The sequence below is a fragment of the Mustela nigripes genome, chromosome 1 (genome assembly GCF_022355385.1).
Source record: "Mustela nigripes isolate SB6536 chromosome 1, MUSNIG.SB6536, whole genome shotgun sequence".
Taxonomy (NCBI): domain Eukaryota; kingdom Metazoa; phylum Chordata; class Mammalia; order Carnivora; family Mustelidae; genus Mustela; species Mustela nigripes.
In genome coordinates this window covers 7168468-7235372 of record NC_081557.1, presented here as the reverse complement: position 1 = coordinate 7235372, position 66905 = coordinate 7168468, and the positions used below count along the sequence as shown (strand labels likewise).

Genomic DNA, 66905 nt, shown 5'->3' with positions numbered 1-66905 from the left:
CGTAGCTGTCTAGAATTAAACATTTCTGGCTAATCAACAAAACAAGGTTTAACAGTACCAAATTGGTCATTTAAAAGCCTCACAAAACGCTTCCCAAATTGTTGATGTGAAAAGGCAAAAGCTAATATTCTAAAGGTTAGATTGGCCCAACTTCTTCACTTCAAATCGTATATATCAACTAAACTCTAATCCTGTTTCTCCAGGAAGCAAAGGTTTGTTAAAAATTCAACCTTTTGAGAATTGCCTGGTAACCTGTTAGACATTATTATTAAAGGGAAATGGGCCAAAAAAGCACTATACAGTTGTGGTCTACAACCTACAATGCAAATCTTTGGGGGGAGAAAAAAATATGTATTTATAAAACACAACACATCCCTCCAACCGAAATCTACAGGTAAAAAATTTACTAAATTTCATTAAGTAAAATTATAGAGCCCATATGGAGAGATTAAGTTAACTTGTTCCCTGCAAAGGGCAGCAGAAAGATGCATAAGTGTGTGGCTTCTAAAACCATTACATCATCTTCCTGATTTAACAAGCCATTAACTGGGTAATAAAAGCTAAAAACACTACTTTTTAAAGTGAAAATATTTTCAATTATGCTGCATGCATTAAGAACAATTTCAGAGAGAGGGAGGCATACTGCCCTCATTAAATGGACCAGATTTTAGCTGTTCAAAGTTCAACCAGCTAATTCCTGGTTAAAAAGTTCATTTTCCTCAGACTTTTTCCTTTTCAAAGGTGAGAGAACTTATAAACTGAAAGGATGTGACCATAGCTGTTTGAAGACCACACTCTTTAAAAAAAAAAAAAAAAAAGTGATTTGGGTTGGTTGCTAGCCTTCCCAAAACAGGCCAGAATATTCTGGCCCCTCCCAATACCCCCAGGCAATGGCCGAGGCAGGAAAATTCACTGGCAGTGAAGGAAGCTGGTTAGAAATCTCATCTATTTTAAAACCATCTCAAAACCAGGAGCAGGAGACTGCAGCAAAGAGCTAACCAGACCGAGCTTCTGGTCTGCTCAAACTCAGTGATGCTCAAAAAGTATTCTTAATCCCTGCACCCATGTACCTGTGAGAAAAGCTCTACCCCCTCGGCTTTCAACCCAAGCAGTTACTGAAAAGGCTGGTTACCGGGCCACCTCACTGGCCCGTGGGCCACCTCACTGTCCCTATGGGCGGGTAAGTCAGGTGGAAATCTGCATATGCTTACCAACTGGAAACCAGGTGTGCATTTTCCCGTAACTTTTTATTCTGCTAGTAATTAAAAGTTCCACTCCAATTCTCTAACTGACCACTGACCATACAGATTGCTAATCAAACCCTAGGCCCCAGAATGGTCAGAGTATTACCAGTCGACTCACTAGGATTTCATTGAACTGACACAATATGTTGCCACCAGTAAAACGTATTGAGAAAAAGGTAAAAGCGTTACTGTCAGCTGGTTAAAACTGTTTCCCAACCTGTCCTCAGGGTTAGGGGGGATGCCCAGGTCTCCTGTGCGCAGTTTACGAGTCAGGTCTTCTATCTGCAGTTGCACTGGAAGAAACCAGGTTAGGAAAGAAAAAAAAAGGATGGAAAAAAGACAATGTTACCAAAAAACATCTCAAATCTCAATAACAAGCATGAAGAACTCGGAGACTTTGAAAGGGACGATTGATCAGTGAACACATTGAGGCAACCCCCAGCCACCTACCGGCAGGAGTCCACTTACATCTACAGGGATTTTTCACTTCAAAATGGTTATCACTTAAGGAAGCAAACAGTTTGCTGGAAGAGGGGTTAGCGGTATAGACTGTCCCCTAAGGCTAACATCAAAGCAGGTACCAGGAGTCTCACCTCTCCCGCCCCGCCAAGGCCTGCTAGACAATTGGCACCCAGAACAGACCATGTTTGTCATTGCCAACACCCTGTTCCCAACCAAATTACTTTGAGGGCAAGACTCTTGAGAGTTTATTTTTCTTCATTAAATATTAAGCATAGCCCAAAATGAAACCCAATTAACATGGGACAAGGAAAAATACCAGCTGAGCAAAGATCATTTTCATTGATACCAGGTTCAAAATTCCTTAAACATTTAAGACATTTAATAACCAGTTTGACACCTCTTCAAAAGCCCGTTATACATACTCTTTCTGTACAACCAGATCCATATTATTGAGGATCTCCCGATACCTGTTGCTTTTATTCCAGTCTGAGGTGACAATCCATATACCTTAATTAAACCAGTAACCGTGAGACGTTAAGAAGTCTGTTCTCAGACTTGCTCCTCACGAGGGAGTAAAAGTAAGGGATGTAGAGAATAGAAAGTGTGGGTCAAGGACAGTGTGTGTGGCCCTCGGACCTTGACAAAAGGAGGCTGTATATGAAAGAGAGAGAGGGTTTCACCAAAGTTCAGTGACTCCAGGGAAATGCTACCCCGGTGACTTAAGATAATGGCAACTGTAGAGCCAGATCACAGCCTTCAGCGTGCTGAAGAACCACCTGTTTTCTTACCTTTGCGGCATCTGAGAGTTGTGAGCAGGCACCTCTAGTGAGGGCAAGTCTTACTGGGTTGGGTTAAAGCTGAGCTGGCTCCAAAATAGGATTACTGCAAGTCTAACCCCAGACAGCCTTCTAATTTTAAATATATCTCACAGGGCTATACCACACACCATTCCACTCCACAAGAGAAGATACTGGGGATATTGTACAAAGCAGTGTGTACCACGAGAGACAAAGAATTAAACTACATGGCTCGCTAACCTCTTCTATGCCAGAAAATTTCTGACTTGACAGTAAGTACTAAGGTCAAGAACTCAAGGTGGAAGTCAGCTTCATGGTGGCAGGCATGAACTGTAGGGGTGTGGGGTCTGACCCGAGGAAATAGCTGGTACTTCAATCAAATGGATCGTTCGTTCTTGAATCTGAGATCTACACTGGCCTTTGGCTCTTTCCACTTTGGCTTATAGCTAGAGATACCCTCAGGGCTCAGTACATTAACTCCCTGCACAGGAAGAGGACTGGAGACCTAGAGAGTAAGTCTGTTTTGCCCCCTAAGTCTGCGTGTGTTCTTGGAAAGTCATTCCACTAAGGACATTTCCACAAGGTTGTAAAGACCCAGGCCGATCTAATGAGACAAGGGGGTGGATGGAAGTAAATTGGAACAGCGAGGAAAGAAGAAATATTAGTACTATGAAAACAACATAAACCATTCCAACACCTCAAAACCTCTCAGCAATATGATCCTCAAGAATAACACATGCCAGCCTTGAAGCTTTTTATCTGTGAAGGATACAGCCTCAGAGGCCTAGGCGGCCTTTGCCCTAATTTACTCCAAAGGGATTGTTTATTTAGTTAGGAGGAAATGTTTAGCAAGTTAACTTTTTGGAGACAGCTGCAGATACATGAATAAAGGTGAAACTTGCATTAAAAACCTTGTATTTAAAAAAAAAGGTAATTTTGAGGTTAACTTCATTTACACTGTGGACAATTATCGTTAATTCTTGAAATATCGCAACAGTTAAGATCCTTTATCCTACCACTCATTCCATATCCAAATAGTACCCCTTTCCCAGCGGAGTTCTTTGACAATAAATAGTAAAAGAGCCCTCGTTTTAAGACAGCTCTCCAAAGACCAAACCAGAAAAGATGCTGAAGGAAAGGTTAAATTCAACAAAATGGTAAGAAGGGGTGCACTGTTCAACACTTTCAGGACCACTCTTTGATTAAACTGAGTTTTTCTTTTCAGAAAGTACCTATAAAAAGTAAAAGACCACATTTTGAAGGGGAGGGAGGAATGTAAAATGGTGAAAGGCCATGCTGTGAAAAAGGTACTTAGTTTATAATACCTGCGGTGTTCTCCACTGGGGCCGTGTCCAGAGAGGCAGAAGACACTCACCTCACCAACTGGCAATGAGCAGCAGCTGAAAAGGGCGGGTGGGGTGGGGTGCTAGACTGGGGACTGCCCTCACTAAGCGGGTCCCCCTACCTTCCTGGCACTCATGGAGAACACTCTATTTCGGAACAGACCAGAACAAGGAGCTTGAAATGCAGGACTTAAGAGAGTAAAAACTCATGGGTTATGTTACAGTTGTGAAATTACACCTGACCATACCTCACCTTAAAAGAACAAGACTTTATGGTCTCAAACTTAAGACACATTAAACGTTGCTCAGAATAAACCGTTAACCATCCGAAAACGTATTTGGATGCAGAACGTGTATTTACCTATATAAGCTCTTTCTTGTTCCCGAGTAAGTCCAGGGGGGATGACTGTCGGCATTCCTGGAATCACTGTCTTCTGTTCCATGGTATCTTGGTTCCAGCGGCTCCTCTTTCGCTTCTTACTTGGGAAGTCTAAAGGCAGATAAAGTCCATCAAATGCAAATATAAACCAGCAAATTAACTACCAACAGGCAGTTGAGGATACTTATGGGACTAGACACAACCTCCGCAGACTGGGAAAATGAGAACTTGACCTAAAATGTAAATGGCAAAAAATGAACACAAACCGGAGAAGTCAGAGACAAACGGCCACCACAAGGCTACCTGGTTCTGGAACCAAATAGGTAACATTTCACATTTATAACACATATCCAAGAAAACCGCAAAGTATGTGAACGAGCAAAAACACCTTCATGCCTGAAGCGTCAGATAAGTGACATCAACCATGATTGTGTGAAAAGCCCCAGCGGAGGCAAGGTATACTGAATACTCAGACCTTGGTAAAGCAAGACCCGGGAAATTGCTGTTTCTTCTCACCTCCGCACCCCACCAGTCACCTTTCCAAATGGGCCAGAACACAACCAAACCTATGATTTACTAAGTGAACAAGCCCAGTTCTTCAACAAGATCACTTTTTTTCTTCAGAAATTTAGCCGAGATAAGGATTCAATTTTCCTGGCCAACTAGGCAATTAACATCTGAACTCCTAGGGAATGTATCAAAGTCCGACAAACAGAAATGCATACAATAGCAGCCAAAGTCTCCTCCGAATCAGAGGCATAAACTCCCTACACATTCTGGTACCCATGTCAGTTATAACTGCCACCCCCACCCGGAAAGCCCCAACAAGAGAAGGCTTATCAGACTTCTCTAAGATAAATGGAGATAAGGAAAAAAAATTCCTTTCTCCAGAAGTGCATCGGACCCAACACGACCTGAGAATTTTCGACCTCTTTATTTCATCGTAGTGAAAACCTAGCCTTACTATAGAGGGAAAAAAGCTACAGTTGCTACTTTTCTGCTTTTTGGACTTATCTAGAAACAGGAAGGAAGTGCTCCACGTCATCAGTAGACCCTTTCACGCCCTCCAGACATGCACACCCACCACCCCGTCCACCGAGTCAACCCACTGGACACCCCTCTCCTATACCAAGGTCCAGCGAGCCACACAGACCCCCGCCAAATTAGAGTCGGGCCACAAAGCGCGGCCGCCACAGTGCGCCTGCGCCTCCGCTCTCTGCCCACCCCACCCCCCATGCCAGCGCGCGTGCGCACTCGGGGCCCAAGAACCGGGCCGCGCGCCCCGTGGCGCCTCCGCCCGGGGCCTCCCCGTGCGCGCGCGCGCCCCTGCCGCGTGCAGCCGCCGTCGCCGCCGCCGCGCATCCCTCAGGCGGCCGGGCCCGTCCGCGCGACGCCTCTCGCGCTCTCTCGGCCCGACTCACCTCCTCCGCCGCCGGCCGGGCCCGGCTGCTGGTCCTGACGGGGCGGCTGGGGTGGCGGCGGCTGCGGCGGCGACACGCGCTGGTAGAGCGGCGGCGGAGGGGGAGGCTGCGACGGCGGGTACGAGGAGCCCGGGGAGGGCGGCGGCGGCGGCGGCTGCTGGGGAGGCGGGGGCGGCGGCGGTGGCGGCGGCGGCAGCGCCGCGAAGGGGAAGGCCGCGGTCAAGGCCCCCACCGAGCCCACGGGCGGGGGTGGCGGCGGCCCGGGCACCAGCAGCCCCGCCCCAGGCCCGGGAGCAGGCGGTGGCCCCGGCTCGAAGCCCCCTTTGGGCCCGGAAAGGGGGGGGAGGCCGGGGGGGCCCAGCTTACCCAGCGGCGTGGCGTTCGCTCCGGTCGCCATGGCGCCCCCGGGGACCGGCACTGGCGGCTCCTTTTAGTCGGCGGCGGCGGCTTCTTCTTCTTCGCGAACCTTCCGGGGGGAGGGGACCCGACTGCGCTGCCGCGGAGCGCGCCGAGCCCGTCCTCTCACGCGGCGGGCGGCGGCGGCGCGAGACGCACAAAGAGGGAGGAGAGAGGGCGCCGCGGGGGCGGGCCGGGGGCGACGGGTCCGAGGCCTGGATTGGGCCGAGCCAAGGCAAGAGGGTCTGAATCGGCGGCCTGCGATTGGTGGAGCCTTAGCCCTCCTCGATGCACGCTGGGATTGGCCGGACCGTTAGGCCAGGCGAAGAAATGGCGGCCGAACCTGGCGAGCTGGGAGGTGGCGCTGCGCGCACTTCATTTGTTACTGCGCGAACTGAGCTCGGAGTCCAGAAAGGAGGGGGATAGGGTGGGGCAAACTGTGACGTGAGAGCAACGGGCTTTCTCATTGGCTGATGCTGTTTGAGTCCATCATTCTCGGTTGCGTTGTAGTGTCATGGGATTGGCTGTCGCTTGTTCGATTTTTTTTTTTCTCTACTCCCCTCCCACGGGGAGCAGCTTCACTGGGATTTAGCGAGAGGTCGCGGCGGTACCCAGGCCGAACGAGATTTGCCGCCGGGGAGGAGTGGAGCAGGGCGCGCATGCGTAGACGGGTCAAAGCTTCCTCTCCGCCCTTCGCTTCTTGGTCGACCGCAGGGTATGGCGCGGAAGCCCTAAGTGACGTCAATTCTCGATTCCCATGGTAACTCGGAACCGAGGTACGGGGGAGGGGCCGGCGCGCGTCCGTAAAGCGGATTCGTTGACGCGCCGCAGGTAAAAAGGGACTTCCTGTTTTCTTTAAAAAAAAAAAAAAAAAGGAAGAAAAATTAAAAGGTGTAAAATAGTCTTTGTGAAGGATCAAAGCTATATCTGAGCCTGGAGAAGAACACGTAATCTTAGGCAGAAAACAATATAAAGTCAATTCCAACATTAATTTACAAATATATTACATTTCCATTAAAATCAACTGGATTGGGGGTTGATTACATCATCTTAAAATCATATAATTTCGGAATATAGTGGGGGCGCCTGGGTGACTCAGTGGGTTAAAGCCTCTGCCTTCGGCTCAGGTCATGATCTCAGGGTCCTGGGATCGAGCCCCGCATCGGGCTCTCTGCTCGGCAGGGAGCCTGCTTCCTCCTCTCTCTGCCTGCCTCTCTGCCTACTTGTGATATGTCTGTCAAATGAATAAATAAAATCTTAAAAAAAAAAAAAAAAGCAACATCCTGGGTAGCTCAGTTGGTTGGCTGTCTGCTTAAAAAAAAAAAATTTTTTTTTTTAAATAGTGGGGAAACTTGTGAAGGAGGTTGAAGAGGAACTTGCTTTTCAAACAATAGGAACATACAAGACATGATAATGACACAAAGTGATTTTGTTGTGGGAATAGAGACTGGAAATAGATTCCCCATATGTAAGTAGATTCAGTAAAGAAGAAATTGAGCTAACAAATGGTATAGGGTCCTGAATTAAACAATAAAACAGACCTAGAATGCTATGTAGGCTACTGTCAGGATCATCTAGAGGTAGAGACTTAGGAAAACAAGAAACTGAAAGTAATAAAAGATATACTTGATCATCAAAGAAATTAAAACTGTATGATAAGGGGGCCTGGGTGGCTCAGTTGGTTAAGCGACCGCTTTCAGTCAGTCCTGATCCTGGAGTCCCAGGATCTGAATCGAGGCCCTAATTGGGCTCCCTGCGCCGCAGGGAGTCACTTCTCCCTCTGACCTTCCCCCTTCTCATGCTCGGTCGCTCGATCTCAAATAAATAAATATATATTTTTTAAACTGTATGATAGGGGCCACTGGGTGGCTCAGTGGGTTGAGCCTCTGCCTTCATTTGGGGTCATTTCGGTTCGGGTTATGGTCTCGGGGTCCTGGGATCGAGCCCCACATCCAGCTCTTTGCTCAGCGGGGAGCCTGCTTTTCAGGCTCTCTCTCTGTCTGCCTCTCTACTTGTGATCTCTCTGTCAAATAAATAAAATCTTTAAAAAATAAAAAGAAAAAAAATAAAAAACTGTATGATAAAAGTCAACAGACAGTAACACATTAGGAAACTATACTTGCCACACATGATAAAGAGCTAATATGCAGGGCGCCTGGGTGGCTCAGTGGGCTAAAGCCTGTCTTTGGCTCAGGTCCTGATCCCAGCGTCCTGGAATCATCCTGGAATCAAGCCCTGCATCCAGCTCTCTGCTCAGTGGGGAGCCTGCTTCCACCTCTCTCTCTGCCTGCCTCTCTGCCTGTCAAACAAATAAAAATCTTAAAAAAAACACACACACACAAAAACTAATATGCAAATAAGTCTTAAAAACTAGTTAGAAAAAAAGACAAAAACAATGGAAAATGAGCCAAGACTGAATAGGCTAGTCTAAGAAGAGCAAATCCAAATAGCAAAAAAACATGAAACCGCACCAGCCCCCGCCCTCTGCAGGGAAATGCAAATTAAGGTGATAATGAGGAATCTCTTTATATAACCACCAAAACAGCAAACAACAAATGTGCTAACACTACTGAGAATTTCTTTTTTGGAAAGCATTCTGTCATCTATTAAAACTATCCCTTTCAAGAAAAATTAAAAATAAGTGCTTTCAATATATTAGTCCCACTTCTGGGAATCTGCCCCAACACAAGGCATGCGATTATGTAATGTACTGCCTTCATGGTCCTCTACTGCCTTTACTGTAGCGCTCTCTGTAGTAGTGAAAATCTTGAAACAAAGTGAGTTTCCTTTAATAAGTGAAGGGTTAGGGGCACCTGGGTGGCTCAGTCGTTAAGCGTCTGCCTTCCGCTCAGGTCATGATCCCAGGGTCCTGCGATCCAGCCCCACATTGGGCTCCCTGCTCAGGGGGAAGCCTGCTTCTCCCTCTCCCACTCCCCCTGCTTGCGTTCCCTCTCTCACTGTGTCTCTATCAAACAAACAAATAAATAAATAAATCTTTAAAAAAAAAAATAAGTGAAGGGTTCAGCAAACTGGAATCCCTAATCAGGATTATTAGGCAGACTTGAAAATCAGTTAATTCATACCAAGAGGGACTTCTTTGCTGTCATTAGATAAGAAAAGCAGAGAAATGTATATTCCATGATTTTGTTTCTGTAAAACCCCATGTATCTGCGAATGTGCATGTCTGCATTTGAGGACAGACAAAGCTATAGGAGGGTATACAGCCCATGTTATTAGTGAGGACCTTGGAGAGGAATCAGGTTACCTGGACATTGTTCAGTACGTTTTAAGAACTCAATGTATTTTTATTTTTATTATTTTTTTATTTGACAGATCAAGGGAGGCAGAGAGAAAGAGAGGGGGGAAGGGACGCCTGGGTGGCTCAGTTGGTTGAGCGGCTGCCTTTGACTCAGGTCATGATCCCCATCAGCATCCTGGGATCGAGTCCCACATCAGGCTCCTTGTTCCGCAGGGAGCCTGCTTTTCCCTCTGTCATTCTATCTGCCTGTGCTCTCTCTCCCTCTTTCTCTCTCTGACAAATAATTAAATAAAATACTTTAAAAAAGAGAGAGAGAGAGAGAGGGAAGCAGGCTCCCCGCTGAGCAGAGAGCCCAGTGCTGGACTCCATCCCAGGAGTAAAATCAATATCCTAAATAAAATAAATATCCTAACTAATATTACACTGTATGTTAACTAACTAGAATTTAAATTAAAAATTAGGGGGTGGGTGCCTGGGTGGCTCAGTGGGTTAAAGCCTCTGCCTTCGGCCCAGGTCATGATCTCAGGGTCCTGGGATCGAGCCCCACGTCGGGCTCTCTGCTCAGCGGGGAGCCTGCTTCCTCCTCTCTCTCTGCCTGCCTCTCTGCCTACTTGTGATCTCTGCCTGTCAAATAAATAAAATCTTTTTTTTTTTTTAAAGATTTATTTGAGAAAGAGAGATGAGTAGGGGGAGGAGCAGAGGGAGAAAGAGAATCCTGAAGCAGATTCTCTGCAGAGTATGGAGCCGGACACAGGGCTCCATCCCAGGGTCCTGGGATCGTGACCTGGGCTGAAATCAAAGAGTCAGATGCTTAACCAACTGCACCACCCAGGTGCCCTGGAAAATCACCAAATTTCTAATGGCAGTGGGATCTCAGGTAGTTTTTTGCTTTTTTTCTCCTATTTCTATACGTTCTGTATTCTACTTGAAATTTTTTATGCTGAGCAAGTATTTGTATAATAAAAATGAAGCTAATATTATGGACAAGAAAGGAAAAATACAAGCTGTTCAAATCATCTGTTTGAAAATGAAGGAAAAGTTAATTTAATTTATTCAGTAAATACAATTTCTCTGGAGGAGGAGAGAAAGGAGTCATTCAATGTGTGAGCAACTGTTGGGTGCAAGACAGGTTGGTGGGTACCAGAGTAAATGACACACAGTTCCTGCCTTCCAGAAAATCAGTCTAGTAAAGGAGAAAGACAAGCACACAAATGAAAATGTACTGTTTTTTTTTTTTAGATTTTATTATTTTTTAAAAATATTTATTTATTTATTTATTTGATGGAGAGAGAGACACAGTGAGAGAGAAGGAACACAAGCAGGGGGAGTGGGAAAGGGAGAAGCAGGGAGCCCAGCAGGGACCCCAACATAGGGCTTGATCCCAGAACCCCGGGATCATGACCTGAGCCAAAGGCAGAGACCTAATGACTGAGCCACTCAGGTGCCCCAAGACTTTCTTTTTGTAAGTAATCTCTAAAACTGTCACAGGGCTTGAACCTTCAACCCCAAGGTCAAGAGTCACATGCTCTACTGGCTAGACCAGCATAATGATGCTACCATACAAAACTTGGTAAAAGTTACAGCTCCTGACCTCTGATGGGGCAGTCTTTCTCACTGCTCTCTAGTCATTTCAATTGCATTTCCTCTTATTTTTTTTAAGATCTTATTTATTTGAGAGAGAGAAAGAGAGAGAGTACACGCACAAGCAGGGAATGGGGGAAGAGGGAGAGGGAGAAGCAGACACTCGTGCTGAGCAGAGAACCTCACATGGGGCTCAATCCCAGGACCTGACCTGAGCCAAAGGCAGATTCTTAACCACCTGAGCCACCCAGACACCCCCGTGATCGATTTTTATATGTGTTCCATGGACCAATGAAAAGCTAAGAGTCTGGATGTTGGCTACTCCAGGCTCTGTTCTGGGTTTCTTACGTAGAATAGTAGTTCATTTCATCGTCACAACCACCTTCAGAGATGGTTATTATCTCTAATTTATAGATGAGAACACGGAGGCACAGAGAGGTTAAGGCCACCAGCCCAAGGTCACACAGTCTACCAGTATCATCTACCAGTCCGAGACCCCTGTTTGGTCCGAAGAGGATTGGAAGTCAGTCTATGCCACTTTCTGGCTGAGGGCCCTCAGGCTAACTCTTCCCAGTTCTGAGGCAAGTTGGAGCCTTACAGACCCAGACCAGCCGTCCACCAGCTAGCAACTTAGGAAGTAAGTGAATCTCTCCATGGTTCAGTTTCTTTTTCTGCAGAGCACGGACATGGACGCTGCCTCTACAGGATACGGTGCTGATTCAGTGAGATCAGAGCACTGTGGCTTTGTCTAGGATACTTCTTGAGCTACAGGGTCAAGAACTCCACGCAGATTTCCGACACAGATGCCTCCTGATTTTCTACAAGGCTGCCGTACAATAAAAAATATATATATAACTTGTCTTTGTCCCAAGATCCGGGCACAGAGCTTCAAAAACCCTTAGGATTTCCTGAGTGATAAGACCATCCTTCCTTATTCATAACAAGCCCCTTTGGGTCATGACTGAGTTTAAGCTAACAGGTGACTCATTGCCATCTCTGAGAGCCCTGGGAGAGCTTCAGGATCGCAGGGTCCAGGGAGCCCCTGCATCAGGCTCCCTGCTCAGCAGGAGAGTTGCTTCTCTCCTTCCCTCTGCCTCTTACCCCTGCTCATGCTCTCTGTTTTCTTTCATCTAAATAAATCTTTTTTTTTTTTAATAAAATGAAACTCTGAACAATGATGTTTGGAGAGCTTTTGGACTGGTGAACAGACTGATATGGCAGGATGTGGTACATACCCTAATTCCGCAGGGACATCATAAGCTTCTGGATTCAGGACCCTTCCAGACCTCACTGCATTTCTTCCTCTCGCTAGTCATTTGTGTTCTCTATAATAAAACGGCGATCATAAACGCAGTGCTTCCCCGAGTTGTGTGTGTCATCCTGGCAACTTTCTGAGCCTGAAGGGCCGTCGTGGGAACCCTGAATTTGCAGCCAGGTTGGACAGAAGTGTGGGGGTAACCTGGAGACCCAGGACTTAAGGCTGAATTCCTTCACCTGTGGGGTCTTCACCAACTCAGGGCAGTTCATGTCAGAATTGAATCAAATTGTAGGACATCCGATTGGTGTCAGAGAATTGGTGTTGGAATGTAAAAGGTTCAAAGTCCCAGCCCTTCCTACTGATCTTTGGCATTTTCCATCTTTTAACTCCCTCTGATAGTTCAGAACCCCCAGCCGTAGGCAAGACTGATTAGTAGTATCATGTGCTAGTTGACGCTACAGAAGGAGCTAGTCCGTGGCTGTTTGCCTCCGTGTCCACACTTGGGAGAGCCCCACTCGTGCTTCCATTACGTGAATTAGGAGTAGCATCTACCATGGAGCAAAGGATCCAGTGTGCACTAAGAACTTTTCATAATTTTCTTTTTCCTGGAAAAGTATGTTTATTTAACACTTCCTGTTAAAGGTAATTTGAACCATGGAGAGGGAAGTAGTGGAATTTGTGACTTAGGTACATAGATTAGAAATAACAGGATAATAGGTACGTGCAAATCACATATCTGATGAAGGACTTTCCAGACTCTCGAAACTCAGCAAGATGACAACCCCACTTTTTTTTTTCAAGATTTTTATTTATTTATTGGACAGACAGAGATCACAAGTAGGCAGAGAGCCAGGCAGAGAGAGAGGAGGAAGCAGGCTCCCCACTGAGCAGAGAGCCCGATGCAGGGTTTGATCCCAGGGCCCTGAGATCCTGACCTGAGCCAAAGGCAGAGGCTTTAAACCCCGTGAGCCGCCCAGGCGCCCCCAACCTCACGTTTTTATACAGATTTTTAAATTTATATGCCAGAGAGAGCACACACAAGAGCACATAAGCAGGGAGAGAGGCAGCCAAAGGGAGAGGCAGCCTCCCTGCAGAGCAGGGAGCCTGATGCAGGGTTCAATCCCAGGACCCTGGATCATGACCTGAGCTGAAGGCAGATGCTTAACGACTGAGCCACCCAGGTGCCCCTTCTTTCTTCTTTTAAGTAATCGTAACACCCAACGTGGGGCTCAGACTCACAACCCTGAGATCAAGAGCCACACGCTCCACTGACCGAGCCAGACAGGTGCCCAGAACACTCTTTTCCAAAGAAGTTGTACAGATGGTAAAGACGCACAGGATCGTGTTCATCGGTCGTGAAGGACATGCAAATGCAAACCACTGTGAGGCTCCACTACACATTTGTCCGAGTAGCTAAAATGAACCAAGACCGACCGTACTGAGTGTTGCCGAGGAAGTGGCAAGGTTAGAACTCTCCTGCCTTGCTGGTGGGAATGCCAAATGAAAATGGTACAGGGGCGCCTGGGTGGCTCAGTGGGTTAAGCCTCTGCTTTCAGCTCAGGTGGTGATCTCAGGGTTCTGGGATCAAGCCCCGCATCAGGCTCTCTGCTCAGCAGGGGGCCTGCTTCCCCCTTCCCCTCTGTCTGCCTCTGTCTACTTGTGATCTCTCTCCGTCAAATAAAATCTTTGGGGAAAAAAAAAGAAAATGGTACAACCGCTCTGGAACAGTTTCGCAGTTCCTTAAAAAATTCAACCGTTTCACTGCATGATCCAGCCCTTGTATTCCAAAGTGTTTACCCAAGAGAAAGGAAAGGACACCCCCACACACAAGACACAGACACATACGTGAATGCTCGTAGCAGTTTTATTTGTAATGGTCCCAAACTGGAAATAGCCTGAATGTCCAACAGGTGACTAGCCAAACAGACTATGGGACATCTGTGAAATAATAGACTTGTACTTGGCAATGGTAAAGAGCGGTTATGAATGCGACGACATGGGCGAACAACACGGGTGAATCTCAGATAATTTGCTTAGTGAAAGAGGCAGAGAAAAAAGTGTATACTCTACGATCGTATTTATATACATTCTGAAAAATGCAAATTCATCTATAGTGATGGAAAGCAGTTCAGTGGATACGTTGAGCAGGAGGGCAGGGTTCCAAAGACGCGGGGGAAACAGGGTGGTGGTGGTTTCCCAGGTGTATACACATGTGTCCTCAACAGATAGTACTTTTTCAATTCATGCGGTGTATCGGATACCAATTTTCCCTCAATAAAGCTGGCTTTTAAGATTTCATTTTTATTTTTTTTGAAAGCTTTATTTCTGTGAAAGAGAGAGAGTGTGCACGTGCACAGAGGTGAGGAGCAGAGAGAGAGAAGCTCAAGCAGATTCCCAGCTGAGTGCGGAGCCTGACTGGACCCAGGATTCAATCTCACAAACCTGAGATCACAACCCGAGCGAAAACCAAAAGTCAAATGCTTAACCAACTGCGGCATCCAAGTGCCCCTTTAAGATCTTTTTTTTTTAATGTCATCTTTTTTTTTTTTTTTTAAGATTTTTTAAAGATTTTTAAGATTTTAAGATTTTCTGGGCCGGGGGGAGCACACAAGCAGGGGGAGCAGCAGGCAGAGGGCGAAGCAGGCTCCCCGCTGAGCAAAGAGCCTGATGCAGGGCTCGATCCTGTGACTTTGGGCCTATGACCTGAGCCGAAGGCAGCCACTTCACTGATTGAGCCACTCAGGCGTCGCTTTTATATTTAAGTAATCTCTACACCCAACATGGGGCTCAAACTCACAACCCTGAAATCAAGAGTTGTATGCTCTTGTGATTGAGTCAGCCGGGTGCCCCTCAATAAGGCTGTTTTAAGAAACAACAGAGGACGGGGCACCTGAGTGGCTCAGTGGGTTGGGCCTCTGTCTTCGGCTCAGGTCATGATCTCAGAGACCTGGGATCGAGCCCCACATAGGGCTCTCTGCTCAGCAGGAAGTCTGCTCCCCAACCCCCCATGCCTGTCTCTCTGCCTACTTGTGATCTCTATCTCTCTCTCTGTCAATAAATAAATAAATAAATAAATAAATTAAAAAAAAAAAAAAAAAGAAACAACAGAGGAAACTGGAGAGAGAGAGCGATCTCCCATAGTTCTACTCACAACACTGATTATTATAATCCAGGAAAGGATTATCTTGGCTTTTTGTCTTTGTTTTTTAACCCATCACAAGGTTTTGTATTTTGATTATTTTTTGACTATATATATTTTTTAAGATTTTATTTATTTATTTGACACACAGAGAGAGATCACAAGTAGGCAGAGAAGCAGGCAGAGGGGAGGGGAAGCAGGCTCCCCACTGAGCAGAGAGGCTCGATCCCAGGACCCCGAGATCACAACCAGAGCCGAAAGCAGAGGCCCAACCCACTGAGCCACCCAGGCACCCCTTGAGTGATTATATTTAAACTTACATTTTATTATATAGTTTTTTGATACATACGAAAGGACGTTCAGCACCTTGTCTGAGTTAGCAACCGACATACATCGAATGCCCACCAACCCATCTCCCAACCTGAGAACCAAGATTGGACCCAAACCCTTGCAAACCCCTGGGGTGCTTCCTCCATCGTGCTTCTACTCATCTGAGACCATCATCTTGAATTTTGTACTTTTTCTTTCCCTGATCGAATAGAGTTGTAGCCCACATACCAGACAAGAAATGGTTTCCTTTTGCTGGTTTTTTGAGCTTTTGAAAATGCGACCGTACTGTGTGGAGTTTCATGCAATTAGTTGTTTGAGTTTGCTATTCGATCTCGGAGGCTCCTCTGGGTTGTGGCATTCTGTGTATTTTATGGTATTTTCAATTCTCCTTGTGGCCCTGCAGGCTGACTTAGCATTTGCTCTATAGGGAAAACACAGCTCAGCGACTGACCCTTCACTAGGATGCCGCAGGAGGACGGCCAGGCCCTCCCCACTCCGAAGTGCAGAAGTGCGTATTTGGGTTGTGGCCTTGACCTCTGACCCTCACTTGGCTATGAGTCAGTTCCCGGGTGCGTCTTCCACTTGCCCACAGAATGGCTCCAAGAGGCTGAGCTGCCCCATCTCCGAGGCTTCGCCCGTTGTCTTGTTCTTACAAGAACAGACACCACCGCCCTGACCCAGCCATGCCACTTCCGGAAAGTCACCTTACAGGATGCTCAAAGGCACAGGGTGGCACGGGCATGGCATTTATTGCACAAGGATATTTATTGCAGTGTCCCTCGTAATCTCAGAGCCGTAGCAACACAGTTACATCGGCAGGGATCTAATCGCAATTAGTGAACAGGAGTCACGGCAGAGCTATACGGCGGAGCGCCCCTGGCCGTGAAAACGACAAAGGTGGGCGGCACCGATGATGGAAAGCTCTCCAGGACAGACTTTAAAAGGGTAAGAGCAGAATAGCGTGTGGAATAATGTTACTGCACGTATAGAAGGGGGAGAAGGGTAAATCATATGGAACTGCTTAAATACTTCCACAAGCATTCCGAAGTAACTGAGACCTAGTTCATTGTGTCTATTTTTTTTTTTTAAATAGTGTGCCACAGACAAAGGCTACCTACTTAAAAAATACATAAATAAAATAACACTTTTAGTCTTTTTAGTGCAAATTCCTAGCCTCCTGGCCTTTCTTTGGCTTGTGGCCAGCCTGTGCTGCCAGTGACTACTTTATCAGAAGCCCTTGGTTCCGCCTCCTGCCTCCCCCAGCCCCAATGTCCCACTTTTTGGCATGTTACACGCTGGACTTCCCCAAACCCCCTTTGCAAACCCCGGTGGCGCCACAGGCTGGGGAAACCTGCCACAAGGTGGCGCTCTTTGCTGGCTGCTGCTTTGTCCGGGGCGGGGAAGGGTCCATCCTCTCTGCTCTGGAGAGGCACCTGGCCTGAGGGTCAGGTGCCTCTGCTGAGTGGGATCCCACCTCTCCACCCCTGGCACTCCTCAACTCGGTCCCACACCTCCACCAAGAAATCTGGAAAATGGGAAGGTAGGGATCTATCGATCACGTCCCTCCACCATTTGGTCCATCAGACGTCCTCCAGGCAGGCGCAGACTGTCCGAACTTGGGAGGTGCCTGTTACCCTCCTTCGGGTCTCAGGGAGAAGGGTGGGCGTGCTTGCCCATGTCCAGCTCTGTCTCCCTCCCGGTCTGACAAGCTCTTTCAGCCAAAAAAAAACCCTAGGAGTTAGAGCAGACGGGGCTCTGCAGGAGGGCGGACAAGGGGACAACAGGACAACCTGGGATGGCCCGGGGCCCCTGGCAGGGCAGTAGGGACTGGGCTGCTGCTCTTCATGTAAGCTGCCCCGTGCATCCATTTATCAAATACCAGCAACCCAGCGGGTGGAGAGGAATTCTTCATTCAAACACTTGTCTGGAATATCAGAAGATAACTGGGCCACATTGGAGACCCGACCGCTGGGCCTTTGCTCAAGCTCTTCCCCAAACCCAGGGCCTTCCTACCCTAGGCAGCCAGGGTCCTGTGTGGGCACCTGACCTCTCCTTCAAGGCTAGCCGCCATCCTGCCTCTTTGGCCTCACCTGCCCAGAGGCTCCAGCAGTCGAGAGCAGCCTGGTCAGTGCAATGGCGGGGTGGGGTGCCTTGGCCTAAGGATACGGAGCCCTCTAAGAGGAAAAAGTGCGAGAATGACAATGCAAAGCCCAAGGTCCGCCATGGGCAGACAGACGTACCCTTGCGATGCAGGCTCCGGCAAGGATCACTGCCTTCACTGGGAGCTGGTCCATATCTTGGTACCGACCCTCTGTGAGCCCAGGGTCTGGCGCTCAGGAGGCCGTCTGGGAGTACTGGTGAAACGGACACAGGCTGATCTTCCCCGAGTCTAGCCTGCGGACGGGACGGTGTCCGTACTCTGCAGCCGGCCAGGTGGAACGCGCTGATACCTGGGCAACAGCTGGGGGCAGGGAGGTAGCCCCAGGCGTGGGCAGGGACACAGCTCGTAGCAGACTGTGTCTATAGCGCAGTCAGTGGCTGGCCCTTCCCAGGCCCTGGCTGCCCGGTGAGATCCCGGGTGGGGCAGGGGTGCCCTGGCTGAGAATCCCTTCGTTCGGGGTCCTAACCCCACCTGCATGATTCCTGGGCCACAAAAGAGGCCTCACACTTCAAAGCCGAGGGCTCATGCTGAGCAGGGGAGTCTGGGAAGACAGTACCCCCGAGATGACTTTCGGGGACACTGGCCTCTCCATCAGCTCTGCCTGGCTCCCCCATGGGTGGCCCCCCTTTTCTGGTGCCACAGAGAGATGAGCTGGAGGGAAGGAGGGGAGGGGGAGGGAGATGAGACCGTGGGCTCAGCTTCCCCCCCCCCCCCCACAAAGAGGGATCAGTGGAGTAAAATCAAACCAGCTTTAATACCAATATAGTCTCTCTTTTAAATACCATGTTCCCCAGGACAGGGTGCAGGGGGCAGGCTCTTGGCAGGAAGAATGGAAAGGAAATGTGGAACAAAATGGAATGGGTCGCCTGGGCCTGCCCCCACTCTGCCCAGGGCCCTTGGGGGAGGGGGAGGGGACAGCAGCTTCCTCTGGTCCAGTTTTGCCGGGGGAGGGGGGGTGGGGGGGCTGGGGTGGGCTCCCCTCCACTCCCCTCTATAGTCCCAAAACTCTTCTCAGGATTATTTCTGCCCTTTAGGCCAGCACAGCCTGGGCTCCTCTGACCGCGGAGAGGGCCCTCTGCCTAAACGGATGGCAAGGCCAGACCCGCCCCCTCAGTAGCTGCTCTGATGGCCGGTGAGGATGTAGAGGTTGCTGTGAGCCCCTGGGTTGTCGGTGGGAATGCTCTCAAGGATGATATCTCTGGAGGCGAGAGAGAACCGGATGTGAGCAAGGCAGGGAAGACCTGTGGGCACCTGCATCCGGCCGCAGGCGCATCTGAAGGGGAGTTCGGGGCACTGTGTCCTACCTGTGGGCCCCGAGCACCCGGAAGATCCTTGTCTCGTCTGTGATCTCCTGGGTCACCTGGGAAGAAAAGAGGCACTGAGGCCACCCCAGCAAGTCCTCTCCTAAGGGGCGGGGCCAACAGGGCATGGGGTTGTGGGGGCAGCCAGGGTCCTGAGTTCCACTTACCTCGTTGGTGTCCAGGCTACGGCCTTGCATCCCATGACTCCAGAAGGCCAGCACGCTGTCTTGCAGACACACTAGGAGGCATCAGGCTGCCTCAGGCCTGCACCAGCTCTGAGGACACACCACCCCCCACCCCGCCCCAGCCACACCCTGGACCTGGCCACCGAGGTTCTTGCAGATGGAAGGTGAGCCGTGTGGCTCTTGAGAGGGGTTGGGGCCTGCCCCCTCATCCAGCTGCCCACCCCCGGCCCCCAAGGGGCCACAGTCCATGCTCCAGGCTAGGGACCTTCCCGGCCCCACCCCCATCCGGCTCACTCACCCACGGTCTCGATGGGGAAGTCAAAGGTCAGCACAGGCGCCAGTGCGGCCGTGGGCTCACCCAGCAGGTCGACAGTCCTCACGCAGCCTGTACAGGGAGAGGGCTGGTGGGTGCGAATGGGGTGGTCCCCTTCTGGGGAGGCGGACCCTTACTCACGTGGCTTCCCTCAGCCTCCCCGCGGCCCCTCCACTGCCCCCACCCCTGACCTCAGGGGCACTCACGGTCAAAGCAGACTAGCACTGTGTCCCTGTCCACCTGGATCACCTGCTGGGCAGTGCCGGGGAGGCCCTCTGCAGGCAGACAAGGGAGACGGTGCCCGGCTAAGCCACCAGCCTCGCTGGGGCCCGCCAGAGGGCCAGCTGTCCCCACAAGCACATTCCAACCCCACAGCAGTCTGACAGACGCCCACACGGGCCAGTGTGGGGAACTGAGATTCAGAGTTGCTGAGTGACCCGCCTGCGGGCACGTAGAGAGGCAGAGGGGCGTCCCAGGAGGCCGGGGAGGCCAGGGTTTCTGGAGCCGGGGGAAGCACAGTGTGCGACTCTGCCGCCATGGGACCGCATGTCTCGGAGCAGTCACACTCGCATTCTCTGCTCCCTCATGCGAAACACAGGCAGGGCAATGGCGACCTTGCGGGGCCATCGTGCAGATTAAGAATGAAGGCCGGTGTGGGAGGCCCCTGGCTGGGGGCACAACTCGGCCTCAGTCCAGTGCTCCTGTCCTTCCTGACCCACGGCCACCCCCTCTGCTCCCCTGAGCCGTCCCAACCCAGTGTCCTGCTTCCCCCGCTCAGAGTGAAGGCCTCGGTGCCTGCCTTGCCCAGTCGGGTTCTGTCCCTGCGGCCCCTACCGGTCTTGGTCAGGCTTTTTCTCAGCTGCCAAGCCTGGGGTCTCATGAAACCTTTTATTTTTTTTATTTTTTTTTAAACCAAGATTTTATTTATTTGACAGACAGAGATCACGAGTAGGCAAGAGAGGCAGGCAGAGAGAGAGGAGGAAGCAGGCTCCCCGCTGAGCAGAGACTGATATGGGGCTCGATTCCAGGACCCTGGGATCATGACCTGAGCCGAAGGCAGACACTTAACCCCCTGAGCCACCCAGGCGCCCCTCATGAAACCTTTTAAAGAAGCCCGGCTGGAGTGGCGCTGGGAGCTCTGGGCTTCCAGGCTCTCCGCAGGGCCCTAAGCTGCTGTGAAGCCAATCCCTAACCCTCCACTCCCCCCCCCACCCCCATCCCCCTACACACAGCCCTCCGGCTTACCAGGGGGTATGAGAACATCAGGAGTCAGACCAGCCTCCAGGGGCAGGACGTGGAAGAGGACTCGGCAGCCAGGCCCCTCCGGGCCCTCTGCCCCCACGCACACCTGCGGCAGCTCCTTCCCGTCCAGCACCAGGGGTTCCAGCATCCCTGCTGGGCTGGGCAGGGGGCTGGAAAAGTTCTGGGGGCAGCAGCGGTGCTCAGGTCTCCATTTCTCCCCCCAGGCCCACTGCTGCCGCCCAGGGTCGCCCCTGTCCCGGCCGCAGCCCTCCCCGCCGCCACCCCCGTGGCGTACCTTCAGCAGCAGGAACTTCTGCAGCGGCTCATACCACTGCAGCAGGAGCAGGCTGGCGGGCAGGGCGGCCAGCAGGAAGGTGCTGCCCGTGTAGGGGTTCCGCACTGCAAGAGAGGCCGGCAATGGGGACCGGGACGTAGCTGTGACCTCCGCCCCCCCAGCCCCCAAAACCCGGCTCTTACCCACACGACACTGCAGGCAGCCTTTGGTGTCTGGAATCTTGGCGGACAGGGCAAAGCGCCTGCAGGGGGTGACGACCAGGGCGTGGGTCATGGGCGCCATCCAAGGTCAAGGCCCCCCTGAGCCCTGAGATGGGCACTATCCCCTTCCCTGCCTGGTGGGGAGGTGGGGAGAGACTGAGGGTCCAGCGCCCACCTCCACAGCCTGTGCAGCAGGGGTGTGGGCACAGAAGTCCCTTCACCTGCGCCACTTTGGGCAGCTCGCTTGACCTGCCCCTGCCTCAACTTCCTCATCTGGAGAATGGAGGTCATTGTGGCACCGACCCCGCGGGAAGGAGAAGGGCTTCCAGCAGAGCCCAGTGCGCTGCGCTGCGTGCACTCAAGCAGGGCTAGCATTTCCCAGTCTGAATAATTATTTTCCTGCCCACTGTCAGTCACTGAAAATCCTTCTGAGGCGAAGGCAAGATCTAAAAGCGGCCGTGAACGGAGGAACAAGGGCAGGGGAGGGCAGGAGCGGATGGTGGCTCCAGCCCCCGTGAGGCCCGTCCGAGCACCCGCACCCATCCACCCCACCCCCCCGCCCTCTGCCTGCCACATGTCACACATGTCACACGTCACAGCAGGGCAGGCGGGCCCAAGGGGATCAAGACTTGCAAGAAAACCACAAACAAACGGCCTCGGCTGAAGAGATGCCACAGGAGGCCAGCAGGTGGCTCAACTACCTGGGCCGCCTCGGCAGGGGGAGAGTAGGTATCATCCTTGCTTTGGTTATTGGCTGCCCCCCAAGCCCTCAGGGGACCTCCAGAGTCCGAGTCCTTCTCTGGGGAACAGGGTTACACGTCTGGAGGCCTCCCAGCGACCCAGGCCGTCTGCCCCTCTGTCTCCTCTCCCTTGGCTCCTGCTGCTCTCTGTCCCAAATGGCCTCTGGACGGGACAGAGGCATATATTTTTGTATCTGGTTTTTTTTTTTTTTTTTTTTTTTTCCTCCAAACAATTCTGGCTCTCTGATTTTAATGTGCAAAGGGGACACCATGACTCTGTGACTTTCCAAACACACACCCAAGCTGGGGCTCTGATGGGCCCGTTTCCTGCAGGTCCTGGGACAAAGCAGAGGTTTGCTCAGGAGCTGAGTTCAGGAAGCCCCAGGGCCGCAGGGCTCCAGATGTGGTATATGAGTGAGGCCGCTGCAGGAAGGGCCTGGGCCCACAGCTCCCCAGCTGGGGTAGCCACCAGCCTGACCTCTCTCGACACCCCTACCAGCTCCCATCATGCCCCCTGGGCAGGGCAACATCCAAGCCCCACAGCGAGGACCCCTCCTCGAATCCAGACACAGCTGGCACACAGCTGCCGGAGGTCCCGCTTGCACATCTCAGACTCGATGCGACGACACCCCCATCTGACGACAGCTCTATCCTTCCTGCGGCCCAGGCCGAAAACCCCGGAGTCATCCTAGACTCTCGCTCCCACCCACCAACTGTCAGGAAATCCTACTGATTCAACTTGCAAAGAAAACCAGAATTCAGCCGCTTTTTATCTCCTTCACTGCTACCCTGACCCGTGCCCCCATGGCCTCCAGCCTCATGATTCCAAGAACCTCCTGACCGGTTTCCCTGCTTTCTCTTCACCCCGTCAGTCTATTCTCAACACAGTGGCTACAGGGATCCCTGGTCCATGAACCTCAGAAAACCTCAGTCCACGTCACTCTTCTGCAGCGGCCCTCGGGCTGCAGAGAGTCAAAGTCAAAGGCCTCACTGTGGCTACCGGGCCCTCCCAGATCACCTTCCCTGTACTCGGTCCATCTGGCTACACCAGGCTCCTTGCTGTTTGTCAAACAGGCCAAGCCTGTTCCTGCCCCAGATCCTTTGCACTGGCCGTCCTGGCCCCCTGGAATGCCCCCCTCCCCAGATATCAACAAGGCTTGCTCTAAGTCTTTACTCAAACAGCACACGTCACAGGTCCTTCCTGACCACCTTGTTTAAAACACAATCCAGGCCCCACCCCTCCTATTTCTCCTTCTCCCCCTGCTTTACGTACCATTTCCCCCTCTGCACATCATCAGAGAATACGCTTTTTATGTTGATTGTTTGTTGTCTGTCTCTCGTGACAAGAGAGTCCAGAGAATACGAGGGACTCTAGTTCACAGAGGGCCCCAGACACGTCCAAGGTGCTGACCTTGGACATCCCCTGGACACCTCACAAAACACACGGCACCAACTCCCCCGAGGTGCCCCAGTCCCTCCCTTCTCCCTCTTGCTCACTCCGGTCAGGCCCCAGAGCCAGTCAACCCTGCTTCCTGAACATGGCTCAAGCTGAACATGGCTGTCAGCACAGCCAGCCAGCAGATGCCTCTAGTCTTCATCTGTCTCTCTTGACCCCCAGCTCTAGGACAGGGCACGTGACCCAGGTGGGCATGTCCCCACCCCCTGAGCTCCTCATGCTGTGGCCACAGGGACAGGCTCAGAGTGCGCGGGGACCTAAGCTAGACCCATGGACTTTGTGGGAACCCCTTGGAAGCCAAGGTTCTAGTACCACAGAGCTGTTAGCTAAGGCAACGCTGGTCTGGATCGGCGGGCCTGCCTCCCTGGACAGGAAAGCCTACCTGAGGAGGAAGGGGATAGAGGAAAGCAGAGCCAAGAGATGCAGGCAGATTCCTGATGAAGCCGTTTAAGCCTGGATCCAGCTGGGCCTGAAGCTAACTCTACTCCTGACCTTGCAGTTACATGGGCCACTAAATCCCCTTTCCTGCTTCTGTCAATGACCCGCATCGCTGACAACAGGGAGAGTCCCGACTGACATACTAAGGGATCCTTCTAAAACGCTCCCCCTGCTGCTGCTGGTTGAACAAAACCCAGATCCTGGGCCTGGCATCAAAGGAAGGGCTCTGACACCCATGTGTCTTCCCCTCAGGCTGCTCTGCCCTCCTCCCTCTGGCCAGACGACTCCCCACATCACCCACAAGAATTCTCTCGTGCTCTTCCCCTGCCTGGAACACCCTTCCCAAATTCATCTGCACAGAAGCCTGCTGTGCACCTGCCAACCCAACGGCCTTGGGTGGCTGCCCTCCCAGAGGCCTCTGCCCCACCCCCCCACCAGCTCTCCCTCTGGTTCCCTGCCTGGCCAGGTACTGACCATTAAGGACGCATGTGATTTGCTGTCTCTAAGCTGAGCTTAGGCACAGACCTACAGCAAGTGCTTGCTAAGCATTTCCTGGTATCCTAACGACCACAGCTGCCTCACCAGGGTCTCCCTGCTTCCAAACAGGCCCGGAGACCCAGGGGCCGGGGATGGGAGCTACCAAGGCTCTGACAGAGGAGGCAACTAGGCTCAGACAGGCAGAGCAACCTGTGAGATCACAAGCCCAGTCCCATACAAGGCCATAGTCCAACCACGGCTCTGCCCCTCCACCTCCCCCCTTTCCTGCCCCACACCGCATCATCCAGGCTCCTCGGCTGGGGGTCCTGACCTGGGGATGATGCGCTGTGTGAGGCGGTTGGTGGGGATGGAGAGGGGAACCTGTTGCTGGAGTCTTCGCTGCTCAAACAAGCCTGGGAGGTCATGGGCCCAGATGTGCGTGGATTTCCCTGCCGGAGAGAGGGAGAGAGGGGCTCAGAGAGCGTGGATTGGGGGCGGGGCAGGCCCCAGCCCCTGGCGGCCCCAGCCCATACCTGAGAGCGACAGCAGCACATTATTCACACAGTAGAGCCAGGTGCAGCGCTGCGAAATCAGCTGGAGGCCACAGAGCGATGGGTGGACGGGGAGTCGGCACCCCAGCCTCCCAGGGCCCTCCCCCATCCAAAGCCGGCCGGGCCTCACCTTCTCCAGCGTGTCCTCATGTAATTCATGCAGGTTGAGGGTGTAGATGCCTTCCTCGGCCCCCACCACCAGGAACTGGTCTGCGCGGTGGGGAGGGGGTCTGGGGTCAGGGGTCCGCCCCCACCCTTGGCCCAGGCTGGGGGATTCCTGGGCTCCCGCTTCCTCCCGGCCCTGGCCTACCCCGGGTGACAGGGTGAACCCAGGTGACAGCTGCGTGGATCCGCAGGGGGCAGCCATTGAAGACCTTGGAGAAGCAGGCGCCCATCTGGAGAGAAGGCAAGAGGCTGGTGAAGAAGACAGAGGTGGGGGGGGGGGGGGGGGGGGGGGGGGGGGGGGGGGCGGGCAGGCAGGGCTGCAGGACACTTACGTGCACCTTGGGGGTTGGGGGGAGCCCATGGCACAAGGATCTCTGGAAGGGAGGGACCAAGTCAGGGCCGAGGGGGCACCCCAGCCTCCCATCTTCCCGGTCCCTCTGGAGCGCCGTCTCACCTCAGGATCCTCCCTGTGCTTCATGGTGGCCCAGGCAGTGGGGAGCAGCGGGGGGCTGTTAGGGCCTGGGGGCGGCGGAGGTGGGGTTCCTGCAGGCACAGACCGGCTGTGAATTCCAGCTCCAGCCCCACCCGAGCTGGCCTCCTGGTCCCCCAAGACTGGACTCACCCAGGGGGCTGGAGAGAGGGTCTTCTTCGGCTGGAGGCTCAGCAGGGGACGGCCCCAAGAACGGGGCCCGCTTGATGGTTCCTGTGGTATCGTCTGGAGAGTCCAGCTCCTGGGAGGAGAGTCAGGGGACCGAGCCTGGCTGTCAGCAGGTCCCCTGTAACCTGGTCTCACCCACCTGTACCCTCTGCAGCCCCCACCCCCCAGCCCCAGCTCCAACTCCTCTCCATGCTGTACCTGGAGTTCTGAGGCTGGCCGGATGGTCAGGCTCCTGTGGGGGACAAACCAGGGGGACGTGAAGTATGAGATGTCACCGGGCCCCAGATCCAGCTGCCCGACCCCACCACCTTCCGGCCCAGTTCCTCACCTTTCCTCTAGGGCCTCCTCCACGGACTGTAGCAGGCTCCTGGGCAGGAGGCGATGAGGTCAGAGGTCAACCTCTTCGGCAGCCCCCCCCCCCCCATGGCTTCCCTCTCCCTCACTCACCCACTCAGCTCCTCCTTTCCCAGCAGCGTCCACTCCTCCTCCCACTGTGGGGAAACCAAGTCAGAAAAGCCCAAAGGGAACAGAGAGAAGAGAAGCAACGTGAGAGGGCGCTCGAGGGACCGTGGGAGAGAGCGGACAGACAGACAGATGGAAAATGACACGGTACAGGCAAGAGAGCTGTGATCGAGAGACAAGGAAGGACAAAGAAACTATGAAAGAGGAGGACAGACAAAAGGCAAGAGAAGGGGAGAGAGAAGCAGCAGAAAAAGGGACCAGAGAAGGGGACCCAGAGGTGGGGGGTCAGATAACTGGACCCAGACATAGAACACCAGAGAGAACCATGCCGAGCGGGTGGGGTGCGGGCTCATGTCTGTGATAGGCCCGTTTTTTAGAAAGGTGTGATCACGGTGCCCAGAAGCACCCCCCAACCCCCTTCGGTGTCACGGTTTTTCCCCAGGCCCCAGGAATCTGAGGCGCTCAACCTCTAGCCCAGCTCCTCCCACGCCGCCTGGGCTCACAGCCCCCCCTCACCACCGGCCCCCCTCACCGGCTCGTTTAGTGGGTCTGTTTCCTTCCTTCGTGGGGCACCAAATTTCACTTGGTGAACTGGGGGGCCCAGGGTATGCGAGTTAGCAAGGTAGTCTCTCGAATGACTCTCATACTCACACCAAATGCCCACACACAGCCCCCCACCAGATCCCCTACCACAGCACCCCCCACCAGGTCTATGCACACGGCTCCCCCACCAGATCCCACAGTCCCCAACCAAATCCACACACACAGTTCCCTACCAAATCCATACATGCAGCCCTCCCACCGGAACACCCCCCACCACAGCCTCCCACCGGTCCACCAACACAGTCCCCCCACCAGATCCCCCACAACCTCCCACCAGATCCACACACAGCACCCCAAATCCACACATAGCCCCCAAGTCCACGCAGCTACCCTACCGAATCCACACTCAACCCCCAGCAAATCCAAATCCCAGCCCTCTTACTAAATCCACACACAGCCCCCCAATCTACATACAGCCTCTCCCCAAATCCAGTCAGTACCCCGTCAAGTCCCCACGCCCCCAACTATATCCAAACACATAAGCCCCCACCAAATCCACATCCGCACACACAGCACCCCCCACCAAGTCCATATACATAGCCCCCACCAAACCCCCCTACAGCTCCCCTACCAAACCCCCACATGTGTCCCCCACTGGATCCCCCCCAAAGTCCTCCAACAAAGTCCATATACACAGCCCCCACCAAACCCCCCAACAGCTCCCCACCATACCCCCACATGCATCCCCCATTGGATACCCCCCAGAGTCCCCCTGCACAGCCCCCCACTGGATCCCCCACACAGCACCCAGACAAGTCCATCTACACAGCCCCCCACCAGTTCCGCACACACAACCCCACTAACCTCCCCTACCCCCACACGTAACCTGCTGAGCAGACTCACACTGGATCTCCGAGGGGGTCCTCTCGGCTGGGCCGTGCTGCCCCCGGGAGTGAATGGTGTCTGGAAACATGTCATAGGTCTAGGAAAGAACACAGTTGATACGCACCTGACACTTGCTCAAAGTCCTTTACCCACATTTGGTTTTCACAACAACCCTTTGAGATTATCGTAAGAATCAGGAGAAGAAAACCAGCACAAAGCAGCAAGTAACCGGCTAAAGATCACACAGAGACCAGAAGAGAGCTTAGCCAGGGTCAGGTCAGCCTGAGCCAAGGGCAGGAATTTATCAAGTGGGGGTTCCTGGGGGGCAAGATGAGCCCAGGGAAGATTTCTAATGGGTGGGTGCCCCTGGAGGAAGGCTCCCAGTGCTGGAAATACTCAAGTCAAAGGAACCTGACCCAGGCCGCCTCTGCATTGCTTCTCATCTGCCCGGGCCAAGATCCATTCTTCAGCTCCCCTCACTTACCTCTAGGTCACAGTCCTCTGGGGAAGGGGTTCCCAGGTGGGGGTCATTGGCTTTGTCCAACAGCTGTGTGAGGAGAGCCCGAGGGAGGTGCTGGGTTGTGAACGGGTGCTGGAGGAGCGGGGATGGGGGGGCACAAGTTGGTTCCTGGCCTCTAGGCCCCTGCTTGCCAACCCTTCGGCCCCTGCCCTGCCCCCATCTCCCACCTGCAGAAGCTTCTCTGCTGTTGGCCTCTTCTTGGGGTTCTTGGTCAAGGCCAGCTTGAGGAAGTGGTGGAAATTCTGGGTCCTAGTGGGCACAAGAGCCCCCCACCCCCAGACCCAAGTTAGCCCTCATGGGGGGCATCCTGCCGGCTCCAAAGCAGGGAGTCTGCTCCAGGAAGGAGACAGACTGAGGCCAAGGGCAGCCAGCCTGAGCGATACCACTGTTGTGACCGGGTGGCTCCTTGGTCATTAACCATGTGCCCTCCCTCCCTGCCCACACCGGGTCCCCGCGCCCAGGGGCAGGGGTGGGCCCCGCCCCCGCCCACAGACAGTCCACAAAGGCTGAGAGCACAGAGCTCCCCAGGTTGCACCCTGGGAGTTGGCAGAAGGTTCTCCGCCCCCGTGGAGACTGCTGGAAAGGAGGCCCCGGCAGGGGACGTGGGCCCTCACCAGCGCGTCTTGTCTCTCAGCCTGGGCGGCTGGAAGCTACTCTTCGACATAAGCATCAGGGCCCTGTGGAGAGCACGAGGTCAGGGGACAAGGTCTGCAGGGCACTGGAGGTCAGGCCAGGGGGCCGGTCAGTGTTCAGCAGACCTCATGGGGTGTAGATGGAAGAGAGGGGGCTGCAGCTCGCCCAGCTCGATGGCGGTGATGCCCAGGGCCCAGACGTCACAGAGCTCATTGTAGCCTCCTTTGCGTTCCACGGCGGCCACCTCTGGGGCCATCCTAGAGAGGGGGTCACAGATGGGATGGCCAAGTGCTCGATCTGTGCCCCCCCCGCCCCCTCAGCCAAAGGCACAGCCTCACCAGTATGGAGTCCCAATGAAAGACCTCCTCTTAGCCACGGACGCCGTCAGCTCGCCTGACACCCCAAAGTCGGCTGCAGGGACAAAGAGCTGTTCCCACCTGCCCTCTGGCTACAGCTCCCCACCCACCTCGAGGGCTGAGGCTCGGAATGCACCTAAAGGGTTCAGAGAGCAGGCGGCCCAGGTTCAGCCGCAACTGCCACACGTCCAAGTCGAGGCCAGGGCCCCCTCCAGGAGGGGTCAACCACCTTCTATCCCTGACCAAGTGTGGAGTCCCAGGTTAGACTCCATACAGACCCAACCACATCCAACTGCTAGTGGGGAAAGAGGGCGGTTCCATGTCCTCATCGGGGAAGCTGAGGGTTAAGCGGTGAAGTGACTCGCTCAAGGACACCCAGCCCTCCAATGCAGACCTTAAGACTCCACAGGCTTCCAGAGAACCCTCACCCTGATTGTGTCCCCGGGGTACTGACCCAGCTTGACATCTCCCTGGAGGGTGAGGAGAAGATTGGCTCCCTGTGGGAATGGAGGAGAGAGAATCCTGTCTGGTGCCCCCGAGAGCCTCCCCCCGCCCTCCCAGGATGCCCTTGGCGGGACCCCTACCTTGATGTCTCTGTGGATCTTCCCCTGAGAATGCAAGTGGTGCAGGCCCTGGGGACAAAGAGAAGCTCCTGAGAGCAGCCACCCAGGACTATCCCCCCCTTTCCTGAGCCCCCTCTCTCCACTGGGGCCCCCCACCCAAGCAGCTTCCTCCTCCCCTCTCCCCAAACAGGAAGTGACTGAGCCAAGAGGGAAATGTGCTGCTTCCGGCAACAGGGCTGGGGCCCCTTCACCGCCAGGACCCACAGCCCCTCAGGCCAGCTCTGCTTGAGCCACTCCACTCAACCCCCAACACACACACACACACATACACACACACAGGCCAGGCCAGCTGGGCTCCCTGCCCATAGCTCCTGGGACTGGGGGTGTGAACAGCCTTAGGGGCCCGGCTACCTTCAAGGCCTCTCGGCAGACATAGGCAATCTGCCGTTCCTCCAGGGGCCCGGTGGCTGGAATGGAATGGGTGAAGGCTGGCATGGAGGTCTGGAGAATAGGCTGACCTTCCCAGGCCACCCCTTGTGGGGGAAAGCAGCAGGCACTGCCAGGTGAAATAGATGTTGACCACATCCCCTCCCTGCACAGCCCGGGATACAGAGCCCAGAGAAGGACACCGTTTCTCTCAAGGTCACACAGCCAGTGAGGAGTGGAGAAGGGCCCGAGTCTGGGACCCCAGCTCTTCTCTTATGCCCCATGCTGGGGAAGGGTGGGCTGGGAAAAGGCTGTGGCCCTCTGGGGCCTGGAGTCCCGGTCCTCACCGTGGTAAATCTCCTGCAGGGACCCCCCTCCGCAGAACTCCATGCAGATCCACAAGCGGTCATTCCTGGGGGGTGGAGGGGGCACAGAACTGGGGTGGGCACACAGCAGAGCCACTAGGGGGCTGCCTGGGGGTAGGCAAGGGGATAAAGCAGCCTCACCTGAGGTAGCTGCCAATATAGGCCACCACGTTGGGGTGACGGCACTCACGCAGGATGGTGATTTCCTGCTGGAGGGAGCTGGTGTCGTCCCCTGGGGAGAACAGGGCATCATGGGGAGGAGGCGCCTAGGGATTGCTCTAACTCAGTGCCCCCATCTGCAAAATGGGCACATCGGGGCCAGAAAGATCCCAAGTGACAGTACCTCCTGGGGCCTGCCCCTCAGGGGGTCAACTCTCAGCGCCCTCCTGGCGCTCCGCCCTCCCTCCAGCGCAGAGGCCCTGCCCCGGGCCCTCACCTGGGTCTAGCTTGACTATCTTGACCGCGGCCAGTTCGGACGTGACCGTGTCGCGGGCCTGCAGGGGCGGAGGAGGTGAAGCGGGATGAGGAGGGGGCGGGGCTGGGGGCTGGATGCGCGGTACGGCGCAGAGCCGGCACCCTCCCCGCCGCTCTCCCGCCCGTCCGGCCGCCTGGCGCACCTTGTAGACGTCGCCATAGGTCCCGGCCCCCACGCGCTGCAGCAGCTCGAAGCGGTCCCGTGGATCCTGCAGCGACACGTCCCGCAGCAGCGCCATTGCCCGGCGCCGGGCGGGCCGGCGGGCGGGCAGTCGTGAGCTGCGGAGCCGCGGAGCCGGCGCGGGGCGGCGCGGGGCGGGGTGGGGCGGGGCAGGACCGCCGGGGCGGGCGCGGGTGTCTCCGAGGCCGCGGAGGCGGGGCCCGGGCCAGGGGCGGGGCCAGAAGGGGGGGTGCGCAAAATGCCCCGCCGCCCGGCCGGGAGGAGGCGCGCGCGGGACAGGCCCTCGCGGGGAGGGGAAGCCCCGAGGCCCGGCGGAGCAGACCCGGCAGAGGCCCTTCGGCCGGCCACCGGTTCCCTGCGCCGTACAGGTGGGGAGTCCGAAGACCAGAAGGCAGAGGGAAGAGGGGACACCCTTTCCTTGTCCCGCCCGCCCCTCCCGCAATTTCCCCGATGAAACACGGACGTGTACTTTTTTTTTTTTTTTTACAAAATGTATTCATCTTCCTTGGAACTGAAAAATAAATCTATGTACAAAACAGGAAGAGATCAGGCTCCCCTCACCCACTCGCAAACCCCTGCAGATTTCCTCCAGAGTCCCCTGAGACGGGCTGGACCTCGGGGAGGTTCCCAGAGGGTCGGAAAGAGGTCTGCTCTGATCTGGGGCCAGTTTGGTCAGGAAGGGGGCGGGGCTCAGGATTCACAGGCCGGAGACTGCGTTTCGTGTCCCAGACTCGCAGGGCAGAGAAGGGAAGAAGCTAGGATTTCCAAACTCTGAAAGTTTTAAGTTCTTTGGGGTCGGGGGCTTGGATTCCCAAAGGATGGAATTCTGAAGTGCGGAACTGTACTCCTAGGGGCCGAGCGGAGTCCCAGGTTCCCGAGTTGGAGGCGGGACCTGTGCTTCTGGGGTGTAGGGCGAAACCTCCGCCCCACAGGCAGGGAGCAACCATGAGCAGCCCCGGTCTGGCCCAGGGTTAGAGCCACGGTTCTGAGGTGGGGCCTGTTTCCAGTGCTTGGACCTTTAAAGATTAATGATGGAGCTCCAAGTGAGGTTTCCCTTGGCCGGCTGGGATTCCAGGGGATGCGATCTACATTCCAATGACCGGCAGAGCCGGGGAGTGGTCGGTCTGCCCTCCCGCAAGTTGCAGCAGGGGTTCCGGGTGGGGGTGGGGCCTGAAGGAGGGGCTCAGGCCCCCTTGGCCCGGGGGCGGGGCTTGGGCTCGAGGGCCGGGTGGGGGTGACGGGGGTGGCCCCTCCATCGGGACCGAGTGCCCTTGTCCCCCCACCGCAAGGGCCGGCAGGTAGTTCAGAGGCCCTTGCGCTGGCGCTTGAGGAAGGAAAGCGTGTAGTCGCTAGGTGTAGACACCTTCTGCTTCTTCATCTGCACTTGCGACTGCGCCGTGAGCTGCAGCTTGATGGCGCTCGAGTTGATCTTGGTGGCCACCAGCAGCTCCTTCATGCCCTTCATCTTCTCGCTCTGGAAAGTGAGCACCGGGCCCTCGGGCGGTGGCGACGCCGCAGGCGCTGGCGCCGGAGCCGTGCTGCCTCCTTCCGGGCCGCGGGCAGTGCCGGGGACCGTCCCTGGGGGCTTCCGAGGAGGTCCTGACATCGCCCCCTGGCCTCCGCCCGGGACCTTATCCAGGGCCGGCTTTTTAGGCGGCGGCGGCTCCTCAGGCTTGGACTCACGCCGGGGGCCTCGCCGGCGTCCTTCACGGGCTTCCTCGCCCCAAAGCTCCTCCGCCTCGGCCGCCTCGGCATCCCGACTCACGATGCGCACCTTCTGCCGTACCTGGCCAGGGAGGGAAAGTGGAGACCAGGCTGCAGGCCTGTGGCTGGAAGCCCAGGACCAGCCTCGGGCCACGCATCCCAGGGCCTCAGTCCTATCTGCACGCAAAGGGGACAAGCCAAGCCTCTTCAGGACCACAAAGGTTCTGCTTCGGCAGCCGCCATCACCCCCCTGGCCTCCCCTGCCGCCCTGCGCAGCTGCGCCTCACCTGTCCCTCGAACCGGCCTAGGGACTGCACGAGGAAGGTGGCCCAGCCCACGTGCAGCACCGGCGTGGGGCTGCCCTCTTCCCACTTGCAGATGCCGTCATAGAACCGCAGCAGGTGGGCAAAGCACTCCGGGTCCTGCAGGGCAGAACCCTGGCTCTGGGCACCCTGGGCAAGGGGTAAAGATGTCTTAGATCTTTCAGAACCTCCTTCCTTTTATAAAACCAGTCCTTAGCCAGGACTTGGGGGAAGGCAGAAGCCAACTCTTACCTATACCCCACCCCCCCAACTGAATGAGGGGCACTGACCATGAGAGAGATGGGCTTCCACACCCTTTCCCTGCAGGCACAGAGTAGTGACCCCTAAAATACCCTCAGCTCCCTCAAAGCCAGGCCAGGGACCCCCTACAGCAGATAGAATGTAGCTCTCCATGCGGGGCCACCTTCCCCCAGGAGGCCCCAGTCCCACGCAGCAGTCCCTGTGGCCACGGACGGGGAGCTCTGCTGGGGGGCAGGGAGGCCCGCAAGGTGAACACAGGCTGCCCCTCCAGCCCTTCACCTGGGTCTGCTCCCCTGGCCGCTCCTCGCCGGCCTCCAGCAGGCTGGCTGCCTCCTTCAGCAAGTTGGGGATGACATCATTGGCTACTTCGAAGAACTCCTTGTAGATCTCCTCGTCCTCACGGCAGTAGTTGTAGCTGTGAGAGCAGTAGGGCACTGTGGGGTCTGGGCCATGGCAGGGACCCCCAGGGACCTGGTGAGCGGATGGAGTCTTCCCTTGGAAATCATGGGTCTGAGTAAGGGGTGGGGGGGCATGGGGCGGGGGGTACAAGTTCGACTGTTGGATGGCAGTGGTTGCAAACTGGGAGGCCATGGGAGCCAGGGAAAGGTGTGAGGCCCTCATCAAGGGGTCCCAGCCTCCTGGGTGATGGTGGCTTTGGCTGTCTGGGGACTGGAGGGAGAAGGGGTAGGTAGGGCTGGGGACCCAGGCCTCACGCCTGGATGAGGGTGGTTGGAAATTAGGTAGAAGGGGAAGGCCAGCCAGCCTGAGGCCCTGGCAGGGGCATCCTCACTCCTGGATGACAGTGGCCGTGTCAGCCCACGCCTGGAGGGCTTCGCGCACATTGCGGTTGCGACAGTGGTAGCCAGCCAGGTACATGTAGGGGTAGATGTGCTCATCCCGGTAGTAGGTCTTGGCTGAGGCAATGCCCTGGGGACAGAGCGGAGGGACCTCAGGGCGCAGCCCCAGTGGCCGTGGATGGCAAAAATCCCATTCGGTCACACCCGTGAGGCGCAGTGGGCCGATCCCAGAGAGTCTCGTCTCTGATCTCACCCCACCCCCCTCTGTCCTCTCTGCCAATTGCTCCTGCCCAGGCTCTGCAGGGGGCTACCTGTTGAGGCCTGGACCACACTGCAGGGGACAGAGACCCCCAGAGAACAAGGGCTAGGAAAGGGAAGGGACCCATTCTCCAAGCTCAGGACGCATCCATTTCCCAGACACACTCCTACATAAACACCAAAGGCTTTTAAGCCGGGCCCAATGTCCCTCCTACTCCCCAAGCCCCACAGAGTTAACAACCCCTTCCTAGGGCTCCCGCCACAGGTGACCTCTATTATACTCTAGGACAATAACAGGCAGCAGAAAAAGCAGGGTTGAGGGGACAAATTCAGACCCCAGCCCTCCCACGCTGGGGAACACAGAACACCCCTCAGACAGCCCTCTGTGCCCTCAATACATGCGAGGCAAAAACTAAATGAGACACGGATGGGCGATACCCCTCGATACACGTCAAGTTCCTCTCTCCTCACCTGCCCCCCCCAGTCCCCAAACAGAATGGGACCCCAGCCACTGTTGGGCCCCCCTTCTGTACCCTCCTGAGATGTCCCCACCTTGTGGTAGAGGGTGAGTGGGTCTGGCCGGCCGGGGGTGGGCTCCAGTTCCTCCAGATCCGCCAGGTTCCCCAGTGCCATGGGGTACCTGGGAAAGAGTCATTGAGTCCAGGCTGCCTCCCAGCCACCCGCTCGGAGGCCCAGCCTGGCCACTTTCCCCTACTGACCTTTCCAGATGTCCCAGGTCATAGAGCAGCCAGAGCAACTTCTGGGGGTGGGGGGTGAAGAAGAGAGAGAGAGAGAGAGAGGCATGAGGGGGAGGGGGGGGGGTCTCAGTCTCCCAGGCAGATGGGAGTTCGGCAGCAGCAGGGACCTCCCACCAGGTGGCTGGGATCAGAATTGAGGAACCAGCCCCTTCGGGAGTCCGAGCCCTTTCACATCCCAGTTCTACTTTTCCCAAGAGCCCTGGGAAAGGCCAGGCAGAGAATGATCAACCTGTGTTCTGGAAGGGGAAGCTGCAGCTCGGGAAGGGAAAGCGCCCCCACCCGGGGTCCCCCAGGCACCCCTCACCTGCTGGAGCTGCAGCAGCTCCAGGGAGTCGGTGTGCAGGTCGATGGAAGGGTTGATGGCACACACCATGAACGCCACCTCCATCTTGCGGTCACAGCGCAAGTACGAGCCTTTCAGGTACAGCCAGCTCTTGGGAAAGGACAAGACCAGATGTCTCAGGATGGCCCACTTGGGCCTGCTCCAGAAAATGACCACCAGGAAAAGGGGATTCCCCCCTCATTCCTGGCATATGGAGGTGATGCCAGGAGGAGGGGAAGTGGCTTGGGCTAGGAGAGAAGAGTACCAAGTGCACCAAGTTGGGGGAGGGGCAGTACCCGCTCAGCCACACCCGCGTTGACCGTCTGGCCCCTGCGATCCTCGTTGCCCTTGCCATGCCAAGTGACCTCAGCTGTCTGTTCTCCGTTGGGCCCAAACACTACCCAGGCGTGGTCCTCGGACAGGGCCAGGTGGACATCGCGGAGACCCAGAGCCTGGCAGGCCCCCACCACGGCAAAGGCCACACCAGAGCTGTCCAGTTTAGTGCCTGTGGAAGGGAAGGAAATGCAAGAGGGTCCTCTGAGCTCTGACCTAGGGGAAGGGGCCAGGTCGTGATGGGCCATGCTTCCTCCCATGCTCACCTCCAGGCCTGTGCCCAAACCTTAGAGGCTCCTGCCCATCAGTTCTCAATCCCTTTCCTCCTTTGTGTTCGAAGCCTCTCCCTCCCCCTTGACGTGCTGCAGCAGAAGACATTCTAGGCTTTCCCGCAACTCCACCCAGTCTTTGACCCTGTCCCTTCTCTTTCTCTGCAACCACATTATAATTGCTTTATTGTGCCTGTTAGGTTATAACAGGGACAGCAAAAACGGGACCCTCTGGCCAACACTCCTTCTTCATACACCCACTAGTAGATACTCCTAATTTCTGTTACTCTTTTCCTGCTAGGCACAGAAGAGGCCTCAGATTCCTTCTCAGCGTGGCACTCCAGGACCTGATTGCCAGTCTACTGGGCTTGGAGCAACGAAGAAAGTTCTTTGCAAGCCCTGAGTCTTAAGCTCCTTGATGTGAAGCCCCTCCCTCATCTACTGACTTTCATGTTAAGTGTCTGAAATGTAGCCGGTTTATGGCTCCTCACTCCCCAAATCTGCTCCTGCCTTCAGTGCCTCATACTGGGCTGAGGGACTCCTGTAGCTGCTCAAGGGTGGGGATGGGGGTACTGAGGAGGCAGAGTCAAGTGAGTGGGGTGCAGGCCATTCTGTGCCTTCGGCATTATCACTTCCCTTCTCTGGGCTTCAGTTTCCCTTGCTGCAAAGAGGGTAGTAACACTTGCCCCACTTCACAAGGCTTACAGGTCTTAATGGGTTCTGCAAACCAGACAGGGTTGTGAAGAGGTGGGCCAAGGTTCCCAGGTGAGACAGGATTCTCGCCCTTTGCCACCTGTCAGGCTCCAACCTGTGATGAAGCTGAAGAGGGATTGGATGTGGGCCCGATCCTTGAAGTAGGAGCGGCTGAGGCTGTTCCAGATGACATCGGAGACCTTCTTCACCAGTTCTCGGCTGGAGACACCCCCCTCTCGCGGGTAGAGAGACAGGTCGACAGCGCCACGGATCTGGGCGGTGAAGCGGGCATACAGCGCAGCGATGATGGACAGGTCAGCCACAGGGAAGTAGGTAAGCCCGCCAGGTGGGTCGGGCGCGGGGCTGGGCTGGAAGGTGAGCTCGGGCACATTGGTGGGGATGACGCGGTTGACAGCAAGGAAATGCTCCACGAAGCCCAGTACCAAGGACAGGAGCACCAGGTCCGGTTCCTCTCGGCCCAACTCGGCAGCGAACAGCCGCACCACGTCGTCGATGGAGCGCAGCGGGAACAGCGTCTTCTGGGCGGCCTTCAGCCCCATGGCGGCGGGCCTCGGCCTGCGGGCGAGCCGGAGGAGGGAGGGTCGGGCGGGTACGACCGGGGAGCCCCCTCCCAGGCTCAGCTAAGGTTCTACACCCCCACTCCCTACATTCTCTTGCTTTCCTGCCCCCCCCGCTCGTCTGTTCCCCCTGTTCCGTGGAAGACCCCTCAGCCGAGGCTGTAAGGGCCTCCTCGTCCCCCACAACCCTAGGAGCCGCGGCCCCGACGGGGGTGCGCCCCTAGGACCCCGCTGGAGAACCCTCCCTGGCCGCCCCGCCCCCTCTCTACGACCGTACCCCCGGGCACCTAGAGTCTGTCCGGAACACGCCCTTAGGCCAAGCCCCCCAAATCCCAAGGAGAGTCCTGGCCTGGGTCCCCCGCGCCCACCTCCGCGCTTACATCCCACACAAGGCACCACGGCGCCCGCCGCCTGGAGCCTGCTGGGAAATGGAGTTCCGCCCCTTGGGCCGCACCGCCTGCCGGGAAGTGCAGTCCCGGGCTCTCTCCTGTCCCTGGGGCGTCTTGAAATGGTGGCCGGCCCGACAATCCGCGGTGGCTGATGGGAGTGGTAGTCCCGCAGCTCTGGGCTCCTGAGCAGTAGGTGAGGAGTGGAGGCTGCGCCACCTTCCTGAGATCCTCCGGGATTGGTCACTCCATTTCACGCCCTCCAGGTAGGCCGTGGAAGCGCGGTAGATTCTGGGAGATGTAGTCCAGGGAGTGACGCAGGCATTCTTCAGGCTGCTCTGGCTTCGGCTTTCCCATGTAGTCAAGATGTGAGGAACACGGGTACTTTTAAACAATGCAGGGTTCCGTAAGTGCCTTCAAACCCTTGAGTTGGGTATTTATCCATATCCATTAACATGTAAATGTGACTACTGTATCTAGCAGTTCTTCCCTAGTTCTGTTCTTCAGGAAGTTTAATATCTGTGCAAAGAGGAACATTTAAAGAATCATTATAGTTACTTGTAATAGGGTAAGAGCGTATTATTGAGGGGGAAAAAAGCTTCAGAACGATATTTGTGATAAGATATTATCTACATTAAGAAAAAAATTTTAAGAGGCATTTTTTATTTTTTAAAAGACTTTATTTATTTATTTGACAGAGAGAGAGATCACAAGTAGGCAGAGAGGCAGGCAGAGAGAAAGGGGGAAGCAGACTCCCCGCTGAGCAGAGAGCCTGCTTCAGGCCTGGATCCCAGGACCCTGAGACCATGACCCAAGGCAAAGGCAGAAGCTTTAACACACTGAGCCATCCAGGTGCCCAAGAGGCATTTTTTTTTTTTAAAGATTTTATTTGTTTATTTATTTGCCAGAGAGAAAGAGAGCATACAGGCAGGGGAGGGGCAGTCAGAGGGAGAAGCTCAGTGGGGAGCTTCATGCGGGGCTCAATCCTAGGACCCCAGGATCATGACCTGAGCCAAAGGCAGACACGTAACCAACTGAGCCACAAGTCGTCCTTATTAAGAACATTTCAAACCAATACTAAATAATTTCTACAGAATCATCCATTCACCTTCCTTATTAATTCAACAAACGGGTTTTAGGTGCTTGTGGGCCAGGCACTCAGTCCTAGGCACTGGATATATAGCAGTAAGGAAAACATCAAATGTCCACCCTTCTTCACCTCCATACGTATTTCCCCCCACATCCATAAGTCTAGTCTCATCATGAGAAAACATCTGGCAAGCCCAAACTGAGGAACATTCTACAAAACACCTGACCAGTACTCTTCAAAAGTGTCAAGATCATAAAAGATGAGGAAAGAAAAAAAACTTGCAGATTAGAACAGAGTAAGACAGGACAACCAAATGCAACATGGTATTTTGGGTTGAAGTCTGGGACAGAACAAGGACATTAACAGAAAAAAATGGTCAACAGGGTGACTGACCTTTGTAGTTTGCCTAGGACTAAAGGGACTTTAGGAGTATAGGACTTTTGTTTTTTTAATAAAGATTTTTAAAAAAAAAATTTTTTTTTTTTTTTTTTGACAGAGACACATCAAGAGAGAAAACCCAAGCAGGGGGAGTGGGAGAGAGAGAAGCAGGAAGCTGGACTCCCACAGAGCAGGGAGCCTAGTGCAGGCCTGGGCTCAGGGCCTTGGGCTCAGGGCCTTAGCCAAAGGCACACACCCAAGCACTGAGCCACCCAGATGCCCCAGGAACATGGGATTTTAGTCTTAAAACCAAGTCAGGGTATCTGGGAACCCTCCCTGTGAAATTTAAATAAAGTCTATAGCTTTGTTCATAGTTTTCATCGGTTAGGTTTGATAAATGTATCCTGATTATGTCAGATGTTAACATTAGGGGAAGCTGGGCAGAGTGTATACGGGGACGAGAACACCAATGACCAAGCTCTGGGGTACTTCTTCTCATAGAGATTAGGAGACCAGGAGGAACAAGCAAAGAAGACTGGCCGGAGAGATAGGAAGAAAATCAGATGAGCCTTTGTGCAGAAGAAGACAGAGGTGTGACCAATAGTATCAGATGCTGTTGATAGGTTAGCAAACTAAGCATGGAAGGCTGACTGGATTTGGTTCAGAGGGAACGCCTGGTGACCACGTTAAGAGCAGTTTGGGAGCAAAAACCTGGAGTTCCTTGGCTCAAGAAAAATGAGAGGAAAGAAATTGGTGACAGTGCTAACACTCAACACTTTCAGGGAGCTTTGCGGCAAAGATGGAAGAAAAACAAGATGGCAGCTGGTGGGCGGGGCAGGGGTTGGGGGGAAGAGGGTCAAAGGAGGTTGAGGTGGTGGTGGTGAATAGAGCCTCCAAAAGGGGCGCCTGGGTGCCTCAGTGGGTTAAAGCCTCTGGCTTCTGCTTGGGTCCTGATCCCAGGGTCGTGGGATCGAGCCCCACATCAGGCTCTCTGCCCAGCAGGGAGCCTGCTTACCGCCTCCCTCTCTGCTGCCTCTCTGCCTACTTGTAATCTCTGTCTGTCAAGTAAATAAATAAAATCTTAAAAAAAAAATAGAGCTTCTAATGCATGGAGGGTATGAGAGTTCCTGAGTGGCGTGTTTGGCCTTTGCTAGGAACATGAACAGTTTCCCTGCAATAATTGGAGAGAAGGCAGACTACATGGGCACATGTACTTGGGGACTTTAATGTTCTCGGTGAAACAGGAAACCCAGGTGGTGGTGTCTTTCCCTCCACACCTTTGCTCAGATGTCACCTTCTCAATGAATCTGACCCAGACCTGACCAGCCTACTCGAGATCACGCTCTCTGAGGCGCCTGGATGCATCAGACTCTTGATTCCAGCTCAGGTCATGATCTCAGGGTGCTGGGGTAGAGCACCCCCCACCCCCCCCTACCCTCTGCCCCCCGCCTTGGGCTCTGAGCTCAGGAGGAAGTCTGCTTGTCCCTCTGCCCCTCCCCTATGTGTGCACCTGCTCTCTCTCAAATACAGTCTTAAAAAAAAAAGATCAGGGGCACCTGGGTGGCTCAGTGGGTTAAGCCGCTGCCTTCGGCTCAGGTCATGATCTCAGGGTCCTGGGATCGAGTCCCGCATCGGGCTCTCTGCTCGGCAGGGAGCCTGCTTCCTCCTCTCTCTCTGCCTGCCTCTCTGCCTACTTGTGATCTCTCTCTGTCAAATAAATAAATAAAATCTTAAAAAAAAAAAAAAAAGATCATACTCTCCAACCCAAATTTCTCTTTCAATCCCTCCACTCTGCTCTACTCACCCCCCGCCCCACCAAATTAGTAACACTTTCTAGAACAGAGTTTCTCCACCATGGCCATATTGACATTTGAGCCTAGAAAATTCTTTGTAGTTGGAGACAGCCCTCTGTGCTCTGGGATGTTTAGCAGCATCGCTTGTTTCTATCAACTAGATGCCAGTAGCCCGTCTTCTTCTGTTGTGACAGCTGATAATGTCTGCAGACATGGTCAAGTGTCCCCTTGGGGGGGGAGCAAGATTACTCCCAATCGAGAACCACCTTTCCAGCATCTTATATAACTTATTTGTTCATTGATTATCTCCTCCTACCAAAAAAAAAAGCTCCACGAGGACAGGATATTGTCTCTTTCGTTCACTGATGTGTCCCATGTGCCCAGAATAGAGTCTGGTGTACAGTTGGTCTTCAGCAAAGATTTGCTGAATAAATAGATGAATTCTGCAGGAGAGTAACTGTAATGATTGACCTGGAATTTATGCTGTGTGAGGCGGGACGAAAGACACATCAGGGACGAGTGACAGTCCAAGTGTGGCAAAATCAGTGGATTGTAGGTTCCAGTGGGGTCAAAAGTTTACTGGGGTTGGGGTGTTAGAACTGGAAAGATAGGGGTGTTGGTTAGAGATGCTTGAGATAGGAATGCTTGGGATCGAAGTTACAGGGAGAGAGCTGTCGTTATTGGCAATGAAATGACCTAGCACGGTGCTTCCAGTAGAAATGTAACATGAGCTATATTTATAAAACTTTAAAATTCCTAGTAACTACATTTAAAAAAGTAAAAGACTTAAGCAAAATTAATTTTAATTATGTCCAAATGTTATTTCAAGTTGTAGTCGATATAAAAATTATTAACGATAATTTATATATTTTTTGACACTGAGTTTTTGAAATCCGCTCTATTTTATATGCACAGCACATCTCACTTCAGGCTAGTCCCTTGTCAAGGGCTCCAGAGCCCGTGTATTTGGTGGCCGTCATGCAGGTGGAAGCAGCTTTCCAAGATGGCTGTGGGAGCGTGCGGCTGGGGCAGCAGCAGAAGAAGACGAGGTGCCATGGGAGAGGAGGGTTCAAGGAACAGAGAGACCCAGGGCTGGGTCATGCATATGTTCTATCAGAGTCTCTAAGAATTAAAACTGGAGTAGGAATGGGGCGCCTGGGTGGCTCAGTGGGTTAAGCCGCTGCCTTCGGCTCAGGTCATGATCTCAGGGTCCTGGGATCGAGTCCCGCATCAGGCTCCCTGCTGAGCAGAGAGCCTGCTTCCTCCTCTCTCTCTGACTGCCTCTCTGCCTACTTGTGATCTCTCTCTGTCAAATAAATAAATAAATCTTTAAAAAAAATAAAAAATAAAACTGGAGTAGGAAGGAGAGAGTGACAGCAAGTCAGGAGCTGGAATGCATGCCCTCCTGAGTGTCCGAAAGGAGGAGGAGGGTGTCCGTGAGCGGCAGTGAGAATCATGGAGAGCACCTACCCCACTTCCAGCCCCAGTGTTAGAAGGAGGTGCAGTAGTGACCTCAGGTTCCTGCTAGAGTGGGGGGTTGAGGGCCATTTACAGATGGGGATGCGGACATGGGGGATTTTGCTGGAGATGGCCATGAGCCTGGAGGGCACCGTGGATCGCTAGTCGGAACTGTGCATGGAGATGAGGTCAGAAAAGGGGACAGCCAGAGCATGGAGAACCTAGGTGACACTGAGCAACAGGGATAAAGGGCAGGACTAGTTTTGATGGTCCTGAGGCAGGAGTGAGGTGGGGGACCGGTGTGAGGGTGAGAGTACTGAGGGCTGGGCTTCCTGCCAACACTAGGAAGGGCCCTAAAGCTCTGACTTGATTTCTGCTGATGGAAGCAAGGGGACTCGGGGAGGGTAGCCCCTCTTGATGTCTGCCAGTGTATGCATATATACGGGCACATATGACAACACAGAGACGTAAATTCACCTCATGGGGGGAGAGGAGAGAGTCACAGCAGAATTCACTTTCTAATTTACAAAACAAAAGGTATCATAATTAAAATTAATACAATTTTTAAAAGATTTTATTTATTTATTTGACAGAGACAGCAAGAGAGGAAACACAAGCCAGGGGAGTGGGAGAGGGAGAAGCAGGCCTCTCGCCAAGCAGGGAGCCTGATGCGGGGCTGGATCCCAGGACCCTGGGATCATGACCTGACCTGAAGGCAGATGCCCAATGACTGAGCCACCCAAGTACCCCCCAAATTAATTTAAAATAGCATCAACTATGTAATATTCTTTTTTAAAAAAAAAATTTTATTTATTGAGGCTGGTTAAATGTCTGCATTTGGCTTAGGGTATGATCCCAGAAACCTGGGCTTGAGCCCTATATCGGGCTCCCTGTTCAGTGGGGAATCTGCTTCTCCCTCTCCCTCTGCCTCCCCCTCCTACTCTAGTTCTCTCTCACTCTGCTCTGTCTCTCATTCTCACTCTCAAATAGAAAAAAAAAAAAAAAAAGACACCCGCCCCCCAAAAAAGATTTTATTTATTTATTTTAGAGAGAGAGTGAGCATGCACCTGTGAGTGGGAGTGGAGGGTACAGAGGGAGAGGGAGAAGCAAGCTCCCCGCTAAGCATGGAGCCCGATGCGGGGCTTGATCCCAGGACCCTGAGATCATGACCTGAGCCCAAGGCAGACACTCACTGACTGAGCCACCCAGGTGCCCCCGCTATGTAATATTCTTGACAAAAAAGTTAAATGTGAATGTAATGGGGAAACCATCAGAAATATGTAAATTGCAGGCCATTCTACAAAACAATAGGCCTAGACCCATGGAAAAAAAATGTTAATATCATGGAGGCAACAAAAATGGAGGCCAGTAGAATTGTTCCAGGTTATTGGAGACTAGAGAGCCTGGACCCCCAAATGCAACCTTTGATCTAGAATCAGATATCTGATTTTTTTTTTAATGCCATAAAGTACATTTTGGGGGCGCCTGGGTGGCTCAGTGGGTTATGCCTCTGCCTTCGGCTCAGGTAATGATCTCAGGGTCCTGGGATCGAGCTCCGTGTCGGGTGGTTCCCTGCTCAGAAGGGAGCCTGCTTCCCCCTCTCTCTCTGCCTACCTCTCTGCCTACTTGTGATCTCTGTCAAATAAATAAATAAAATCTTAAAAAAAAAAAAGATTAAAAAAAAGAACATTTTGGACTCAGTCGTACCATGAATTGGGCAGCTTAAACAACAGAAAAACACAGAAATGTCTTGTCCCCCCATCTGGAATTTGGAAGGCTGAGGTCAGGGTGTCTGCCAGGCTGATTCCCTCTGAGGCCACGAGGAAAAATCTGGTCTAGACCTCTCCGCAGCTGCTGGGGGTTTGCTGACAATCTGTGGTGGTCCGTGGCTTATAGAAGCGTCGCCCCAATCTTTGCCTGCACCTTCACATGGCCTTCTCCCTGTGTGTCTTTGTGTCTGCTTCTCCTTCTGCCCCTCCCCGTTTGGACTCTGTTTCTCAAATAAAATCTTTAAGAAAAAAAAAGGTAAAAAAAAACTTTTTAAAAAAAAAAGATTTTATTTATTTATTTAACAGACAGAGATCACAAGTAGGCAGAGAGGCAGGCAGAGAGAGAGGAGGAAGCAGGATCTCTGCCGAGCAGAGAGCCTGATGCGGGGCTTGATCCCAGGACCCTGGGATCATGACCTGAGCCGAAGGCAGAGGCTTTAACCCACTGAGCCACCCAGGCGCCCCCCAAAAAAACTTTTTTAAAGCAAACTCTAACCCCATGGGGCACAAACTCACAACCCCAAGATCAAGAATCGCACGTTCTACTGACTGAGCCAGCCGGGTCCTACAAGTTTTCCTTTTCTTAAAGCAACTGGTCATATTGGATCAGGGCCCACCTTAATGAACTCATTTTATTTATTTATTTATTTGTTTGTTTGTTTGTTTAAAATATTTTTAAAATTTATTTGACAGGCAGAGATCACAAGTAGGCGGAGAGGCAGGCAGAGAGAGAGGAGGAAGCAGGCTTCCCACTTGAGCAGAGAGCCCAATGCGGGGCTCGATCCCGGGACCTGGGATCATGACCTGGGCTGAAGGCAGCCGCTTCACCGACTGAGCCACCGAGGCAGCCCTTCTTCTTCTTCTTCTTTTTCTTTTTAAGATCTATTTATATATTTTAGAGAGCGAGCTGGGGGGACAAAGGGAGAGAGGGAATTTCCAGCAGACACCCCCTGCTGAGCACAGAGCTGGACATTATGCTCAAGCCCATGACCCTGAGACCATGACCCCAGCTGAAATTAAAGAGTTGGACACTTAACGAACTGAGCCACCCAGGTGCTGCATGGTCACTCCTTGTTCTTTTTTTTTTTTAAGATTTTATTTATTTATTTGACAGACAGAGATCACAAGTAGGCGGGGGGTGGGGGTGGGGAGCAGGCTCCCCGCTGAGCAGAGAGCCCGATGCGGGGCTCCATCCCAGGACCCTGGGATCATGACCTGGGTCGCTCCTTGTTCTTAAGGGATGCCTGTGAAATAGGATGCCTCAGTGCAAGACGTCTGCAGCTTCCTTCCAAATGATAGCAGGGTACGTGCTATACACAAATGCAGATATGGATAGATACGGAGGGGAAGCCAAAGCAGCAAAATGTGAACAGTTGGTGAGTAGAGGTGGAGAGTGCTTTCTTGATCTTTCCGTAGGTTTGAAATTTGTCCACATAAAACATTGGAAGAAAATTAATTCTATTTATTTATTTATTTTTAAGACTTTATTTTTTTTAAGATTTTATTTATTTATTTGCAAGACAGAGAGATCACAAGTAGGCAGAGAGGCAGGCAGAGAGAGAGAGGGAAGCAGGCTCTCTGCTGAGTAGGGAGACTGATGTGGGGCTCGAGGTGGGGCTCGATCCCAGGACCCTGAGATCATGACTTGAGCTGAAGGCAGAGGCTTAACCCACTGAGCCACCCAGGCGCCCCTTTAAGATTTTATTTTTAAGTAACCATTATGCCCAGTGTGGGGCTTGAACTCATGACCCCAAGATCAAGAGTCACAAACTTGGCTCAGTTGGTTGGGCGGCTGCCTTCAGCTCAGGTCATGATCCCAGCGTCTTAGGATCAAGTCCCGCATCGGGCTCCTTGCTCGGCAGGGAGCCTGCTTCTCCCTCCGCCTCCGTCTGCCAGTGCTCACTGTCTCTCTCTCTCTCTCTCTGAGACAAATAAATAAAATCTTTAAAAAAAAAAAGAGTCACACACTCCACCAGGTGCCCTGGAAGAAAAAAAATTTTTTTAAGATTTTATTTATTTATTTGACAGACAGAGATCACAAGTAGGCAGAGAGGCAGGCAGAGAGAGAGGAGAAAGCAGCCTCCCTGCTAAGCAAGAGACTCAGTCTCAGGACCTTGGGATCATGACCTGAGCCGAAGGCAGAGGCTTTAACCCACTGAGCCACCCAGGCGCCCTGAAAATAAATTTTTAAAAATGTGAAAATCTTTTGGCTGAATCATTGCTGGGTGTCTGGGAAGCAGCCATTTCCCAGGTTTGGGGAGGATGGTTGCGGGCCTTAGCTTGCGAGAGGCCTCGGGGTCCCTGCCCCCTCTCCGGGGTTCTGCATCTCAGTGGGTGGAAGCAGACATTTCCAGAGGGGGTGAAGGCATTTTACACTCATTGCACCGAAGTCTCGCCAGAACATCCCATGAAGTGGGTCTTAGGATCCTCCATTTACAGATGGGAGGACGGAGGCGCAGGCGCAGAGAGGTCGGGTAACTTGTCCATGACTGCACAGCTAGGCTAGAATTCAGGTTGTCTGACTCTCAAGGCTGGAATTCCCAGGGGGCACCCTCCAACTCCCATTCCCAGCCAGATGTGACACTGGGGCCCCTTCTTGGTACTGTCCCCGGTTTAGGGCTGGCCATGCATCTCAGGGCATAGTCCTCAGCTCCCCAGGCCTTTCCTTTTTTTATTTTCCTTAAGATTTTTATTTATTTATTTATTTGAGAGAGAGAGAGAGAGAGAGAGAGAGAGATCGCAAGTAGGTAGAGAGACAGGTAGAGAAAGAGGGGGAAGCAGGCTCCCTGCCGAGCAGAAAGCCCGATGTGGGGCTCGATCCAAGGACCCCGAGATCATGACCTGAGCCGAAGGCAGAGGCTTCACCCACTGAGCCACCCAGGCGCCCCTCCCCAGGCCTTTCCTGATCCCAGGGGCACAGGCCGTGTCCTCCCTCCCCATGCACCTCAGGCCTGGGTCCTGCTCAGTCAGGGACCCTGGAGCTTCGAACAATGAGCACCCTCCCACACCTACCAACCTGGGTGGGGCAACAGGGCGCCGGCGCCACAGGAGGGCCCGGCAGATCCCGGTCCGGCTCGCTCCACCCAGCTCTGTGCCCCCAAGGCTGTTCTGGGAGCTGTGGGGACCAAACTCGACGGTCCTCTGGCTGCTGCTTGTGTTTGGACAGAGGGAGGCAGGAGGTGGAGGGAGGTATGAGGAATGTACTCCTGGGCTGGCTGCCATGCTGCTCCGCCACAGCCAAGTTCGAGGAGAGCCTCCGCTCCTATCGGGTGACACCGCCATCTCTTCCCACGCGGCTCGTGCTCAGGAGCCCCGGAGCCCCGCCTCTCCTTGGCAGGTTCCCTGAACACTGACCACGTTTCTGTAAACCGTCCCTTTGCTATTGAACTGTCCTCACCCCCACTGGCATGTGTCATCTGATTCCTGGAAGTATGGGGGAGAGAACTCAATTCTTTAACTATCCCGACATCCCGCTTCCTCCCTCCATCTTTGACCTCTCCCCGCCACCCCAGTTTCTGAGCCCCAGGAAGACAGATCCAGGCAGGGAGGCCAGCAGCTTAAAAAGTCATCTTTATTGGTTTCCAACTGACTCACAGAGCATCAAGGTCAGTCCCTCCTGGGAATATGGCGTTTGAAGAGATAAATACTTATTTTGCCCCCAACTTGTCAGTAGAGGGAAGTTTAATAAAAATAGTAATATAATAACAATAATAATGACTATGATCAATAATAAAATGCCTCCTATGATCCCCTAATACACAGGTGGTTGAAGCTTTGAGAGAAAGGACCACCCCCCCTTTCTGGGAGGGGCCAGAGTGTGCCTGGAGACCCTCCAGCGGCCCCCATCAGGTGCCATCTCCCACCAAGTAGCCTTTATAAATACCCTCCCCATCCTGTCCCTGTCTAGGAGTGATCTCCCCCTGGGCGGATTAGATACAAGGTCAGTTGGTTCACAGGGCCCCTCTCTGTCTCCAACCCCGCCGAGCTCCTCCCCAGAGAGAAAGGCCCCATTAGTAGTGTTCTCCTCCGGGCCCCTCGGCTCTGCTGCGCTCTTCCTCTAACCCTCTCCTCTGGGTGCCTCCCCTCCCCCTCCTGCCAGTCACTAACACCGCTGCCCTCACTTCCTTTCCGTCCCGACCTTCTCCGACTTCCTTCACCTACATCCTCCCTCATCTACATTCTCTGTTCCTATTCTCCTTCCCTTTGAAAAAAAAATATATTTTAATTTTTAAGTAATCTCTACACCCAACATGGGGCTTGAACTCACAACCCTGAGATCAAGAGTCGTATGCTCTACTGACTGAGCCAGCCAGGCGCCCCATTCTCCTTTCCTTTGGATCAGACTCTTGTCTTTCCTACATTGACCCTGAGCAGATACTGCGATACACCCCAACGTGGCCTCACCTACCGTCTAGACAGTCCGCAGTCAAGACCCCCCCGTTGCTCCCAAGGCCCAGTCCTTCTCTACCCCTCATCCTGACTCTTGCTTGCAGGCTTTCTAAGGCTTGGCACTGAAAAGGAGAGCTTTGGCACAATTGCCCCAGGACTCCAGGGCAGATGGGCCCCCAGGGCAGAAAGGGGGCCATTCTATTCCCATAGCTAGCACAGACAGGGGCTGGGAGCAGAGGGGAAAGGCAGGATAAGGGCTGGGAGTCAGGCCCCCCGGGTCCTGGGTACCCAGACCAGCTTCCAAGTCGCTCTCTGACCCAGGCCCTCCCTGAGTCCGAATTTGCACACATCCCGGGCCAGCCGGAGCATGGCATTCCTCAAGCTCTTCGCTCGTTTCTGTCTCTTGGTCCTGGGATCGGGGTGGGCCCTGCCAGAGGGTGTCAAGGGGAGCCCTCTGATTCAGGGGCTGGGGGAAGGCTCCGGGGCCGTTCTGACACCTGGAGGGGAAACAGAAGGAAAGACTCTTTCCTCACCAGACCAGTGCCCCCCACAGGCCTTCCCAAGACCCATCACCTGCTGCATCAGGGCCCTTGGAGGAGGCCAGATGTGAGGTGGGAATAGGACTATAGGAGAAAAAGCCCTGGGTAACTCCTACTTAACCCTGGAGCCCAAATCAAAGCCCCTTTGTTCATTTACTCAATTCTTCATCAGTCAGCAAACACACTTTTCTCTAGGCAGAAGCCAAACTTGACCCTCACTATCGGGGAGCCCACAGTTGAGGGAGGAGGACCGGCATCGGAGGAAAACCATAGCACAGAAGGATTGACAAGGAGGGATGTGGAGCAGGGCCCGGGTCCTACGGAGGCTGGTGGCTGCCAGGCAGTGATATTAGTGGAGAGCCTTGAGAGTGGCCTGGACTTTAACGAGAGGGCATTCACGCCAGGGGGATGTCAGGGGCAAGAGCCTGAAGGTGTGAAAGAATATGGCAAGTCCCAGGGCTCTGAGTGGCCTGGCGTGGCTCCAGTGGGGGTGGCAGTGAAGAAGTGACCGGAGGGTGAAGGGGAGCCTTCCCAGCTCTTACACCTTCCCCTGTGCCCAGCCAGAGCGGCCTCTCCTCTGATCCTCCACCCCAGGTTGGGCCTCTGAAGAGTTCCCCTTCTGTGACTTCTCCCCATGTGTCAGGCACCCTGCTGTAGTCATCATCGCCTCGTACAGCTATCATTTCTAGAATAATCTCACAATAACCTCATTTTATAGGTGAAAGGGAGGCCGGACATCTCGCCCAGGGCCACACTCCTGGGACAGTGAGGGCCAAGATTCCCACCTAGGGTGACCTGACTCGAGGCCTCCGTTGGGGCCCACTGTGGGGCGAGTCAGCCTCTCTTAGTATCCAGGGCAGGGATGGGCCCAGCTTGTTCTGTGGCTTCAGGTCCCAGCCCGGACAGAACTGCCTGTGCTTTTACAGGGAAGGAGAAAACCCCACCAGCTCACCTGTATCAGGGAGTCTGCGGGGCTCAGAGATCCCTGGGGGCAGGACACGGACTCGCTGGACAGAGATGTCCAAGGCTTCCTCTTCACTGCTCCAGGAGCAGGATGGTGGGGGTGGGGGTGGGGAGGGACACAGAAATCCAAGGTCAAATATGAGGAGTCCAAAGGGGGTGGAAACTTCTGGGAGCGAATGAAGGCAGTGGAAGCAGCGGGGTTGTCCTTACTGGCGTCCGCGTCTCCAGAAAGCCCGTCACTGCCCACGGAGGCTGGGCGCCGCGAAGCCTCCGAGAAGCTGTGGGGACGCTGCGGGCCGGAGCTGCGCGTGCCTCGGCCCTTCCCTTCTGGAGCCTGTTGGGGGGCAGTGCAGAAGGGCTGAGACCGGGCGGTGAAGCCGTAGCAGTGGGGACCCCCGCCTGGACAGGCTGAGGTCTCGGGTCCCAGGTAAGCAGAGGCTCAAACGGGTCGGGAAGGCCGGTGATTGGCTGAGCCTCCGCATGGCGGCTTGTGATTGGCTCCGGAGAACTCACCCGGGGCAGGTCCCTGGCGCTGGGCTTCCCGTCCGTGGGGCCCACGTGCACCAGGTGGTTGAAGTTGGTGGGCGGCGAGATGAGCTTGGAGCGCACAAAGGGGTCCTTCAGCATCTCCCTGCGGGTGGAGGGATATGGGGGGAAGGGGTAACTCCTTCACGCCGACCCTCTCCCCAAACGGACCCGCCCCCGGGACGGGCCTGGGTTTCGCCCCGCCCCCAAACTCGGGAGGCCCCCCCCAGCTGCCGCACCGCGCAGGCGCACCTGCGCCGCTGCTGCCGCTGCTCTTCTGACACGCGAAAGAAAAAGTGGCGCTTGCTCTTGGTGCGGAACAGCTGGCGTCGGCTGTTGTCAGTGAGGTCGGGGATGTCGAACTCGTCCTTCTCTGTGGGAGGAGCAGAGGGCCGGACGGTGCTCCCAAGTGCCCAGGGCCCCCGTCCGCTGGAGCCCAGCGTCACACACCCACACGTGAAGGCACACACTCGGGACTGTCTTGCACACGCACTTCTCACCTGCCAGCCGGTTCCTGAGGTAGGTCAGGCGGACCTTCTCCGTGCCAAAGAGGAACAGGGAGCCCTCCGGGTTTAGGGGTCGCACCTGAGGCAGCAGGCACAGAGGTCAGCCGTGCTCCCCGACTGCACCCCACTCCAGGGCCAGGGGTCTGGGCAGGCCCTCACCTTCTTGAGTGGCACCGTCTGGACCCATTCTGCTTTCCTTACATCAAACACGTCGATGGAGTTCTCGCTGAACACTGTCAGGTAGGGGGCTGCATAGCCTGCGGGTCAGGAGACGTGCTGAGCAGCCCCCGCAAACCAGGCACCTCTGTGGCCTCATCTCCTCCGCCGTGGCCCGGGGAACACCCCCCTGGGTCCTGCCGCCACACAGTAACTTCCACGCCCCACCGAAGGTCCTTCTGAAGACTCCAGCTTGCCCCACCCAACATCCAGAAGAAATCAGATTACAGTCTCAGAGCACTCACTAAGTGGCATGCCAGGCATAGTTCCCACCACTTGGCAGACTTTTTCTCCTTCATTTCTTAAACAACTCTGGGCAGGTCGCTTTATCATCCCTAACTTACAGATGACGCAATGGAACCCCAGAGCTGAGCAGTGGCCAAGGTCACCCAGTGGTGAGTGAGAGCTGGGAATTAGCCCTGGGCAGCCTGATTCCAACTCCTACAGACGAAGTCTGTGCTACACCCAACCCACAGGCCCAACCCGAGAAAAGCCTCTGCTTGTGAAGGGAGCTGTGTCCCTGTCTTCTAGCCCAACGCCATCTCACAGTTACCTGCGCATGTGTTGGACTCCTCCACTGCCCTGTTCATTCATTCATTCATTCATTCACTCATTAATTCCTCCAAACATTCATAGCCCCTAGGATGTGCTTCCCTGGGCTGGTGCAGGATGTGATGAAGAAACCAGCCCCAGCCCATTCCACAAGACCCCCATCGTACCAAACCAGTTATTACAAGAAGGTACAAAGAGCAGTAGGGCTGAGGTCTGCACACACAGGTAGGGGAGCAAAAAGAAACAAAGGACCAGAAATGGGGGAAGGTAGGATGGGGAGCATGAGAGCAGCAATGACAATGACAGAAGTCGTGGTGGTCATTTACGGAGAGCCTACCAGCTCCAGGCCTGAGCTGGCATCGGGGCTGGACTTGGCTGTTAAGAGTTTGCCAGGTACAAGAAAAACAGTTTAGGCGAGGGGAAGAGCACAAGCAGAGAGGCCCAGGAGAGGAAGATCTGGTGTGGTCCACCGAGGGCAAAGCAGGGGGTGGTCAGGCAGGAGGACCCTCCGCAGCCTGGCCCTGAGCAGGCCTTACCCCAGCCCGTGGGCACTGCTGGCCACAACAGCTCGTGGATGCGAGACTTGCGGCCGGCGCTGTCCACATAGACCCCCGCAGTGGTGAAGAGCAGCAGGAACTCACTGAGGCTGAGCTCCACGGCGCCCAGCGCCTCACCCAGGCCCCCGCGGGACGGTGGCAGCTCCTCTGGCACCAGACCGGCCCCTAGCGCTAAGGGCGCAGCCTCGTTGAGCAGCGGGTAGAGGGCAAAGGCACCAGCGGCTCCCACGCACAGCCGGTCGCCCAGCAGCCCCAGGCTCTGCACAGGTGCTGGTGCCTGCAGCTCCCGGATGCGCCGCTGCCAGGGCCCTGGGCCCGGGCCCAGCTGGTAGCAGAGCACTTGGCGCTTGACAGCTACACAGAGTACAGGGGTGCGGGCCTGCAGGATGCGCCCGGCTGCCAGCGCCTGGCAGCCTCGAGACTCGGGGATCTTGGCACCCACCACCTCTGCGCTCTCCAGCTTGGCCAGGGCGAAGAGGCGCACGCTGGGGCCGCGGCCACACAGCACGACCAGAAGGCCCGCCGCGGGGCTCACAGCCAGCCGCTGCACCCGCCGGCACTCGCCCACCTGGAAGATGTCTTCGGGGTTGGCAGAGGAGAGTATCAGCAACCGTGCCCATCCTCCCCCCGCCCCTGGGGCTGACCCCCACCCAGGCCTACCCCCGCCCTGCCGGGCACGTACCGTTGCTGTGCAGGTGGATTACAAAGAGGCCCTCCTCAGTGCCCAGAGCAAGCCGGTCCTGGTCTGGTAGCGGGAGGGAGAGAATCAGGGCTCAGGAGGCCCATCGGCAGCTGCAGATGAGGCAGCCTGCCCGTCTTTACTAAGCCTCAGCTTCTCCTGAGGACATGGGGACGGCAAGCCCGCTGTCCCTGAGTCACCCGACCCTTTTCTCTCAAAGTCTGGGCTGGCTCTACAGGGGGCCGGGGGAAGGCCCACAAGGGCCAGGGGCAGAGTGAGAGGCCCCCACCCCAAGTTGTGGGATTTGGGGTAAGTCCTGTCACCTCTCAGAGGCTTGTCCCTCCTGAAGTAAAGTAGGGACAAGGGGTCCTTTCTCCCAGAGCTGCCCATGAGTGCCCGGCTCACAGCAGTCCCTGCTCAGCCAGTGCCCTTGTCCCCCCAGTGACCGGTGGACACAGGGGCCCTATGTCAGGAGGAGCTGCACAGTCTCTCCTGGGGTGCCCACTCTGAGTGCAGGGGGAGGCCCCAGGTCTCCAGGGCAGGGGCTGGCTAAGGCCAAGGTGAGCTGCCTAGGGAAGCCAGGAGGCACTGCTCCCTCACTTCTTCATGGAGGTCCCGCTGAGCCCCAGGCTCCTGGACGAACACAGCGGCCCCACAGAGGGCAGTATGAGGCTCCCCCGTGGTCTCCCCGCTGCCGGTAAGAAAGCCAGGATGGGAGCCCTCATTCATCTCTTGCTAAAGCACTTAAGATGCTTTGAGAAAAAGCAGAAACTCTGAGGCACAGAGAAATGGAGTGGCAAAAGCCTAGACCTAAGCCCCTGGCTCCGGGCTGCCCACAGAGCCATGCCTGGGGGAGGGTCACGGACATAATGCAGAGAGTCTGCAGCTTGTGGATGTAGGGACCCGGCAGGGACCGGGCAGTGACCAGGCAGGAACCCTCCCGACAGGCCCAGGCTCCTCCCCAGAGCCATGCGGCTCACCGATGATGGCGGCGCAGAGTGCGTGGGGCAGCAGCGGCAGCCCGTTGTCATAGGCTTCCTTCAGCGTGTACACAGGCCTTGGCCTTGGCCGCGTGTCCAGCAGCAAGCGCTGCAGTTCGCCCAGCACCTGCAGCCAGCGCTCCCTCTCGGCCTCGCTCTCGGCCAGCAGCAGCACGGTGCACACGGCGGGCGGCACGGTCAGCTGGGAGGCCGTCACCTGCGGGCAGGGGCCCAGGCTGGAGGGCTGTGGACCGACAGTCGGCCATCCCCTCCCTCCCCGGGCCGATGCCTCTTAGCACCATCGGGAGCAGTCAGGCGCCCGGCTGGAAGCTGTCTTCCAGCAGGTGATTTGCCAGGCAGGACAGTCAGACTGGCACACCAAGGCCAGAGCCCTGAGCCAGTGCCACGGTGGGGAGGGATGGGCATTGTGGGAACATCCAGCAGGGCCTGGGCCAGGCTGAGAGGGAAGGATGACCTCTGTGGGGAAGAGACGTTTCCGCTGGAGCCCCGAGGGTGAGTGGAGTAACTGGGAATGGTCCAGGCTGGGGAGAGGCTCAGGTATGGCCTGGGCCGAGCAGAGGACACGGGATGGGAAGGGTCCGTGGTTACAAGGCACTTTTGGAACTGGAGAAAGCAAGCCGTGTTCAGAGCAGAGAGAGGATCCAGAGGGAGGCCGGGGAGGCCTGCAGGGTCAGAAATGGGAGGACCCAAGGCCATACTCAGGAGCACCCTGAGGTGATAGGAAGCCACAGAAGGATCCTAACGGAGCAGGACACGGCCAGCGTCACAAACAGAAAGCGTGCTGCACTGTGGGATGGAGGCTACGGTAGCTGTCCCTGTGGAGGTGATGGGGTGGTGGGGGCAGGGGGCGGTGAAGAGGGCAGCCACGGAGAAGGACACAGAGAAGCGTGGCTGGAGCAGGGCCATGCAGAGGCGGACGGCGGCCCGGCTCACCCCGCCCGGCACTCACCCTAAAAATGCATGGCAGGTCCCTGGACTGGGCGTGGATGACATCAGAGGCCAGGACCGGGGTGGCTGAGAACTGGGGGTCCCTGGGGAGGTCCATGGAGCTGGTCAGAAGTCACAGGGCCCCTGGCTGCCTCCCCCCAACCCCTGCAGCCCTTTGCTCCCACCACCCCTGCCTGGTACCCACCTCAGATCCAGGGCCTGCATGAGGGCCCCGCTGGCCGGGCTGAGCCGTGGGTCAGGGGCGTCAAACAGGAGCAGGCGGGAGTCACTGAGGGCAGCAAACACGCGCTGCCAGCCGCGCCGGACGCCCGAGGGCCGCGGCACCTGCAGGGTTGGGGAGAACAGCAGGCATGGGAGGGCCCGCCGGGCTCTCAGCCGACCCGCACTGGCCTCCCCCTCCCTGGCCAGACCCAGCTCACCGACAGGAAGCCCTCGTAGGCTGTGCCCGTGCCCGTTTCGGGGTGCACTCCCAGGGCTGTGCGGAGGAGGTCAGGGGGCACGGGGCAGGGCGGGGCTTGGGGGGCACATGCTGAGTGACAGAAGTAGCCACAGGCTGTGGGGAAAGCAGAAGCCGGTGGTGTGAGGCTGGGTGGGGACAGCCTGGAACCAGGACTCTGAACTGTCACCAATTCCCCCATCACGTGAGAAAAAAAAAGAGAGCACGAAACAGAGCAGCAGGAAAACTGGGGTGCGTCCGGATCAGGGCGTCTCATTCCCTCCCCCAGGAACAGGAGCGGGGCGCGCAGGTGGAGTGGGGCGGGGTCTCACCGTCACAGCCCAGGCCCTGGCGGCCCAGGCCCAGCATCAGCGAGGTGCAGCGGAGACACTTGGTAGGGGACGGGAAGGTCCGGGGTCGCAGCGCATGCGAACCAGGCTGGGGAGGCAGGACACGCCTGTTACCCACAGCTGACCATGGCCTCCCAGGACTCTGTGGCCCATCCCCGAAGCCACCCTCCGGTGGATCCAGGGGACGAGCCTTGGCAGTGTGAGCCCAGCCCCAGTGAGCCCGTCACGGTGCTCAAACTCACCGCCCCCGTCCCCTGTGGAGTCTGCCAGCCGTGACGCCTGGGGAGGGACCCAGGCAGGGACCTGGCAGAATGGCTTGGTGCCCCCACCCCACTCCAGCCCTCTGGGTGCTGACCTTTGCTGGAGGACCTTCAGCAGGGGCGGTGGGAGCAGCGGGCGCTTTGGGGAACACAGCCTACGGGGGAGGCAAGTGGATGGGTGAGGAGGGCACAGGCAGCCCGGGGGGCCCAGCCCCCGAAACGCGGGACTCACGCCTGTCCTCACCCCCAGGCGCAGGCTGCGGCGGCCCTCTGGCCTCAGCTCTGGCTCCACACCGGGCCTCGGGGCCTCTCCCGAGAGACCAGCATCCTTGGTGGACTCCTTCTGGGCAGTGAGATGAGGAGGAAGTCAAGACCCCTGTGCTTCTCCCCAGGACTCCCTCCAACCGGCCCTGCCGCGCACAGTTCTTACCTCTGAGCTCCGGAGGGACAGGAAGGGAATCAGGGAGTTTGAGGGCTTCGTATCTGCAAACAGAGAGCACAGGTCACTGGGGGTGGGGCCCTGGCCCAGCCCTAACCCTCGCTCCTGAGGAACTGGGGGCCAGACCGTGCCTCAGTTTCCACCTGAGTGAAACGGAGCACGGACGGCAGGCTGTGGTGGGTACAGCAGGCGTTCTGTAAGTGCTGGGTAACAGTGGGGTAAGCAGCAGAGTCTGGACTTGTCTCCACAGTCTTGTAAGGCTGTCGTGGACCCCCCCTCAGTCCTCATGAGGCTGGAGCCGGAGGCCTCACTCCAGCACAGGCAGGCAGACAAGCACTCACCCTTCGGGCTGCGGGAGCACCCACCTCTGGGCTGTGGGAGCACTCACCCACCCCCACCCCCGGGCTGTGGGGACACCTGCTCCCCGGGGCCACGGGAGCACTCACCTCCTGGGCTGCGGGCCGCCAGCTCCTCTCGCAGCGCAGCCAGCTCCTGCTGCAGGCCCTGGTTCTGCTTCTGGGCCTCCTGCAGGCGGCTGGGAGACAGGCAGCAGAGGGCTCGTCAGAGGCCTCCGCAGAGGTCCCGAGCCCCCTTGGCGGGGCCTGCCCTTGCTCTCACCTCTCGGCCTGCAGCTGGGCCTCCTGCATCTGCGTCAGCCGCTCCTGCAGGCTCTGCTTGGCCCGGATCTCGGCCTCCAGCGCCGACTGCAGCTCCAGCCTGGCCGATGCCTCCATCTTCTGCAGCCGCCGTGCCTTCCACTGGTGGTCCTGGTGGCCAGGGGGCGCCAGCGTAAGATGCCTCCCAGGGCCTGGCTGCCTCGGAGGCCCCTCCCACCTGAGCGCACTGCTGTCCACGCCACCTGGCCAGACTCAAAGCGCTAGACTGGCTACTGGCCTGCTGTGAGCTCAGGCAAGTCACCGATCTTCCACGAGCTCAGTGTCCTTGTCTACCGAGGGAGGCTCCTGGGACGCCCGCCCCCCAGGGTGTTCGCAGGCTCTCACCAGCGGCCGGGAAGGGAGCGTCTGGGTGCCCACGTTCCGCAAGGACTCCAGCTCCTCGGCCATCTTGGTGGCCAGGGCCTGCAGGTAGCCCCTTGAGACCTTCTCGTCGTTCACCCTGATGGCAAAGGGGGTTCATGGTCATGGCCTGGACCCTCAGCCCCACCTGGGCCCAGCCCCTCCCCACTACCCCGTCGGCTCCCACCAGCTAAGGATGTCAGCGATCTGGGCCTCCCAGTTGCTCTCCGTCTCCCGCCGTTCACCCTCCAGCTGTTGCTTGCTCTGCTGCTCCCGTTCAAGCTCTTCCACCAGCTGGGGACCAGGCAGGAAAAGGGTCAGTCCCTGGGGGTCCCAGCACCCTCGAGCCCCACCCTAGTTTACCCACCATAGCTCGCCTGCCAGCTGTGGTGCTACCGGGCTGGGGAGACCGCCTGCTCTAGGGCCCTGGCAGCTCGGACCATCCCCCCCGCCAGCTCCCCACTTCCGTCCCGCTGCCTGTTGGTCTGTCCACCTCCGTCTGCCATGCTCACCCGCTCCTGCTCGAGGCTCAGCCTCCGGTTCTCTTCCTGTAGCCGGCACAGAGCCTCCTCCTTCCCACTCAGCCTGGGGAAGCGAGGATGGCCCGATGACTCCCAGCGCAGGCCCCCTCCGCCCCCCCAACCCCGGCGGCCCAACTCACGCGTGGCCACAGGCCTGCTCTAGCTGCGCGCGCAGGGCCGCCACCTCCTTCCTCAGCTGCGCTTCCTGAGGCCCGGCCTCCGGCAGCCCCGTGCCATTGGTCTCAGAGGCAGTGTGGATGGTCTTGGGGACACGGAGACAGGTCAGGGCAGGGGCCTGAGGAGCTATGGCCCACCGCACTCCAGGGACCCAGGCGGAAGTGCCCCTTGGAAGAGGTTAGACCGCCCTACCTTGACCCGGAAAGAGTCCTTCTCAAGACTTCGTTCCCTCTGTCTCTGGAGCTGTGTCACCTCCCGGCAGAGGGTAGCCACCTGGGCCTGTAACTGTGACGAGGAGGCATGGGGACAGCCACTGCTGACCATGTCCACACCAAGCCACTCCCCCGCCTTGCTACACTCTCTGGGCCCTGGCAGCCATGGCAGGGATGCAGGCAGTGACCGTCCAGCCGGGTCCCCCGGCCAACGCATCCCCTCGCTGGGGCCTCGGGCATCCACAGTGGGGGTGCGAAGGTGTGCAGTGTTGCCAGCACCAAGCCCCAAACTCCCAGGGCTTCTTCCAGCCCCAAGGGGTGTGTGTTTATGTGTGTGTGTGTGTGTGTGTGTGTGTGTGTGTCACAGCAGCAGTCCCCACCTGCCCCTATCACACACCTTCCTGCTGCTCTCCTGGGCTTCCTCCAGCTGGGAGCTCAGGGTCTGGGTCTGGCTGGCTGTGGCCGCTTCTCTCTCCTGGGCCTCCCGCAGCCTCTGGAGCAGCTCCTCCTGCCGCTCCTGGGCTCTGCGTAGCTCCTGAGCCTGCGCCCGCAGCCCTGCCTGAGCCTCGGCCAGCTCCTGGAGGCCCAGAGAGCGGGTGCAGAGGGCAAGGCCTGGAGTCAGGGCACAGATCTCCTGAGCACAGAGCCCTGGGCCGCTCCCCCACCACACCAGGCCCTCACCTGGACGAGCCCGTCTCGCTCCTGCCGTAGCTCGCCGTCCTGGCCCGGGCTCCCACCGTCTGTCTGGGCCTTGCTGTCCCTCGGCGTCTCTGCCAGGAATGGTCACTGAGGCCCTTGCATACTGATGGCCTCAGCCACTCCACATGCGCCAAAACCCTCACCCCAGCCCAAGAAAATGGGTCTTCTTGGCCCATTTCCTATGGGCAGGCTCAGAGAGTTTAAAATATTTCCCTAAGACCACACCTCGTGTCCAGAGTCGGGACACGACTGGAATCCAGGCTGGACCCAGGGGCGCCAGTTACACTGCTCAGCCTCCGGGGTGAGGATGGGGGTAAGAGAATGGGGGGGCGGGGGCGCGGGATACCTGACAGCCTGCCCTGTAGAGTCTGCACTTCCTTCCGTAGCCTCTCCAGCTCCCGATGGTCTGAGGAGAACTGCAGGGCCTCTGCGGGGCAGGGGGTGGGCACCCGTCGGTGAGCAGCTAGTCCAACAGTAGCTCTCGGGTCAGACCCCACCCCCAACCCCGGCCGGGCTGGCTCCCTAGTACCTTGGAGCTTCCGGCTCAGCTCCGTCTTCTCCTGCTCCAGACAACGGAGCTGCCGCTCGAGGCCAGCCCACTGCTCGGAACTGCTCTCAGGGTCCGGACTGGGGAGAGCAGGACGACATTTGGTGGCAGAAGCCCCACCCCACGCAGGGCCCCTCCACCTTCCCGCATCCACTCATCCATTCATCCAAGAAACACCCTCTGCGTGCCAGCTCCGGACCCAGCCCTGGGCTCTGTGCTGGCAGAAACAGACCAGACCGGACCAGACCCTGCCCCCAGGATCCCAGTGGGCAGGGCCGTGCCCCAAGATCCCCCAGACCCAGGTTCAAGCCCCAGCCCTGGACCTAAGAGGCTGCTTGAACTTGACTGGTCACCTAACATATCTGAGCCTCAGTTTCCTCAAGGCCCTCTTCCAGGGACTGGCATGAGGACAGTGATCAGGGCCAGCTGGCCCCATCCCCCGTACACGGTGGTGCTCAGAGTGCCGGTTGGATCCATTTGCTGGCTCCTCCGAGTGCCTCCTCACTGCTGCCGCCGTCTCAGGCCAGCCCCTCGAATGATCTAGGTCACCTGGCCCAGTGTAGAATGGGCATCAAGAGGCATAAAAGGCGGCTCAGGGACTGGGAGGGGCCCTTCCAACTCTAGGTCTCTGCTTCTGAGTCTGGGACCCTCTCAGCCTGCGTGGAGGGTCCTCTAAGGGCCAGATGCTGGGATGCGACCCAGACGGGGCATCGGCATGGCTCCACCAGAATTTGAGCACATGGGACTTGTCTCCCCGAGAGCTCAGAGTACGCACCCAGACTCCAGTCACGGACAGGCACCGGGTAGGCCATTCAACCTCTTTCCCGGGGTCCTAGTGGCCCATGTGCCCAGTGACCTCCAGGCCAGGCCTCCCACTAGGTATGTGAGGTCTAGACTCACCTTCCCGAGGTGTAGGTGAAGCCCACGAATGGCAGGTGGTGGCCAGAGAAGGCCCCATGGGAGGGCGGTGGGAGGGTTCCCTGCAGCAAGAGGGGAAGGAGTGTCACACCCCACAGGCCTGTCTCCAGGCTGAGGTTCAAAACCCGGAGACTGCCCTGGGACTGGGAATGCCGACCTCCTCCTGCTCAGATGGAACCGAGGAGGGTGACCTGGTCCCCACCTAAGCAGACCATGACCCCTGCGAGTCCTCACAGCCATGGCCTCCCAGGTGCCACTGAGAGTTCTTCCTCACAAGACCTCCGGTTCATAGGATGACACTTGAGGTCCAAAGACCTTCACTCGTTACAACCCACCGTAGCACAGGTGAACCGTAATGCCTGTGAACCTCTGGAGAACTTCTGGGGGCTTCCACAGCCAGCAAGGTCCAGCAGCGGGACCCACAACTCACCGGATGGTTGAGCGTGTCGTCATCCACGTCGAAGTTGGAGGTGTCCACGGGCCCACGAAGCTCAGGGATGTAGGGGGCCGTGCTGGTTGCCAGGCGCTCCCAGTCCACGCCCTCAAAGAAGGGGTGGTTCCGGAAGTCATCCAGCCCCCCACGGCCCAGCCGGTCCTCTTGGCGGCACAGCAGCTGGCGGATCAGGTCCCGGGCAGCGGCGGGCACGTCGGGCGTGTCCGAGGGAAACTGCAGGTGATCCTGTAGGCCAGGGGGAGGGAGGGTGCAGGTGGGCGTCCCGGACCCCACCCCCGCCCATGGACATCCCAGCTATGGGGGCTTAGGACTCCTGCCACCCTCCTGGCAGCCAGACCTCGTGGTTCATGATCTTGCCGTAGGTTTCCACGAGGGATTCAGCATAGAAGGGCGTCTCCCCGAAGAGCAGCTCGTAGGCACAGACGCCCAGAGACCACCAGTCACACTGTGGGCCGTAGTGGCCCTTGCCCTCCTCCATGGCCTGCAGGATCTCAGGGGAGATGTAGTCCGGTGTCCCCACCGCCACTGACGAATCCACCTGTGTGTGGGGGGGTGCGGGTGGAGGGGTGTCGACACCATGAGGACAGCCTTGGGCTTGGCTAGGCCTGATGGCTCCTCACCAGAGCCCCCGGGTCTGGCCCTGACACTCCCACTGACCCAGTGACCCCACCTGCGGCCTCGACCCCGTCCTTCCTGCCCTGGGAAGCTCTGCGTGCCAGGGGGCCCCTGCCCTCACCCTGGGGCCTTACCATGCCGCTGTTGTTGAGCCGGAGACACGAGCCGAAGTCAGCCAAGCGGATGTGACCGTTCATGTCCAGCAGGACATTGTCCGGCTTGACATCCCTGAGGGAGCGCAGGGGAAGGGAAGGGCTTGAGCCGTGTGTGCAGGGGTGTGTGCAGGCACATGCCTGGATGGGAGTACGTGGGCACACGCATGCTGGCGTGTATCTGCTCACACGCATGTCCGTGAGCACACAGGAACAGTGTGTGTGCATGTGTACAGAGGGCCGGGGGGTGGTGGAGGCTGGTGACGAGGCCTCCTGACTCCCAGGAAGGGAGAAGCTGGTTAGACTGGGAAGAAGGACCCATAAAGATGATCCCTGGAGGGAGCAGGGCCCACCATGGGGGATGCGTGAGTCAGACTGCCCCAGGGCAAACCACTAGCTAAACCCAAGCTAAGCCCTGACTTTCTCACCTGGAGACAAGGGCAGCCCCCCCTCACACAGGGTTTTGGTGGGAGGACTCAAAGGCGTCACGTGTACGAAGCAGCCAGCATAGGGCTTGGCACGTGCTAAGCACTCAACCACTGGCAGCCGTCGCCAGGGCAGTCAGCGGGTGGGCTGGGGGCCCTACCTGTGGACGTAGCCCAGCTGGTGCAAAGAGTGGATGGCCAGCACCATCTCAGCCAGGTAGAACTGGGCCAGCTCGGGTGGGAGGCGGTCTTCAAAGCGGCTCAACAGAGTGAGGAGGTCCCCCCCAGCATAGTAGTCCATCACCAGGTACTGGATGGTGGTAGAAAGGGGGGTGGCCAAGAATCAGACAGTGGGGGGTAACTGTCCTGGGGCCCTCGCTTTTGCCCACCGCCCCATGGTCCTGAGGGGTTCTGGGAAGGCATGAGTGTGTCCCAGCAGCTCTGGGGTCACTAGCATCCAGCCAGAGCATAGGCAGGGGCTCCAGGCCCAGCAGGTGGCAGGGAGTGGAAGCTTCATGGTTCCCACAGGAGGGGTCTCTCTCTCCTCGGACCCAGCATCTCCTTCATCCCCAGGCAACACCCCCCAACCTGGCTGAGTCCCCTCACCAGGTACTCGTCATCTTGGAAGGCGTAATGCAGAGCGGTCACCCAGCGGCTGTCCCCCTTCACCAGAACGTCCCGCTCCTCCCGGAAACAGGCAGTCTGCAGCAGTTTTGGGGAGTGGGGCAGGGGGGAATGGTGGGATCAGGGCCCAGGAAACCCTCCTCCCCAGCTCAGGGGATGGAGGAAGAATCAGTCAGTCTGGGAGCTCAAAATGAGGTTGCCTGTGTGAGCCGGGGCCTGCGCTCTATGGCTCTGGGCCTCAGTGTTATCATAAGGAAAATGGGAACTATGTTAGCTTCTAAGAAGGGCTTATCGTGGGGAAGCAATGGGGGAGGCATGCTCAGCAGCATCGCCTGCCCCTTCCCCGGTATGCCCCGTACACCCCACTGGCAGCACCCCCGTCCCCACCCCTTGCCCATTGGTAGGACGCCCAAGTCCCATCGGAGCCCAAACCGACCTCAGCCCTCTTTAGCATCTCCCACTTGTGCAGCATCTTCATGGCAAAAATCTGCCCGCTGTCCCTCTGCCTCACCACGGCGACCTGAGGCCACAGGGAGCACCGCGGTCAGCTCTGCCCAGGTGCAAACCCCCTCTCCCCACCCATCCCATGCCTTGCGCTCACCTCCCCGAAGGCCCCTCGGCCGATCACCTTCAAGATCTCGAAGTCATCTCTCTGCAGCCTCAGCTCTTTTACCTTCGCTACGAAGGGGCTGGCTGAGGGGACACAGAGCAGAGCTCAGGGACCCCAAGGGGAGGGCCCCGGCCCCGGCTCTTGCCTGGGGAAAGCAGGAGCTGCGACCCCCACAAGGCCAGGGCAGGGATGGCCTCCCCAGGGAGGGGGGAGTCTCTGGCCAAGTTGCTGAGAGGGGCTGCACCATCCCCGCCTCAGTCGTGGAGTAAGCAGCACGGAAGGTGGGCTTTGCTGACCACCTGGCCCCCAGACCTCCTGAAATCCAGGGTTCCCTGACTCTAGGTAGTCTTGGTTCCAGGGGCTGATGGAACTTGTAGTCCTTCCCAGTCTGGGGCTGACTCTGGCTGACCAGGTCACCCTGGGGAGGAAGGGGATACACCATTCCCACCCTCAGCTCAGAGTTCTTGGCACCTGGCAGGACCAGGCCCGGGCCTGTCTTGGGAAACTGGACAGACGACATTCCTTGTCCCCAGAGAGGCTTCCCTGCCACTGGGAGCTGGGAGCCCTGGTCTTGGGACCCTATAGGCACGGAGGTACCTGGCTGGGAGGGAGGCCTGGGGCAGCCCCAGAGGACAGGACACACGGTGGCTCTGCAGGGCTCCGGGAGGGCAGGCTTTGTGTGCCCTATGTGGGGCCTTCTCAGTCTGGAGGCATAAATAGGTCTGCCCACGTTCTCACAAGACTTAAAAACAGAGCCAAAAAACCTTTCCCTGGCGCCTGACGCTGGCACCTGAGGGAGTGAACCCTCAAGATCTCCTCCAGGCCTGACCAGCCCTACAACTCTAGGCCCTGCCTCCCTCTCTGGACTCGGCTTTCACCCAGGCGAGAACCCCCTCTTCTCCCAGTCCCCTATACTCCCTGGAGGGGCATCTCCAGCCACTCCCAGGCCCTTTCCAGGCCCTGAGAAGCCACAGGCCTAGGGAGGGGATTGGAGCCTGGAAACTCAGGGAGGCAAGAATGGGTGGTGGGGTTGGGGGGCAGCTGCAGTCTGGCTCCCTGCCTCAGTTTCCCCCGGCCAGCAGGTAAACTCCCTGCCAGCTGGGCGGGTCTGTGGGTGGGACAGAGAGCTGCTCCACAGGTTTATCAGGCAGAACCCCCGCAGCAGGGGTGGTGTGCAAACCTCATTACAGAAATTAATTGTCTCTTTCCCAGGTCTGTGTGTGCAGCTGGGAAGAAGCAGCCACAGGCATCCGGGGGGGGGAACTGAGGCCAGGGTGGCTACCTGTCAGCCAGACAAGAACCAAAACCCGGGGCCCACAGTCGGGAGGATCAAGGTCTCCAGGACAAGCTGCCCAGTCCTCTTGCCTTGCCACAGGGGATGGGGGCTCTGGGCTGGAGTGGGGACAAGTTGGAGCAGGAGCAGAGTGAGTCACCGCCCTGCTGGGTTACCTCGGGAGATGTCAACACACAGGCCCCCATGCTGGGGTCCTGGGCAGAGACACTAGAGGCTGGCAGGGAGGAGCACATGTGTGTGCAAATACACACACACGCGTGTGTGGGCGTCACAGCAGGTGGTGACAATGCGGTCAGAAACACAGGAGTAAGGTGCAAAAAAGTCCCAAGGGGAGTGGCAGGTACCAGAGGCAGGGGCTTCCTAGCTGCCCTCATCCTGGAGGAAAGGGCTAGGCTCGGAGCCAGCTCACTGGACTGTCTTGTGGGCCCCCAACCAGGCCAGGCCTTGTGCCTACCCAGAGCTAAGGAGTGCCGGGAACGCTAGTCACCCACTGGGCAAACACTGGCCTCACCCCACCCTCCCGGCCAGGCTTCATGCCCTCCCCCCACCACGGCCTGGCCAGGCATAACCAGGGAGGCCCAGGGCTGGTGCCAGGCTGGTGCCAGGCTGGTGCCCACACTGGGTTGACCGTTGCTCTGGGTCACCCATTTCCAGTGACTCAGAGGAGTCAACTAGGAGGGGGTGCAGACCCACCTCCAGCCGGACCCCCCCACCCCCACCCTGGGGAAAAGACTCAGGAAGCCTGGCCAGCGACCTGCACAGGGAAAGGGGCTGAGGTTGGTGCCTGTGTCCAGTTTGGGGTGGCCTTGTGTGCCATGAGATGGACGTGTTTGTGTGTGTGTGTGCGTGTGTAGGAATGTGCAAGTATGCAATCCCCATGGATCTGTGAGTAGTAGGCAAGTGTGTAACAGCCAGTGTGGCTGGGATGGCGTTCAGGGTGAAGTGTGGGGCTCCCCGGGTCTCTCCTTGAGCTGTGAGGATCTCAGCATGTCTGTGCGGTATGTGGGAGACTGAGAAAGCGTGTGTGTCGGTGCGTGAGACACACGGGTCTGCGTGTGTGCCTGTTTGCTCTCCAGGGTCATGAAGTATGACGGGTGAGTGAGGAGTCCCTGACCCGATTCTGTAGCACATGTGAGGTGGACACGAGTCTGAGGTCTACACTTGAGACCAAGCTTGTGTGTGTCTGCGTAAGTTGTGTATTGTGAACACGCGCCAGCTTCTGTGAGTGGGAAGGAGTGTGTGTGTGAGTCTGAGGGAGGGTAAGGTGTACAGCTGAGAGGGCCCAAGGGGTCCGGTGGCACATGTCAGGGCCAGTGCGGGCTCTATGCGGGTAGCTCGTCGGGGTGCCGCTCCCCGCGGGAGGGTCTGTGGGCGCAGGGCGCGGGAGGGAGAGGGTCTCCGCGCGGTGTCCCTAGAGCCGCCCCACCTCGGTCCCGCCCGAGTCACTCACCCCAGCTCAGGAACTGCGCTACGTTGCGCTCCCGCCGGAGGGGGGCGCTGCTGAGCTCGTGGTGCAGCCCCAGCAGCAGATCCAGGAGGCCGTCGAGCCCGGGGCCACCGCCGGCCTCGCCCCGCGCCAGCCGCTCCAGCGCGCGCAGCCGCCGCTCCATGGCTGCGGCCGGAGCCCCGCGCCCGGGCTAGAGCCGGGACGCTCGCATGCCAGCCCGTCGGCCCGTCCGTCTGTCGGTCCGCGGGTCGTCCGCGAGTCCTCCCCCCACCCCTCCCGCCCTCCCCGCTGTCACCTTCCTCCGCTGCCGCCTGCGCGCCCACACCTGGGCGCCGCGCCACGCCCTCTGCCCCGCCCCTCGACGGACAAGCAGGTGAGCTCCGGCCAATGGGACACGCGACTGAAGGTGAAGGTGGGAGGGCGGAGGCGCCCGGGGGCGGGGCCAACCCTCGGCCAGGAAGTGGGGGGGCGGGCCCCGAAGAGTAA

At 56.4% G+C, this 66905-nt stretch overlaps 4 protein-coding genes across 19 annotated transcripts in view; all 4 read right to left on the bottom strand.

Annotated features, from left to right (window-relative positions):
* The window catches only part of SF1 (splicing factor 1), a 14009-nt gene extending 7696 nt beyond the window's left edge, over window positions 1-6313 (bottom strand). For 8 of the 9 annotated variants that reach the window (XM_059402186.1, XM_059402141.1, XM_059402204.1 and 5 more), the window contains exons 1-3: window positions 6013-6311; window positions 4208-4336; window positions 1462-1537 (exon numbers count right to left, since the gene is read on the bottom strand). In XM_059402186.1, the coding sequence (XP_059258169.1) occupies window positions 1462-1537; window positions 4208-4336; window positions 6013-6043 (236 nt within the window). In that variant the 5' untranslated portion in view covers window positions 6044-6311. Of the gene's footprint in view, window positions 1-1461; window positions 1538-4207; window positions 4337-6012 lie in introns of all 9 variants that reach the window. The other variant, XM_059402150.1, reaches the window with a different exon arrangement.
* Window positions 6314-18505: 12192 nt separating this feature from the next.
* On the bottom strand, window positions 18506-31323 carry MAP4K2 (mitogen-activated protein kinase kinase kinase kinase 2). The gene is made up of 32 exons (XM_059402119.1): window positions 31162-31323; window positions 30981-31038; window positions 30686-30776; window positions 30527-30591; window positions 30165-30220; window positions 29775-29822; window positions 29645-29687; window positions 29173-29245; window positions 28960-29091; window positions 28816-28878; window positions 28369-28450; window positions 28166-28273; window positions 27700-27778; window positions 26786-26844; window positions 26239-26282; window positions 26120-26158; window positions 25990-26023; window positions 25756-25864; window positions 25588-25676; window positions 25466-25507; window positions 25279-25363; window positions 25099-25178; window positions 24951-25011; window positions 24749-24866; window positions 21289-21347; window positions 21107-21210; window positions 20815-20992; window positions 19776-19844; window positions 19555-19641; window positions 19239-19309; window positions 19075-19130; window positions 18506-18968 (listed from the first exon to the last, which is right to left on the bottom strand). Exons 1-32 carry the CDS (start codon window positions 31255-31257, stop codon window positions 18881-18883), a joined length of 2466 nt encoding a protein of 821 aa, XP_059258102.1. The 5' UTR covers window positions 31258-31323; the 3' UTR covers window positions 18506-18880.
* Window positions 31324-31687: 364 nt separating this feature from the next.
* MEN1 (menin 1) lies at window positions 31688-37959 on the bottom strand. 4 transcript variants are annotated; one of them, XM_059402078.1, is made up of 10 exons: window positions 37855-37959; window positions 37012-37472; window positions 35898-36106; window positions 35584-35712; window positions 35241-35281; window positions 35074-35161; window positions 34257-34393; window positions 33746-33881; window positions 33191-33355; window positions 31688-32985 (listed from the first exon to the last, which is right to left on the bottom strand). In XM_059402078.1, coding segments are annotated over exons 1-10 (1851 nt in total). In that variant the 5' UTR covers window positions 37857-37959; the 3' UTR covers window positions 31688-32502. The 4 variants fall into 4 exon arrangements, with proteins under 4 accessions (XP_059258061.1, XP_059258070.1, XP_059258078.1 ...); XM_059402087.1 differs by having other exon boundaries at window positions 37843-37951; XM_059402095.1 differs by lacking the exon at window positions 37855-37959 and adding an exon at window positions 37762-37843.
* A 9946-nt stretch (window positions 37960-47905) lies between these two features.
* CDC42BPG (CDC42 binding protein kinase gamma) lies at window positions 47906-66676 on the bottom strand. Of its 5 annotated transcripts, none has more exons than XM_059402028.1 (37): window positions 66423-66676; window positions 63670-63761; window positions 63505-63588; window positions 63051-63146; window positions 62606-62754; window positions 62002-62095; window positions 61590-61790; window positions 61229-61477; window positions 60781-60860; window positions 59863-59960; window positions 59680-59760; window positions 59316-59404; window positions 59032-59211; window positions 58615-58707; window positions 58386-58507; window positions 58237-58309; window positions 57912-58018; window positions 57710-57824; window positions 57327-57475; window positions 57155-57243; window positions 56700-56752; window positions 56514-56612; window positions 56365-56424; window positions 55992-56097; window positions 55643-55776; window positions 55408-55547; window positions 55225-55324; window positions 54255-54471; window positions 53278-53340; window positions 52575-53174; window positions 51430-51527; window positions 51265-51349; window positions 51017-51137; window positions 50753-50870; window positions 50450-50573; window positions 50229-50317; window positions 47906-49234 (listed from the first exon to the last, which is right to left on the bottom strand). In XM_059402028.1, exons 1-37 carry the CDS (start codon window positions 66580-66582, stop codon window positions 49178-49180), a joined length of 4665 nt encoding a protein of 1554 aa, XP_059258011.1. In that variant the 5' UTR covers window positions 66583-66676; the 3' UTR covers window positions 47906-49177. The 5 variants fall into 5 exon arrangements, with proteins under 5 accessions (XP_059258011.1, XP_059258028.1, XP_059258020.1 ...); XM_059402045.1 differs by having other exon boundaries at window positions 56514-56609; XM_059402037.1 differs by having other exon boundaries at window positions 50229-50314; window positions 66423-66674.
* Between the last annotated feature and the right edge of the window lie 229 nt (window positions 66677-66905).

Excerpts from the sequence above, each read along its gene's own strand:
- MAP4K2 (XM_059402119.1), bottom strand. The coding sequence starts at position 31,257 with ATGGCGCTGCTGCGGGACGTGTCGCTGCAGGATCCACGGGACCGCTTC. Across the intron at positions 31,039-31,161 it reads CCTATGGCGACGTCTACAAG|GCCCGCGACACGGTCACGTC; the intron begins GTGCGCCAGGCG and ends CCGCCCCTGCAG. Across the intron at positions 29,092-29,172 it reads TTCATTGGGACTCCATACTG|GATGGCCCCAGAGGTGGCCG; the intron begins GTGAGGCTGTGC and ends CCCCCTCTCTAG.
- MEN1 (XM_059402078.1), bottom strand. Across the intron at positions 35,713-35,897 it reads ACGCGGGTGTGGCTGAGCGG|AGCTGGCTGTACCTGAAAGG; the intron begins GTACTGCCCCTC and ends TCCTTTCCCAAG. Across the intron at positions 34,394-35,073 it reads CACTCACCCTCTACCACAAG|GGCATTGCCTCAGCCAAGAC; the intron begins GTGGGGACATCT and ends CTCTGTCCCCAG.
- CDC42BPG (XM_059402028.1), bottom strand. The coding sequence starts at position 66,582 with ATGGAGCGGCGGCTGCGCGCGCTGGAGCGGCTGGCGCGGGGCGAGGCC. Across the intron at positions 58,310-58,385 it reads GAGCAGGCCTGTGGCCACGC|GCTGAGTGGGAAGGAGGAGG; the intron begins GTGAGTTGGGCC and ends TCGCTTCCCCAG. Across the intron at positions 58,019-58,236 it reads TGAGCCTCGAGCAGGAGCGG|CTGGTGGAAGAGCTTGAACG; the intron begins GTGAGCATGGCA and ends CCTGGTCCCCAG.